Below are 72,089 nucleotides of genomic sequence, written 5' to 3'. Positions count from 1 at the left end.
TCAACAAGGACATCCATGTACTATCGCTGCTGCTAACCTGCTAATTAAAACTTTAAAAGTCCATATTTTCCTGTTTATTATATCGTCTGTTTTCTTCCATTAGTTACGTTTGTTTTTGACAGATTACTGGTGACATTTGCTGTTTTTGTCATGTCAGATGATCCAATGACATTTACAGCTGGGGTTTAAAAAAAAAAATATATATATATGTGTGGCATTCTGTTAAAACTACAACTCCAAACATGCCCAGAGTTGTAAAAATGTAAGAATGCAGCAATCTCATGTATTCAATGGTTTAATTGGATTCAAGAGATTTCCAGAAAATATCAAATGTGAAGATAATACAAAAATACCAAATATTTTTTTTTATCGCCATACAGATAGTGACTTTACAAGAATATTCCACTATGAATTTCCAATGATTCATGTATAATCTCCTAACGTTTTCTCTTCCCGAGCCTTGCTGACAGTCACTAGAATAAAACATTTTAAATTCATTTTAACTTAAAAAAATATTATAAATATAAGACCAATATACACTGTATGTACTAATTATACATTGCCATAGAATACATATCTGATAAATATAGATGTGTATATATATTTCAGTAACTAAGAGCAGATGGCACATATACAGTATGTTCATAGTTAAAGGGGGCAAGACCCAAATAAGTATCCAGAAGAAAGCATGTATAGCCTAGGACCTGGTCCAATATATAAAGAGTACTCACTAGTGATGAGCGAATATACTCGTTACTCGAGATTTCCCGAGCATGCTCGGGTGTCCTTCGAGTATTTTTTAGTGCTCGGAGATTGTTTTCATTGCCGCAGCTGAATGATTTACAGCTATTAGCCAGGCTAAGTACATGTGGGGGTTGTCTGGTTGCTAGGGAATCCCCACATGTAATCAAGCAGGCTGATAGCTGTTAATCATCCTGCTGTGGCGAAGACGACTAAATCCGAGCACTAAAAAATACTCGGAGGTCACTCGAGCTTGCTCGAGAAATCTTGAGTAACGAGTATATTCGCTCATCACTAGTACTCACCAGTGAGCCATAGGAAGATGGAATACCAAAGAGTGACCCCAAAACTGCAAATATACAGAAAATAAGGGGAATCCTGCTTGGAAAATATGGCGGCTCAGTTTGGTATAAAGGGCTCGTCTAAATCTGGATTTTAAATAGTCCACGTGGGGAAAAGGAGAAGGAACCGAATTAGCAAATCTATCAAACGTATATGTGGCACCCCTAGGGGTATTTGCCACAAAAATAGTTACTGACAGTAAGTACAAATACTAAAATAGCAAGACTGCACTACCACCTCCGGCCAGAAGGGGGAGCTCCAGAGACTCCCCTTGATCCATTCTGGTCTGAGAGAAGAAATGGCAGTTGGGCCAAGGAGCTGATAGTGAGAGGTCATACAGTTAAATCTCTAACAGCCCTGTGACTGTTACCAGGCCTAAATCACCGGCCTGAGGAGAAGAGGGATAGAGAAAAAGGACATTGTGAGAACCGGGTAGCATTAATCACTACCCAGAACAGGCGCAAAGACGGATACCGGATCCGTGGCTGTATTCATTATATATAATACAGCAACCGGAAAAACGTGAGGTGATATCAGCTTCACTAGGGCCGGACGCAGCAACAGACACAGAGTTCAGCGGTACTCCCAGAGGGGGTAAACCGATAAAAGGACTCGGGTTGCCCGTCGAACCAGGACCCGGAGGGGACAGATTGGGCCGGCAGCCAGTTCACATACAGCAGCAGGGCCACACAGAAATTGCGCACAATAAGAGGCGAAGACCCCGGCAGGGTCAAAGTAACTCAGAGTTCCCATACAGACTCCGGTGACAGGACTGGTTGTAAATCCTTTTATGTTAAAGTAAACTGGTTAAACGTTTCAGTGCCTCAGACTTTCATTTGGACAATAGCCATCTATCCAGGATCGGGATAGTCACCGCTGGGAGAACCTGCTGCTGATCAAGTAAGTGCCTGTCCCCTCATGATACCCCTTACACTGTGCATTGCCTGAGGCCACAGCACCGGGTCAAGCCACCCGTGACATCCCCCTCAAGAGACAGACTCCATTGGTCCGGTGCTGGGTATCCCGGTCTCTTGGGCGTCACAATTGGCGTCACGAACAGGATCTAGCCAGCCCGTATACCGGGTATTGTGTGCCGTGATTGGAGCCCAAAACTGTGAAAACTTGGATGAAAAATCTTGAAAATTGACTTTATTAAAGAAAAATCCATTCTCCATTGAAAACTATTGAAAGTGACTTTTCCCCATTGGTTATAATGGAGTAAAGATGGCCGCCATCCCCTGAGGTAATCACTTCATAACCGTTAGGCACGAGACTGTTAATTGAGCTACGCCATCACCTGAGCCCCAGTCTAACTGAAAAACTTCAGAATCCGCCATTACAGAGCGCGGTGGGTGGGAGCAGCAGGGGGCGTGTCATTGTGGGCGACACCAAGCTGAGCGCTCTGACATCAGAGCAAGGGGAAAATCGATCCTGCTGCACAGCGGAACGAATCTACACTATCCCGACGGAAGCGGAGGACCGGAAGGGTCCGGATTAACTAAGGGGGCACAGTATGTCGCAGCACGGAGACGCCGCAGCACCCGGCGACGCTAATGCAGCTGAAAGACAGAGTGTCGATAGAGAGTCCGGTAGCGCAGCGGTGCAAGGAGTGGCGCCCATCATGCCGGTGCTGATGCCATATACCCCGGGTGGCCCATGGCTTCCAATGTTTGAAGGTGAGCCTAATACCCTTGACGATTTCAGAGAAAAGATGCTGGCCCATTTTGACATGTTCCCTGTGGGTGAAGTTCAGCGTGTTAGTCTCCTGATGATGCAGTTAAGTGGCCATGCTAAGCGAGAAGTCACAGCATGGGCAGCTGATCTAAAAGGCACTGTTGAACGCATATTTGCTGGATTAAAAGCTACATTTGAAACCACTGCCAGCAGCAAAGCTAAAGTACGATTCTTTAATTGCAAACAAAAAGTTAATGAGGGCGTGAGAGACTTTGCCTTAAACCTGCAGGAAGCCCTTAAATCACTTACACTGGCTGAACCCATTTTTAACACCGGAGCGGATAAACTGCTAAGAGATCAATTTATTGAGGGACTCTACACCCCTTCTCACCGGGGGCATGTGAGCATGCTTGTTTTTAAGAACCCTGAATTGACATTTGCCCAATTAAAGGAGAGCGTTATACGTCTCCAGCTGGCAGAGGCACCTCGGGATCAGGATCCTGCGCAACTCATGGCAGAGGCTCCTCAACAACATGGAGTACCAGTGACATCAGCTATGTCTGGGGCCATTGCTAAGCCCCTGGGGCCCAGTACTAATGAGGCTCTTCAACAAAAGCTTGACTCTTTAGCTGATGTTGTTGCTTCAATGGCTAAAACCATGCAGGAGATGAGAGGACCCAAGATGGAGTTGTCAAACCGTAGAGAAGGTGTTCCATGGATGAGACCCCGGAGATACCCGACATGGAGAGGACGACCCCGCGACCGCTACCAACCGGATGGACAGCCCATTTGCCGCCGTTGCCAGCAGCCAGGCCACTTTGCACGAGATTGTGATTTAAACGGGAATCCCCTGGGAATGCGGGCCGCTTCGCAGGAATGAACTTTCAAGGCCCAACACCCTGGCACGACAGGTACATCGGAGGACGACCCATTATCCCTATCGTGCTGGACGGAATGCCCCTCAACGCTTTGCTGGACACAGGTTCCCAGATTTCATCTATACCGTATATCCTTTATAAGAGGTACTGGGCTGATGCAGATATTGATAAAGGGCCCTCTGATGTTGAACTAGATATATGGGCCAGTAATGGTAAGTTGGTACCGAAACTAGGATTCAGGGAGATGACCATAAAGATTGGTAAAGTAGAATTGAAGAAACAGGGTATAATTGTTGTTGATGTTGACCGGCGGAACTGTGAACCAACTGTATTGATAGGAATGAATGTGTTAGAGAACTGCTTTTCCGAAGTCATTTCTGTCTTACAGCAAATTGCTGAAACTGCTCAATCCTGCCAGCAGAGAGTTCTCCGGAGGGTAATAAAAGTATTGATGTTAAGGCAACAGGTAGAAGTTGCAGGTGGAGAAATCGGCAGTGTGAGGGTAAGTGATCCAACATCTATTGTAATCCCACCAAAAACAGAAATGCTGGTATGGTGTAGAGCAGCCATTGGTACTAAGGGACGAGATTATCAAGCCTTAATAGAACCAGTGTACACCGACAGCAGGCCCACTATACTCACAGCACGAGGGATAGTCGAGGTACACCAGGGACGAGTGCCGGTACGACTTTTGAACTGTGGAGAGGAAGAGGTCACTTTGCCAAGGTATGCTACAATGGCAAAGCTATATACTGTTGACAACAATGCCATCACAACCATTGAGCCCTTAGAACCAACCTGTCAGGTGGAAGGCAATGGCTCAGATGGAGAAATGGAGGATTGGTGCCAACAGCTACACGTGGGCATAAATTCAACACCTACCCATCAAAAACAAGGGGTGTATAGGCTAGTGACGGAATATGAACAAGTCTTCAGTAAACACCCATTGGACTTCGGACGGATAGAAGGGGTAGAACACACAATCCCCACCAGTGACCATCCCCCAATAAAAGAAAGATATAGACCCATACCGCCCGCTCACTATCAATGTGCAAAAGATATGCTGAGGGAGATGAAACAGGCCGGGGTAATAAGAGACAGCTGTAGCCCCTGGGCGGCCCCTCTAGTGATTGTCAAAAAAAAGGACGGAACCATGAGAATGTGCGTAGACTACCGGAAGATTAATAACATCACCCATAAAGACGCCTACCCCTTGCCTAGGATAGAAGAGTCCTTAACTGCTTTGAAATCTGCTAATTATTTTTCCACCTTAGACTTAACAAGCGGGTATTGGCAAGTCCCTGTGGCTGAGCGAGATAAGGAAAAGACGGCATTCACCACACCAATGGGTCTATGTGAATTTAATCGCATGCCGTTCGGACTCTGCAACGCATCCGGTACCTTCCAGCGGCTGATGGAATGCTGCCTCGGACACAAGAACTTCGAGACCGTCCTCCTGTACCTAGATGATGTGATCGTCTACTCAAAGACTTACGAACAACACTTAATAGACCTGGCAGAAGTGTTCGAAGCCTTATCCAGGTATGGCATGAAAGTCAAGCCATCCAAATGTCACCTTCTCAAGCCAAAGGTACAGTACCTGGGACACATCGTGAGTTCGGAGGGAGTAGCACCAGATCCCGAGAAAATAAGCGCCATAAGGGATTGGCCAAGACCTACCAGCGCAAAAGAAGTGAGACAATTCCTGGGATTGGTGGGTTACTATCGCAGATTTATAAAAGGATTTACCAAGTTGGCAGCACCCTTGCAAGACACCTTGGTAGGGCAGACGAAGAAACCTTCAAACCGAAACCCTCCTTTTCAGTGGAACGACGAAAGGGAAGACTCCTTTGAACAACTAAAGAAGGCACTAACCGGAGAAGAGGTTCTGGCATACCCAGATTACCATCAACCTTTCATCCTCTACACCGATGCCAGTAATGTGGGACTAGGAGCGGTGCTGTCACAAAAGCAAGAAGGTCGGGAGAAAGTCATCGCCTTTGCAAGTAGAAAGCTCCGGCCTACTGAAAGAAATTCAGAAAATTACAGCTCCTTCAAATTGGAACTACTGGCAGTAGTTTGGGCTGTGACTGAACGTTTCAAACACTATCTGGCCGCTGCAGAATTTATTGTCTATACTGACAACAATCCGTTGACCCACCTGGACACAGCCAAATTAGGTGCGTTAGAACAGCGATGGATAGCCCGGTTATCTAATTACAACTTCAAGATCAAGTATCGAGCAGGTCGCAAGAATGGAAATGCCGATGCCCTATCCCGGATGCCACACTTGAGAGATGTAGAAGAAGAAATGGGGGAGCTTGAAGAAATTGAACTACCAGCCTTCCATCATCCCAAGGCAAAACATCATCAGTCAAGTACCTATCAGAAACAACAAGAGGTGAATTTAAATCCGTTAGCACACCATAGATGGGCTGACACCCAAGACAGCAATCCGGCTGTGAAGTTGGTGAAGGAACTGTTAACTGAGCAAAGTGCATATCCCGATGAGGATGCCCCAGAAGAGACGCATCAACTCTGGAAAGAGAGAGGCAAAATGTTCCTGTATCAAGGGAAGCTCTGTAGAAGGTACACCAATCCGAAAACACATGAATTGGTTTGGCAGATTATCGTGCCTAAACAAGATGTCAAGATGGTCCTCGAAGCTTACCATAATGGTGCTGGTCACTTCGGTTGGAAAAAGTTAGAAGTACTTCTAAGAGAAAGATTTTATTGGGTCGGGATGAGAAAATCAATCGAACAGTGGTGCAGAAATTGTGGCCCGTGCAACCTCAGAAGAAACGATCAAAAGAACCAAAGAGCACCACTGCAGCCCATAATCACCAAACAACCACTTGAACTTGTAGCCATGGACCACGTGAAGTTGACACCAAGCCGGTCTGGCTATGTCTATGCCTTGACCATCGTGGACCATTATTCACGCTTCTTGGTAGTAGTACCCGTAAAAGATCTGACAGCAAAAACAGCAGCCAAAGCGTTCCAAACGTACTTTTGTAGACCCCATGGATATCCGGAACAGGTTCTCACCGACCAAGGTACAGCCTTTGAATCAGAGATCTTCAGAGAATTCTGTAATATGTATGGTTGCAAAAAGATCCGGACGACGGCCTATCATCCACAAACAAACGGCTTATGCGAGAAGATGAACCATATTGTAATAGAACTACTAAAGACTTTACCTGAGGCAGAAAGGAATCAATGGCCAGAGAAATTGCCTGACTTGGTGGATCTGTATAATCATGTCCCGGTGAGTTCCACCAATTGCACCCCAGCTTACCTTATGCGTGCAAGACCCGGCCAATTACCAATCGATCTAGAAATGGGAATTCTGAAACCAGACGCAGAAGTCCAAGACTCCAATTGGGATATCATACGGCAAAAGCAGTATCGCCAAGTGCAAGAGAGTGTGGAAAGAAGCCTTCAGCAAACTAGAGAAAGACAAGAGCGAACTTTCAACCAGAATGCTCTAGCGACCCCATTAAGACCAGGTGACCAAGTGCTCAAGAGAAATCGTCGAACCAATAAACTGGACAATCAGTGGGAAGCCGTACCCTACACAGTTTTACCAACAAGAGTGGATAATCCTAAAACGTGTCTCATTAGCAAAAACGGAGGCTTAACATCTGTACTAGTGTCAAGAGACAATCTTAAATTATGTCCGGAAGCATTGAAAGAGCCAGACGTTGTCCAGCCAGAACCAGAAGTTATTCAACCCATACAGGTTCAACCAGTAAAGGAAAAAGAAGAGGACGTGTATCACACCTGTATAGGGGACTTTCCCAAAATCCTACTAACATACCATGGTGCAGTAGTGGTTCCCATGGTGGCCTTTTACCCAACACCAAACCCAATACCAGAAGTCCCAAGACAGGAAGAGGCTGACCCCGTACTACAGGAGGTTCCAGGCCAGGAAGAACAGATTCCTGGTCAGAGTAATCCCATTCACGGTGGACTTGCCAACTCCATAGTCGTGGAATTATCTTTAGCAGAGCGGGCAGATACTACATCCGCAGTAGACAGTAGTACACCACATGAAGAGACACCGCTATTACGTAGATCACAGCGTAGTACCCAGGGTCAATTACCGGCCAGGTATGCAGATTACCAACTATAAAGCTCATAATGTGAATTGTATATATGTTATGCTGTATATAGTTAAACAGAAAATGTAGTATAGTCATTGCTATCAGTCTGCAACGTTTAAGCCCAGTGCCTACAGAGACTTGTCTGTATGAACTTATTGCATATTCTTGAACTTTTTATCAGCCCGGAGGCACTAAATCAAAGCTCCGGAAAGACTGCTTTTTGAACTTTGCTTTTTGCTCTTTTTGAACTTTCTTTAGACTTTATATTGATAACTCCGTTGGAAAAATGGAACTAAATTCCTGGACACTAAGTACAGTGCCGTTCCTAATACCTTTAAGGATAGAACTGTATTAATGGACGCTATTTGAAGTGACTTTTTACAGAACTCTATTTTTGTTTCCTTGAGTGGTTTTTGTAACTTTTCATTTTTAAGACTCTGTACATATTAATTGTTATTTCAAAATGTTATTGTCCCACAGTCCCGGAGTACTGTTCTTAACTAAGGGGGAATGTGGCACCCCTAGGGGTATTTGCCACAAAAATAGTTACTGACAGTAAGTACAAATACTAAAATAGCAAGACTGCACTACCACCTCCGGCCAGAAGGGGGAGCTCCAGAGACTCCCCTTGATCCATTCTGGTCTGAGAGAAGAAATGGCAGTTGGGCCAAGGAGCTGATAGTGAGAGGTCATACAGTTAAATCTCTAACAGCCCTGTGACTGTTACCAGGCCTAAATCACCGGCCTGAGGAGAAGAGGGATAGAGAAAAAGGACATTGTGAGAACCGGGTAGCATTAATCACTACCCAGAACAGGCGCAAAGACGGATACCGGATCCGTGGCTGTATTCATTATATATAATACAGCAACCGGAAAAACGTGAGGTGATATCAGCTTCACTAGGGCCGGACGCAGCAACAGACACAGAGTTCAGCGGTACTCCCAGAGGGGGTAAACCGATAAAAGGACTCGGGTTGCCCGTCGAACCAGGACCCGGAGGGGACAGATTGGGCCGGCAGCCAGTTCACATACAGCAGCAGGGCCACACAGAAATTGCGCACAATAAGAGGCGAAGACCCCGGCAGGGTCAAAGTAACTCAGAGTTCCCATACAGACTCCGGTGACAGGACTGGTTGTAAATCCTTTTATGTTAAAGTAAACTGGTTAAACGTTTCAGTGCCTCAGACTTTCATTTGGACAATAGCCATCTATCCAGGATCGGGATCGTCACCGCTGGGAGAACCTGCTGCTGATCAAGTAAGTGCCTGTCCCCTCATGATACCCCTTACACTGTGCATTGCCTGAGGCCACAGCACCGGGTCAAGCCACCCGTGACATCCCCCTCAAGAGACAGACTCCATTGGTCCGGTGCTGGGTATCCCGGTCTCTTGGGCGTCACATATAGGTTTTGTTTTATTTAAGTGGTGAAAAAAATCCAAAATTTGTAAAAGAAGCTAAAAGAAAAAAAGCCATTTTCCGAGACCTGTCTTGTCTCAAATTTTTTGTGGATCTGGACCACACCGAAAACAAAACTACTTGCACGGTCAAACAAAACTGCTATTGTCCATAGCAACCAGTGTCACTTGCAGTTTGGTGCACACAGCCATTGCAGTTCTTCTTAGAAAGATTTCATTTCTTCAGCTCCAATACAATCCACTCTGGTCAGCTTCCCCAGCTGACTGATAAGGTGAACCTCCTAGCCTGGTTATACGCATAGTGCTATAGGTGTTGTTTGTACGCTGCTGCTGAACAGTTTGTTAGGACAGTGGGAACAGCCTGGAGAGAAGACTGGTGTTCATACTCGCCCATTCAAATCAGTGGGTCTGTTTTAATAAAGAAAAAAGAGGCATCTATGTCTCATTCAAGCTTAGGATTTATTTTTTTTCACATGATGGAAATCAAATTTGGCATACTGAGGGAGGTCCATTTTTATACTCGTGCATAAAAAAAGCAATGTTGAAAGAGGGCTTCGAAACCAAGTTTGGGTCTGAGAAACGGAGCCCTCGAGAGTAGTGTCGGTGAGACGCTATGCCAAACCCAAAATGGCAATTCCGATAGGACGGTATGAGGCTAACCTGATAGAGGATTTCTTGGCTTTGAGCTCGTTCAGATAAGCATATTATACGTACATGTGCTCTGTGTCACAATCGGACAGCTCACAGTCCAATGTTATTAAATAGAGCCTTTCAGATTAGGATTTTTTCATTTCCTTGTGGAAAAAAATTGTAATCATGCACAAATCTCTGTATTTCGGATGAGTCTTCCTTAATGAAGTCTATGGGTGCACAATAAAAAAAAATAAAAAATTGGATCTGATTTTTATAGATACATTGCAATTAACGGGAAACTTTTTGGTCTTGTATTTGCTGCTCATGTGTAAAAACAATGTCATACGGATGTAAAAAAATAAGGCTGGTTTCACACTTGCGTTTCAAAACGCATGCGTTTAAAAAAAAAAAACGCATGGTGAAAAAACGCGTGCAAACGCTGCGTTTTTTTGATGCATGCGTTTTTGCATGTGGTGAAAAAAACGCACCGTTTTGACACATTTACATGCGTTTTCATACGTTTGCGTTTTTTAAACGCATGCTGAGAAATGTGTGACAGCTGCCAATCATCAAAATAAAGTAAAAAACCCACTATAAACAGAAATAGTTAGGGTTAGGGGTAGGGATCATAACCCTCACCCTAACCCTAAAGGGATCCTAACCCTAAAGGGATTAGGGGTAGGGTTAGGTTTAGGATCCCTTTTAGGGTTAGGGTTAGGATCCCTTTAGGGTTAGGATCTCGTTAGGGTTAGGATCCTTTTATCACCTTTATGGTGGGGGGTGGCATATCAGTGTGTTTTCTGTTTTTTTTTTTATAAAAACGCATGTGTTTTTAAAGCAAACAAACGCATGTGCTTAAAAACGCATGCGTTTCCATTGACTCCAATGTATTTTTTGACACAAAAAAGCATGAAAACGCATGCGTTTTTATGTGTCAAAAAAAGCCTCTCAAAAATACTACAAGTTGCATTTCTGAAAAAGAACGCATGCAGCAAAAAAACGCATGCGTTTCAAAACGCGACCAAATGCGTACAACAAAAAACGCATGCGTTTTCAATGTTAAATATAGGGGAAAAAACGCATGCGTTTTTTTGTGCAAAAAATGCTGCAGACAAAAACGCAAGTGTGAAACCACCCTAAACACGGATTAAATATTGATAAAAATCGGGAAGAAAATTCTTTTTTCGTCCTGATTTTTTTTTTTTTTTTTTATACACTTGTTTGAAACTAGCCTTTTTCTGCAAAGTGCATTTCATGCATCTGAGAAGCATGTTTACTTTTTTTTTTTGCTACAGAGATATATATATTTTTATGCAGTGTGCAAAACTACCCTTTAGGTATATCTTTAAATGTATAAGGTTCTTAAATATTATTCTGCGATGTTTACGATTTTGGGTTTTCATTTGTCAAAACTTGTGATTTTCATTCTACTTGAATTTTAGTGTAAAATTTGATGATATGTTTATTTGTATCAGTAAAATCATAATCTAAAGGATTCTAAGGGTTTTTTGGGCTCCCTGATTAGAACACTCCGGCCTGTGATCCTTCTAGCACATCCTTATTGTAATGGATGGGCTAAATAGATCCTTGCAGTGACATTTAACCCAGTCATTCTAAATACCTGACCCATTACTAACAAACAGCTGCTTCATTTTCAGAAATATCTCCTTTTAAGAAAAAATAATCAATTTTTACATGTACCAGGAGTCGATTAAAGATTTCAAAGAATCAAACATTGCTCCTTTTAAATTTGATAATGTACGAGTATAGAACTGTGACCTGTGATACAGAGCAATATATCAATATGACATGGCCAATAAACTCTGCAATTACCTTTTGTTGCACCATAGAGCGTAAAGTATCTCTCCAGCAATTGTTTTTCCGGTGTTTTAATTAGTCCAGACATGGAGGGGTGTGATACATGCATGCTTATCTTTTAGAAAGATTTCCTTTAGATTTTTTTGTATTTACATGACTGTGATCTTGATTTGTTTTTTCACAAAAATGTATTGATTAGTGATGAGTGTCTTCAGCGTGCTCGAATAATATGTTCGAGTCCCTCGGCTGCATTTCCCGCTGCTGTTCAACAGCTGCAACACATGGAGGGATTGCCTGTTGATTAGGTAATCCCTGCATGTGTTGCTGCTGTTGAATAGCTGCGAGACATACAGGTGCGTGGACTGGAACATATTATTCGAGTACGCCGAAGACACTCTTTGCACCCGAGCATGTTCAGATAACGCCTTATCCAAGCACGTTCGCTCATCACTAGAATTGATATTTGAATGACAGTAGTGTACTACCTTACTAACTAACTAGCTTCTTTTATTTACAAAAATATTTCATGAAGGTTTCAGAAAATTCATGGATTCAAATCAAGAAAGTGTCTTTACTTTCACAAACATTGATTGCAGGACTAATAATTTTCGTAAATCACGGTTACTGATTTTTGATAACCTGCAGCACGGACCGGCCGAAGTCAGTGCCGCGGGCTATGCTAAACTAAGAAACGTCCTGCTGCTGTTAGGCTGCCATCTTCAGTCCTTGAGGGAGCTTCCCTGGATTTTACACGACGCTGCTTATTTTAGTGTAGTTCAAAGCACAGTCTTTGAATGCAATACGGGAGCCACAGTATAGCCTCCAAATTTTACGGATCCATTGCAATTCTGTAATGTAGGAAACTATAAAAGGTCTGGTAAATGACTTAAACCCTTTGCGACATTTGACTCACGTTTGCACCATAGTCGGGAAGGGGTTACTGCAAAATGACGTAAATTTACATCATGGCGATCATGCTGGCAAAGGAACTATGCGCACTCTATCTCTGCCGGGAGTTTGGCTTATGTAAAAGCCGAGCCTTTGCAGTCACTGATAGGAGTGGTGCCCGCGCCGCCTGGGATGTTTAACCCCCTAAATGCCGCAATGGCAGCATTTAGAAGGCAAGGACCGGACTCACTCTCTTCAGATGGGAGCCCCGTGACCTCTTCTTGAGGACCCAATCATTGCCATCGCAACCCTAGGTCTTCATGCTGACCTCCAGAACAGTCAGCTATGGTAAACTTTTTAGACCATGCCAGGAACATAGTCTAAGAGGCTTCTGTCAGTGCAGCACTGACAGGTATAATGCATTGCAACAAGACTAACAAAAGTTAATGTCCGATACATAGACAACAAAAATTGTAAAAATATTTAAAGAAATGAAAAAATATTAAACCAATAAATCGCTACATCGATGTAAAAAAGCAAACAAAAAAGGCATTTGGTATTGCGTTCGGAATTACATTCAGTGAACTCTCTAAAAATTAAATAAAATTTAAAGTGACGAAAAATCTGCTTTTTCATCATACTGCCAAACAAAGTAGAATAAAGGGCTATCAAAAAGTCAAATAAAAATGGAATAAATATGGTATCGCTGTTTTCGTACTGCCTCAAAGAACTAAGCTGTCTTACCAATTTTACCACACGGTGAACAGCATAAAGAAAAAAATAATTTGCAAATTGCTGGTTTATGTTCATTCTGCCTTCCAAAAATCAAAAAAGAAATAGATCAAAAAATGTTATGTGCCCAAAAGTGGTACCAATAAAAACATTAGCTTGTCCTGCAAAAAACAAGCCCTCACGTGAGTCGGTAGAAATATAGAAAAACTACAGTTCTCAAAATATGGTGCTGCAAAAACTTTTATAAAAAAAAAAAGCATTTTGGTATGTAACAGCAGCCAAGCATAAAATAAAAATATAAATCTGGTATCATTGTAATCGCACCTACCAGAAGAATAAAGTAGTCTAATCACTTATACCTCATGAGGAATGGAGTAAAAAATAAAACCAATTCTTAACCTGCTGTTAATTTTGTTCATTGTGCCTCCCAAAGATCGCAGTAAAGGTACCGTCACATTTAGCGACGCTGCAGCGATCTAGACAACGATGCCGATCGCTGCAGCGTCGCTGTGTAGTCGTTGGAGAGCTGTCACACAGACAGCTCTCCAGCGACCAACTATGCGAAGTCCCCTGGTAACCAGGGTAAACATAGGGTTACTAAGCGCAGGGCCGCGCTTAGTAACCCGATGTTTACCCTGGTTACCAGTGTAAATGTAAAAAAAAAAACAAAAAAAAACTACATACTTACATTCCGGTGTCTGTCCCCCGGCGCTCTGCTTCCTGCACTGACTGTGAGCGCCGGCTGGCCGTAAAGCAGAGCAGTGACGTCACCGCTGTGCTTTACGGCCGGCCGGCACTTCACTGCCCAATTGTCTAAAATTCTGTGACACGCTCGTGTCAATATAATAATTTCACTCTAAGATGAATTCATTGAGAGGTGTAGTTTGTAAAATAGGGTCACTTATGGTGGGGACTGCTGTTCTGGCACCTCATAGGCTCTCCCAGTGCACTATAGCACCCGCAAACCATAATAATACATTTTGCACCATAATATGGCGCTGCTTCTCTTCTGAGATTTGCCTGAAAAGTATTTCACGTTTTACATGTTAGGGCATTGTTGCACTCAGGAGAAAACAAAATGAGGTCTGTATTTTCCTTTTAGTTCTTATGAAAATGAAAAACTTGGGGCTAAAATAACATTTTCGTGGTAAAAATGTAATTACCCTTCCTTTACCGCCCAACGGTATAAAACTCAGGCACATGTGGTGCCAACATTCTCACTGCGCCCCTACGTGAATTCATTGGCCAGGGTATTTTGTAAAATGAGGACACTTGTGGAGGGGTTCTGCCAATGTAACAAGGCACCCTCAAACCTGTCCAGCAAAATGTGAACTCCAATATGGCGCTTCTTCCCTTCTGCGCTTTGCACTGTGCCTCAAAAGTAGTTTTAAACTACATATGGGGTATCGATGTACTCAGGAGAAATTGCACAGCAAATTGTACCATTCATTTTCTCCCATTTATCCCTTTTAAAAATGAAAAACTTAGTCATCCAACATTTTAGTGGAAAAAATTAAATTTTTAAGTTACTCAACCTCATGTTTTCCACTGCATATGGGGTATCAATGTACTGAGGAGAAACTGCACAACAAATTGTGCTGTCCACTTTCTCATGTTGGCCTTGTGAAAATGAAAAATTTTGGCCAATTTTGGGTATTTTTTTTTTTTTTTGAGAAAAATATATTTTTTAATTTTCATGGCTCAACATTCTAAAATTTTGTGAAGCACCTGTAGGTTGCTTACCACACCTCTAGATAAGTTTCTTAAGGGGTGTAGTTTTAAAAATGGGGTCATTTGTGGGGGGATTACACTGTTTAGGCACATCAGGGGCTTTGCAAACATGATATGGCGGCTGCTATTGATAACAGCCAATTTTGCGTCCAAAAGTCAAATAGTGCTCCTTCCCTTCTGAGCCCTGCTGTGGCCCCAAGCAGTGGTTTTCCATCACATATTGGGTATCGGCGTACTCTGGACAAATTGAACAACACATTATATGGTCTATTTTCTCCTTTTACCCTTTTAAAAATGCAAAATTTTGGGCTAAGGCTAGATTCACACTAGCATTGGGCAGGGCTGCGGATGAAAGCCTTCTTCCTCCGTGAAGCAGGATGCATGCCGACGTAGGCGGAACTGAAGGAAAAGGCGCGACAGTGGGCAGGGCTTAATGGAGGAACTACTCAGCCCTCTGCAAAGCCCTCGTCTGCAAATGTGAAACCAGCCTAAATCAAAATTTTTTTAGGGAAAAAGTAAAATTTTTCATCATTTCCTTCCACATTGTTTTAATTCCAGTGAAGCACCTGAAAGGTTTATAAACTCATTGAATGTGGTTTTGATCACTTTGGTGCAGTTTTTAAAATGGTGTCACTTTTGGGTATTTTCTGTCATATAGCCTCCTCAGTCTCTTCAAATGGTATGTGGTTCCTACGCAATTGATTTTGTAAATTTTATTGGAACATTGAGAAATTGCTGATCAACTTTTAATTCTAAATTTCCTAACAAAAAAAGTTTTGAAAATGATGCTGTAGATATATGGGAAATAATATTTATTAACTATTTTGTGATGTAGCTATCTGGTTTAAGGGCATAAAAATTAAAAGTTTAATAATTCTGATATTTTCACAAACTAAAAAAGTATCTGTCCAATTTACCACGTACATAAAATAAAATGTATAGAGCAGAAAAAACACTCAGAATTAGTGGGATACATTAATGCGTTCCAGAGTTCTCATAAAGTGACACTGGTCAGAATTGAAACATTTTGCCTTGTCACGAAGGTGAAAACAGGCTCAGGACGAATAGCTGCTGCTGTAAAAAAGCTGATTGCATATGCAGAGGTGTAACTAGAGTCCAATGGGCCCTGGTGTAAAATTTGGACCTGGGCCCCTGCCTGCATGTTCGTCAGATGTGTGGGCTCTTGTAGATCCAGATGGATCTGGATAAGTTGGAAACTTGGGCTGAAAGGTGGCAGATGAGGTTTAACAATGATAAATGTAAGGTTATACACATGGGAAGAGGGAATCAATATCACCATTACACACTGAACGGGAAACCACTGGGTAAATCTGACAGGGAGAAGGACTTGGGGATCCTAGTTAATGATAAACTTACCTGGAGCAGCCAGTGCCAGGCAGCAGCTGCCAAGGCAAACAGGATCATGGGGTGCATTAAAAGAGGTCTGGATACACATGATGAGAGCATTATACTGCCTCTGTACAAATCCCTAGTTAGACCGCACATGGAGTACTGTGTCCAGTTTTGGGCACCGGTGCTCAGGAAGGATATAATGGAACTAGAGAGAGTACAAAGGAGGGCAACAAAATTAATAAAGGGGATGGGAGAACTACAATACCCAGATAGATTAGCGAAATTAGGATTATTTAGTCTAGAAAAAAGACGACTGAGGGGCGATCTAATAACCATGTATAAGTATATAAGGGGACAATACAAATATCTCGCTGAGGATCTGTTTATACCAAGGAAGGTGACGGGCACAAGGGGGCATTCTTTGCGTCTGGAGGAGAGAAGGTTTTTCCACCAACATAGAAGAGGATTCTTTACTGTTAGGGCAGTGAGAATCTGGAATTGCTTGCCTGAGGAGGTGGTGATGGCGAACTCAGTCGAGGGGTTCAAGAGAGGCCTGGATGTCTTCCTGGAGCAGAACAATATTGTATCATACAATTATTAGGTTCTGTAGAAGGACGTAGATCTGTGTATTTATTATGATGGAATATAGGCTGAACTGGATGGACAAATGTCTTTTTTCGGCCTTACTAACTATGTTACTATGTTACTATGTTACATTCCAGATCCTGTAAAGACATGCGTTCTGCCTTTCATGTAACAATGTCCCCAGTCCTGTAATAATGTGCCCGATCCTGGCCCCTTTCCTGTAATAATGTTACCCTTCCTGTGCCTTTTTCTGTAATATCCCCCATGCTGGCCCCTTCCTGTAGTAATGTCCACCATTCTTGGCCTTTTCCTGTTATGACCCTCATCTTAGACCCCTTCCAATAATATATCAACCCCATCCTGGTACCTTCCAGTAATAGATGTCCTCCATCCTGGTATAATGGACCCCATCCAGGGCTTCTTCCAGGAATAATGTCCTAGTTCTGCCTCTCTACAAATTTAAAAATAAATTTAAATGACTCTACTCCCCTTTCCCCTACTCGCATGACTTGCGTCTTCTATGCCCAGCGTAGAAGCCTAGCCAGCGGCTGACTTCAGCATGCAAGTGTAGGGCTGCGCATGACGTCACTGCCATGTGCAGCCAGTGATTTGCACCCAGGCTTCACCTACCGGCCTCTGATTGGCTGGCAGTATTTATTACAGTTGAGGGTCCCAGCGGGTCACTGCGCCGCAATACATTTTCAGCTGAATGTGCCTCCTCAGGCACACATCCAGTTGAATTAGCTGCTGGCATTGACAGGTCCCCGACCCACATGGATCCAGTCGCGGTCCCATTCTCTGCAACTGCGATCGTTATACCACTGTGCACATGGATGACAAGAGAAAAAAATGTCTATTTACTGGATGATAGAGATAGCAAAGGCGTGCACTCTGATCGGTGTGGATTGGTGCAGGCTGAACCACGGTAACTTCATAAATAAATAAACAACAGCCGCACTCGATATTTTGTTTTTTCATATGCAAATAAAGTAATTTATTATTTTCACCACAGTGGTATTTGCGAAACTGGGGTCACCACAATCATATATCGAGGTACTAGGTAACGTTTCGGCCCCGTTGTGGGCCTTTGTCAAACCTCACTAGAAAACAATAAGGATTTGCACAATGTTACAAATTTGAAAAAAAGGAATATGAAAAATAAAAATAAAAGAACAGGGACACAAAACACAACAAAACAGTGCTATACATAAGCAGCGACTAGTGGTAGTGTAAACCCAATACAGACACTATATGTACAAAAATATACTATATGTACAAAATATACAAAGGGTATATATCAAGCCAATATCTGAAAAGGGAAATTATGCGTATATCTATATTCATAGAGCCAGCATGCAAGTTGGCGTGGTATCAACGAAAGGCATCCAGATTTACGCTTCTGAAAAATTACATACGAGCACTAATAAAAGAGGAAGGGCGACTAACCTTGTTGTAAAAAGAAAAAAGTGGAGGGTACCCCAAAGTAACGAAACAGGTAGTAAGGCAGGATCCAGGCGGAGACTGGAGGGGGGGGGGGGGAAGGAAAAGAAAGGTATACCATTAAGTAAGATAGGGATATATAGTACGAGAGTAAGGGGCGGGGGAACATGACATAACATACCGTATAATGCAAAAGCGGGAAAAAGAAGGTAGGTCAGGAAAGGGGAAACAAATTCCCAGTATGCGCTGTAAAAGATAAAAAGAGCATGAGTCAGCTGTGGGGAAGACAGGGGGGACACAGCCTAGAAGGGAGCAGCGAATACCTGAGGATCCGGTGTACTGCGTGCCTGCGGTGATGTGTGGAGCCGTGTAGAACCGTGGGGTTAATAAAGGGGCGGCACAGGAAGTGCAAGGCTGGAGCGAGGGCTGGAGCGCAGGGCCAGACAGATAGGGAGGAGGTTAGGATATGGGGCCGGCGTAAAGAGCGCGACAGCGCACTAGGCAGGATGTAGAGCCGAGGGCTGGAACACAAATATAGCGCGGGGAGGATGGGGCACGCTAGGAAAGGAGCATACGGCGGCGGCGCATGCGCACTTGAGAGAGTCGGGGAGCAACGGCGGCGCGCTGAAGGAAAAAAGACTAGCGCCTGCGCACTAGAGGGTCGGTAGTGGCGGTGCATTGCCAAACCTGGTATCTATATTAAAGGAGGGGAGCAAGCGTCGTAAGAGTGAAGGGAGCATCAGCGCAGAAGTAAAGCGCTGGGAGACAATAGATGGGCTGGCACCAGTATAGTATGGGAATGAAAGAAAGCCTGGGAGAAAAGGAAATGTGTCAGAGTGTGAAATGATGGGCTATGGGGAATATGACCGAAGTGGTGGAAGGAAAAATAAGGGGGAAAAAAAGGAAATAAAAATAAAAATAAAAATAAAAATGAGGACAGAAGGAAGAGAAGGAGAAAAAGGGGGTGAGATCATGGGATGAGTATGATGGATAAACTGAAAAATGAAATAAATAAAAATAAAAATAAATAAGGAAAAAAATAAAAATAAAAATAAAAATAAAATAAAATGAAATGAAAGTAAAAATAAAAATAAAATGGGATAAGAATAAAAATAGGGTGTCGACCCAAAGTAGCAAAAGAAAAAAATGAAAGTAGAACGAAAAATAAAATAAACAAATAAAATGAAAATGAAAATAAAAATAAAAATAATAATAAAAATAATAATAATAATAATGAAAAAATAAAGTGAAAATGAAAAAAGATTGAAAAAATAATATATAATAAAAATAAAAATAAAAATAAAAATATAAAAAAATATTATAAAAATTAAAAAATAAAAATGAAATGACCAAAATTGGGCAATAGGTACTTACCCCAGAAGGATGTGATAAATAGTGAGGGTCAGATGGCCTGAAAGTATTAAGAAAAGATTAGTATGTGGAAGGATAACAACAACGGTAAGTCAGCCCTACCCGCTAAGGACATGCAAGAATAAGCTAGTATAATGGAGTACAAATACTGAATATAGTGAAGACTATGACGCTATAGTAGAGAACCGGAGGGTCAACAGTATACCATCAGCAAACCAAATCAAGTTCACGGTTAAGGCCCTTTGGTGAGAGGGTCTTGAGGGTGTAGATCCAATGTGCTTCCCGTTCCCTCAGCTGTTTGATGTGGTTGCCGCCCCTGCGTGGTCTGTCCACCTGCTCAAGTACTTGGAATCGCAATTGTGAGATGGAGTGGTTGGCGGACACAAAATGGTAGGGGAGAGGAAGCCACGTTTTCTTGCATCTTATAGTTGATTTGTGAGACGCAATCCGATCCCGGATATGCTGTGTTGTCTCACCAACATAAAGAAGTCCACAGGGGCATTTAACTACGTAAATGACATTGTTAGAGTCACATGTGAAAAAACCATTGATTCTAAACTGTTTGCCCGAATGAGGGTGGGTGATTGTGCCAGATTTTATGACATTCGAGCAGCATGCACATCTCAAGCAGGGAAAGGTGCCGTTCCTTTCGGTACTAAGAAAGGTCTGTCTAGGCACTCTAGTAAAGCTACCAATGTCGGCTTTAACCACTTTGTCCCTAATGTTATTCGGCCTACGTTTACACAACAGCGGAGGTGTAGAAAAAGCCTGGATGTGGGGGTATGCTTGTTTAAGGAGAGGCCAGTGCTTGCGAATAGCATCATATACCACGGGCATAACAGGATGGTGAGAATGGACAAACGGGACTCTTTCAGGTCTGGATTGACTATTAGGGGAAACGGAAGGGTTTGTAGCCAACCTTTTCTCTTTATTCAAAAGACTCACAGGGTAATCCCTGGCCATGAACTTTTGTGACATCTCTTCCAGTCGTTCTGGAAGTAGACTGGGTTTTGAGACAATACGTGCTACACGCTTAAATTGAGAACGGGGCAAACTTTGTTTAGTGGAAATTGGGTGGCAACTTTGATAGTGAAGCAGACTATTGGAGTCAGTAGGTTTAGAAAAGATGTCCGTGACGAGGGAACCATTGGGTTCTCTTATGACCAAGGTGTCAAGAAAGGAGATCTGCAAAGGGCTACTGTTTAGTGTAAATTGCAGTTCTGGCCTAATGGAATTGAGATATTCGGTAAAGCTGAGTAGGGTATCGTGTGGGCCCGTCCATAGACAAAAGATGTCGTCTATGAATCGGAGCCAACATCGACTATGGGTGCGAAACAGGATGTTATTATATACGTAGGCATTCTCGTAATTGTCCATATAGATATTAGCGTAAGCTGGTGCGACATTTGCACCCATGGCAGTGCCTTGGGTTTGTAAATAGTATTGATCTCCGAAAAGAAAAAAATTGTTATGTAAAATCAAAGATAGGAGTTCAAGGCAAAGCTGTTGGGAATCATTGGTAAAATTGCGTTGTTGTAGGAGATCCGCCACTGCTTGAAGGCCTAGATCATGCTTAATGGAAGTATATAAGCTACATACGTCAAATGTAACAAGAATGCTTTCTGTTGGTGTGGGTGAAAATTGTCGTAGGGTTTGTAGAAAATGCCCGGTGTCTAGAATAAACGAACGCATTGTCTTAGTAAGTGGGGTTAGAATTTTTTCCAAGTAGATTGAGATAGGGGCCAGAATGGAGTCGGTTGAGGCGACAATTGGTCGCCCTGGTGGGTTGGTGAGAGATTTATGGATTTTGGGAAGAGTATATATTACGGGAGTCACTGGATACTGGTTAGTGAGGAAGGTAGCGGTTTTGGAGTCAATTACTTTAAGGGACTGATATTTATGGAGGATAGTCTCAATTCGTGTTTTAATGGTGGAAGTGGGATCAGAGGAAATCTGTTTATAAGTAGTGCCATTAGATAACTGTCTACGGATTTCAGATATATAGTCTGTAGTGTTCTGTACCACGATAGCGCCCCCCTTGTCAGCTGGCTTTATCGTGATGCTCTTATTGTTTCTCAGGGAATTCAGGGCCTGTTTTTCAACAGAAGAGATATTATTGTATGTGGGTAGATTCCCTGTCTGGTGTTGTTCAAAAATGCGGTCAATATCTTTCTGAATCAGTTCTATATAGGCCTCAGTGGCATGATAATTATGTGGAGGGTTGAAACTGCTAGTGTTGCGTAAACCCAAGTTAACAATGCTCAATGCAGGAATAGGATCACCCACAGACGTGGGTGCCCTATTATGTGGTGAATCTTGAAGAAGTCCAAAATGAGTCTTCAGACGAAGATTACGGAAGAAGTGTTGGAGGTCCTGGGAGAGTTTGAATTTATCCCATTGTGGGGTAGGACAAAAGGATAGGCCCCGTTGCAGAACTGTTAGTTCCGCCGGGTTGAGTGTATAAGAGGAGATGTTGATGACTGTGTTACTGGTCTTACCTGGGACCTTGTCGTCATGCGATCTGTGTTTCCGGAAGGCCCTCCGTATCGGTCTCCTCCGTGGCGGGTATTGGGTCTTGGGACCGGACGTTTGGATAAAAAACGATTCTGTGAGAGGCTGTTTGTGGAGCTGTCGCTGTCTGTACTGTATGAACCCTGGCGCCGGGGGCCAGAGTTGCCTTGTCTGGTACCGGAGGGAGCAGAGTCGTTCCATCTATAAACTCGGTTTTGAGAGTAGTCTTCGGAGTCTCGTTGAAATTTGGAGCGCTTTCTTTCTTGGAGAAATTTGCGATGCTCTTCTATTACCTTGTCAGTCTTTGCCTTCAAGGAGCTCCAGTCTGCTGCTGGTAGTAGTGTAGATAGTTGTTCTTCAATGGAGGCGATCTTTCCTTCGGTTTCTGAAATGGCTGTCTGAAGAAAATCAACAGTGAGAAGAATAATATCCAGAGAACATTTGTTGAGTATCTTTTGAAACTTGTCACAATAGTCGGGTTTGTCCGAGAACAATGTTGGTCGCAGGTGGCACCTGAGACCACGCGGTATTCTGCTTAGTCTATGATTTAGACTAAGCAGAATACCGCGTGGTCTCAGGTGCCACCTGCGACCAACATTGTTCTCGGACAAACCCGACTATTGTGACAAGTTTCAAAAGATACTCAACAAATGTTCTCTGGATATTATTCTTCTCACTGTTGATTTTCTTCAGTGATTTAGACTAAGCAGAATACCGCGTGGTCTCAGGTGCCACCTGCGACCAACATTGTTCTCGGACAAACCCGACTATTGTGACAAGTTTCAAAAGATACTCAACAAATGTTCTCTGGATATTATTCTTCTCACTGTTGATTTTCTTCAGACAGCCATTTCAGAAACCGAAGGAAAGATCGCCTCCATTGAAGAACAACTATCTACACTACTACCAGCAGCAGACTGGAGCTCCTTGAAGGCAAAGACTGACAAGGTAATAGAAGAGCATCGCAAATTTCTCCAAGAAAGAAAGCGCTCCAAATTTCAACGAGACTCCGAAGACTACTCTCAAAACCGAGTTTATAGATGGAACGACTCTGCTCCCTCCGGTACCAGACAAGGCAACTCTGGCCCCCGGCGCCAGGGTTCATACAGTACAGACAGCGACAGCTCCACAAACAGCCTCTCACAGAATCGTTTTTTATCCAAACGTCCGGTCCCAAGACCCAATACCCGCCACGGAGGAGACCGATACGGAGGGCCTTCCGGAAACACAGATCGCATGACGACAAGGTCCCAGGTAAGACCAGTAACACAGTCATCAACATCTCCTCTTATACACTCAACCCGGCGGAACTAACAGTTCTGCAACGGGGCCTATCCTTTTGTCCTACCCCACAATGGGATAAATTCAAACTCTCCCAGGACCTCCAACACTTCTTCCGTAATCTTCGTCTGAAGACTCATTTTGGACTTCTTCAAGATTCACCACATAATAGGGCACCCACGTCTGTGGGTGATCCTATTCCTGCATTGAGCATTGTTAACTTGGGTTTACGCAACACTAGCAGTTTCAACCCTCCACATAATTATCATGCCACTGAGGCCTATATAGAACTGATTCAGAAAGATATTGACCGCATTTTTGAACAACACCAGACAGGGAATCTACCCACATACAATAATATCTCTTCTGTTGAAAAACAGGCCCTGAATTCCCTGAGAAACAATAAGAGCATCACGATAAAGCCAGCTGACAAGGGGGGCGCTATCGTGGTACAGAACACTACAGACTATATATCTGAAATCCGTAGACAGTTATCTAATGGCACTACTTATAAACAGATTTCCTCTGATCCCACTTCCACCATTAAAACACGAATTGAGACTATCCTCCATAAATATCAGTCCCTTAAAGTAATTGACTCCAAAACCGCTACCTTCCTCACTAACCAGTATCCAGTGACTCCCGTAATATATACTCTTCCCAAAATCCATAAATCTCTCACCAACCCACCAGGGCGACCAATTGTCGCCTCAACCGACTCCATTCTGGCCCCTATCTCAATCTACTTGGAAAAAATTCTAACCCCACTTACTAAGACAATGCGTTCGTTTATTCTAGACACCGGGCATTTTCTACAAACCCTACGACAATTTTCACCCACACCAACAGAAAGCATTCTTGTTACATTTGACGTATGTAGCTTATATACTTCCATTAAGCATGATCTAGGCCTTCAAGCAGTGGCGGATCTCCTACAACAACGCAATTTTACCAATGATTCCCAACAGCTTTGCCTTGAACTCCTATCTTTGATTTTACATAACAATTTTTTTCTTTTCGGAGATCAATACTATTTACAAACCCAAGGCACTGCCATGGGTGCAAATGTCGCACCAGCTTACGCTAATATCTATATGGACAATTACGAGAATGCCTACGTATATAATAACATCCTGTTTCGCACCCATAGTCGATGTTGGCTCCGATTCATAGACGACATCTTTTGTCTATGGACGGGCCCACACGATACCCTACTCAGCTTTACCGAATATCTCAATTCCATTAGGCCAGAACTGCAATTTACACTAAACAGTAGCCCTTTGCAGATCTCCTTTCTTGACACCTTGGTCATAAGAGAACCCAATGGTTCCCTCGTCACGGACATCTTTTCTAAACCTACTGACTCCAATAGTCTGCTTCACTATCAAAGTTGCCACCCAATTTCCACTAAACAAAGTTTGCCCCGTTCTCAATTTAAGCGTGTAGCACGTATTGTCTCAAAACCCAGTCTACTTCCAGAACGACTGGAAGAGATGTCACAAAAGTTCATGGCCAGGGATTACCCTGTGAGTCTTTTGAATAAAGAGAAAAGGTTGGCTACAAACCCTTCCGTTTCCCCTAATAGTCAATCCAGACCTGAAAGAGTCCCGTTTGTCCATTCTCACCATCCTGTTATGCCCGTGGTATATGATGCTATTCGCAAGCACTGGCCTCTCCTTAAACAAGCATACCCCCACATCCAGGCTTTTTCTACACCTCCGCTGTTGTGTAAACGTAGGCCGAATAACATTAGGGACAAAGTGGTTAAAGCCGACATTGGTAGCTTTACTAGAGTGCCTAGACAGACCTTTCTTAGTACCGAAAGGAACGGCACCTTTCCCTGCTTGAGATGTGCATGCTGCTCGAATGTCATAAAATCTGGCACAATCACCCACCCTCATTCGGGCAAACAGTTTAGAATCAATGGTTTTTTCACATGTGACTCTAACAATGTCATTTACGTAGTTAAATGCCCCTGTGGACTTCTTTATGTTGGTGAGACAACACAGCATATCCGGGATCGGATTGCGTCTCACAAATCAACTATAAGATGCAAGAAAACGTGGCTTCCTCTCCCCTACCATTTTGTGTCCGCCAACCACTCCATCTCACAATTGCGATTCCAAGTACTTGAGCAGGTGGACAGACCACGCAGGGGCGGCAACCACATCAAACAGCTGAGGGAACGGGAAGCACATTGGATCTACACCCTCAAGACCCTCTCACCAAAGGGCCTTAACCGTGAACTTGATTTGGTTTGCTGATGGTATACTGTTGACCCTCCGGTTCTCTACTATAGCGTCATAGTCTTCACTATATTCAGTATTTGTACTCCATTATACTAGCTTATTCTTGCATGTCCTTAGCGGGTAGGGCTGACTTACCGTTGTTGTTATCCTTCCACATACTAATCTTTTCTTAATACTTTCAGGCCATCTGACCCTCACTATTTATCACATCCTTCTGGGGTAAGTACCTATTGCCCAATTTTGGTCATTTCATTTTTATTTTTTAATTTTTATAATATTTTTTTATATTTTTATTTTTATTTTTATTTTTATTATATATTATTTTTTCAATCTTTTTTCATTTTCACTTTATTTTTTCATTATTATTATTATTATTTTTATTATTATTTTTATTTTTATTTTCATTTTCATTTTATTTGTTTATTTTATTTTTCGTTCTACTTTCATTTTTTTCTTTTGCTACTTTGGGTCGACACCCTATTTTTATTCTTATCCCATTTTATTTTTATTTTTACTTTCATTTCATTTTATTTTATTTTTATTTTTATTTTTATTTTTTTCCTTATTTATTTTTATTTTTATTTATTTCATTTTTCAGTTTATCCATCATACTCATCCCATGATCTCACCCCCTTTTTCTCCTTCTCTTCCTTCTGTCCTCATTTTTATTTTTATTTTTATTTTTATTTCCTTTTTTTCCCCCTTATTTTTCCTTCCACCACTTCGGTCATATTCCCCATAGCCCATCATTTCACACTCTGACACATTTCCTTTTCTCCCAGGCTTTCTTTCATTCCCATACTATACTGGTGCCAGCCCATCTATTGTCTCCCAGCGCTTTACTTCTGCGCTGATGCTCCCTTCACTCTTACGACGCTTGCTCCCCTCCTTTAATATAGATACCAGGTTTGGCAATGCACCGCCACTACCGACCCTCTAGTGCGCAGGCGCTAGTCTTTTTTCCTTCAGCGCGCCGCCGTTGCTCCCCGACTCTCTCAAGTGCGCATGCGCCGCCGCCGTATGCTCCTTTCCTAGCGTGCCCCATCCTCCCCGCGCTATATTTGTGTTCCAGCCCTCGGCTCTACATCCTGCCTAGTGCGCTGTCGCGCTCTTTACGCCGGCCCCATATCCTAACCTCCTCCCTATCTGTCTGGCCCTGCGCTCCAGCCCTCGCTCCAGCCTTGCACTTCCTGTGCCGCCCCTTTATTAACCCCACGGTTCTACACGGCTCCACACATCACCGCAGGCACGCAGTACACCGGATCCTCAGGTATTCGCTGCTCCCTTCTAGGCTGTGTCCCCCCTGTCTTCCCCACAGCTGACTCATGCTCTTTTTATCTTTTACAGCGCATACTGGGAATTTGTTTCCCCTTTCCTGACCTACCTTCTTTTTCCCGCTTTTGCATTATACGGTATGTTATGTCATGTTCCCCCGCCCCTTACTCTCGTACTATATATCCCTATCTTACTTAATGGTATACCTTTCTTTTCCTTCCCCCCCCCCCCCTCCAGTCTCCGCCTGGATCCTGCCTTACTACCTGTTTCGTTACTTTGGGGTACCCTCCACTTTTTTCTTTTTACAACAAGGTTAGTCGCCCTTCCTCTTTTATTAGTGCTCGTATGTAATTTTTCAGAAGCGTAAATCTGGATGCCTTTCGTTGATACCACGCCAACTTGCATGCTGGCTCTATGAATATAGATATACGCATAATTTCCCTTTTCAGATATTGGCTTGATATATACCCTTTGTATATTTTGTACATATAGTATATTTTTGTACATATAGTGTCTGTATTGGGTTTACACTACCACTAGTCGCTGCTTATGTATAGCACTGTTTTGTTGTGTTTTGTGTCCCTGTTCTTTTATTTTTATTTTTCATATTCCTTTTTTTCAAATTTGTAACATTGTGCAAATCCTTATTGTTTTCTAGTGAGGTTTGACAAAGGCCCACAACGGGGCCGAAACGTTACCTAGTACCTCGATATATGATTGTGGTGACCCCAGTTTCGCAAATACCACTGTGGTGAAAATAATAAATTACTTTATTTGCATATGAAAAAACAAAATATCGAGTGCGGCTGTTGTTTATTTATTTATGTATTTACTGGATGAAACTTTGAACGATTTTTTTTATACATTCATGTTAACCAACCCATACTTCCATACTTTGATTTAGAGAAATGATTATATTGCACAGTCATACACTATAATAATTTTCTTGTGAAACTGGGGTTATGCTGTAAACGGCTTGTTCAATAAACATTTATTACCCATACATAGAATGTCATTTATTAGTACATGCTCTTGTTTTCCACCAGATTTTCAGTCTGCAGAACTGAGCAGATCTGTATTACTTTTTAATATTTTGTCTCGCCACATTCTAGGAGTCATCAATTTATTATTTTCATAATGTATAAGTGTTTTTTAATTGCATTTCTAAATTATTTTTGCATCATTTTGTCACACTTAAAATACTGTTTAATATTTTTTTTTCTTAGAATGCAAAACAAAAAAAAACTTTTAGCAACTGATCTTTGGAGTTGTTGGATCCACATACTATGATGATGACTTAGCTTTGGAATAGGTCATCATTATTACAGTAGTGGACAACCCCTTTAAATCTAGTTTGCCACTTCTCTGCTAAAACCTTTAACTTATGCAAATGTATCCAAATTTTTCAGTTGTTAGTGCTGTGTAGGTTTTTTTTTCTTTCACCAGTATTTTTTATTTCAAAATTCTTTTTCTTGGAATGAAAAACGAAAATTTAATTTAAACTTAATTTTGACACTTTATGTAGTTCTTAAAATGCTCTAAAATTCATTAAAATTTGCCAAATTCTGAACCTTACGTTTGTCAATAAATCTCCTTTGTCATTTCTATGCCCGAACCTTCATTCTAACAAAAATTTGTCTGTAATGTTTTTTGTTGTTGTACCGTAATAACGTCTCAAACTTTAGCATCATCTGTACAATTTTAGACTTGACTCTATGCATTTTACAAAAGTAATTTATAAATGTATTAACAATAACGGGAATCTTCATAAAGGCAGTTTTCTACTGTATACCATTGGAGTGACTCAGTGGGGATAAACTGGGGCGCTGCCCAAAGTTACTGCTCCAGGCGTTCAGTAGGGCAGAGAATGAAAAATCTAAAGATAAAAGTCCTCTTTCTGCATTGTGACTATGGAGTATGACTTTAAGAAATCTAGTGCCTTTTGCTTGAGTTCGGCTTTGAATTTGATTTGTGTTGGGAAGTGTAGAGCACCTCACCACATTTGCATGTCTTTCACTATTGGTGCTGGAGAACATTTTTTGATATCTGCGTGAACAAGTAGAAATTCAAGTCTAAATTGACCCTGGGGTCTAAGCGGTACTGTTTCTCCAGCACCAGAGAGTGACAAGCCAAGCCAGGGTGAGGAGATTTTATAAGCCATGCATGCTCATCTGGGATATGCAAATTGTCTTTTCAGAGAGAAAGAGGACTGGAAATGTAGTGCCACCTTTTGAAAGCAGCGATCTTAAAAGTCAAATCGACTATTTTAATGAGTCTTTCCAGATCACTTGGGATAAAAGCCAAACCAGAATCTCAATTTGCAGACACTCTCCTCACTCTGACATGCCAGGCTTGGCTTGTCACTCTTTACAAGGAAAAACGTTACCCCTTAGATCCCAGTCCTGAGCCACTAACCTAGGCAAATCACATCTCATACTTTGCACTGATGAGGGGCAACACCCTGAAGCACGTGTCTGCAAATTGAGATTCTGGTTTAGCTTTTATCTGGTTTAGGCTTGATAAAGAGTAGATATTGACTTTTAGGATCGCTACTTCCAATAAGTGTCTGTAGATTTCTAGTCCTCCTCCTCTCTAAAGAGACAATTTGCATACTGAATAAACCCTGAAACAAAGTGGAGATATGTCCATGGAGTGCAATTACAGCTTATACAATGCATCACATTTAGCAACATAATTCAAATTTATTTTCTGCAATGGACTCAAATAAATAAATGGGCATTATAAAATGTAATGGACATTCTGCTGAAGTGTCTTTATTCACAGGTATGGAACTGATTTTCAGTTAGCAAAATTACTGCCATAAATGTTCGAGATATGAATATACCATTAGATACCTGTTGTGAATTCTGCTCTTGGGTTCTCTCCAATGGTTGTTGGTGGAAATGCAGTTGTCTCTGACTCGCAGTCCTGGCCAGGTGTATCGGATAATTATAATTCTGACTGGGATATTTAGGTGTGCAGGATTCTTTAGCCCTGGCCAGTTGTCAATGTTTCTCTGGAAGTGTTGGATCTCTGCCTGGCCTCTCCTGCTTATCTGCCAGTTCAGCAAAGATAAGTGTCTGTTTCTTTTCCTGTGGCACACATGATGTGTGCTTATTTTCAGTACTGTTCGTTTGTTTTTCTTTTGTCCAGATTAGACTGTGTCTGTGTTTTCTCAGTCTGGTTGGTTTCACTGGAATTGCAGATATACGCTCCTACATCTTTAGTTAGATGTAGGAAGTTTTTTGTATATTCTGCTGTGGATTTTTTGAAGGGTTTTAATACTGACCGCACAGAACTCTGTCCTATCCTGTCCTATCTAGCTAGAGTGGCCTCCTGTGCTAAATCCTGTTTTTCTGCCTGTGTATGTTTTTTCCTCTCCGACTCACCGCCAATATTTGTGGGGGGCTGTCTATCCTTTGGGGATTTTCTCTGAGGCAAGACAGTATTCCGATTTCCATCTTTAGGGGTATTTAGTCCTCCGGCTGTGACAAGGTGTCTAGGTGTGTTAGGTACACTCCACGGCTACTTCTAGTTGCAGTGTTAAGTTCAGGTTTGCGGTCAGTATAGTGGCCACTTTCTCCAGTGAAAGTTCTCATGCAGCTCCAAGGTCACCGGATCATAACAGATACCATTTCTTTCACATTAAAACTAGCGTGTCATGATATTTTTATGTTATAGGGTCATCACTCTAATATATTATGTAGTATAAAGGAAATTATTGATACTTGTCTATGCATGTTTAATATACAGTTGTGAACTCAAAAATTATGTGGAAGTTGGTAAGTAAAGGATATAACTAATTTTCTGACTGCTTGCTTATCACTCATTTCCTTTAGAGCAGAGCTAATTATAATCTATGACCACAGTTTGGCTACAATGTCTAGAGGGAATCTCAGGTAGTCTAACACATCCTCCTAAACACCTCATCATTACTTAAGGATTGCAGCTTTTTTTTAAAAGGAAATTTATAATCTGATAATGAACTATTGTTTATTTTTTTAAATGTATTTTTTTTGCAAATTCTTTGTTTTCCGTATCACAATTATCAAAAATAAAAAGTTTAAATTTTATTTTTACACTGACCACTTGGGCTTTTTAGATTGCAATTTCCTGTTTCACTAAAACCCACATTTATGTTCGCACTAGCAGCATTGAACAGAATCCGATTCTATCATTGGTCTTGAAGCACCTAATGAGCGTGTGAAAATTTCATTGTGAAGGGAGGAGGATTAGGGGAGCTGGGCCATGTGTAATGATTGGTGGATCCGGTTATCAGCTGTGTATAAAGAGGTTACATGTCATTGTAATTCTGCCACTGCTGATAAGGAACCTGCTGAAAACTCTTCCTGAAACAGGAATAAGTATTAGCCTAAAAAGCCTCAGGAGCATGCTGAAAATTACTATTTTTTTTTCCTCTTGATCATAGCTTCATTTTAAGTTGTGTGCAAAAAAAAAAGTTTCGGTAACTATGACAAATAGATCACAATCAAGACAGTTTACAGCAGCTGTTTGTGCTTGTATATCTCACACAAGGTGTTCTATGCATACCTTTAGAAATAATGATCCCTAAATTAAATCTTTCATCATGGAAAAAAACAAGTTATTGCTAATTTTTAAAGGACCATGTCATGGGTGACTCGCTAATTACCTTCCAAAATTTACAACAGGAATTTGAGATCTCTGATAAAGAACTTGGTAACTGGCATTACCCCTTCATGACCAGAGGTATTTTCGTTTTTGCGTTTTCGTTTTTTGCTCCCCTTCTTCCCAGAGCCATAACTTTATTTTTCAATCAATTTTTGCCTTCCTCTGGATCAACATGTTAGGGCATGTTAGGTTAGGCTATGGGTTAAACTAGATGGACTTAAAGTCTCCCTTCAACCTTAATAACCATGTTACTATGTTAATATGGCCATGTGAAGGCTTGTTTGTGCAAGTTGTACTTTTGAACGACACCATTGGTTTTAACATATCCTGTACTAGAAAATGGGAAAAAATGAAATGATGCATTGGTGAGAGTGCAATGTCAGTTATTTTTTGGAATCTTTTTGTACGGTGTTCACCAAATGCTAAAACTGACCTACCATTGATTCTCCAGGTCATTGAGTTCATAGACACCAAACATGTATAGGCTTTTTACTTAAGTGGTGAAAAAAAGCCAAAGTTTGTTTAAAAAAAATAATAATTTGAGTCATTCTCCGAGACCGTAGCGTCTCCATTTTTCATGATTTTGATATGATCTTTTGATCGCCTGTTACTGCATTTTAATGCAATGTTGTAGCGACCAAAAAAAGTAATTCTGTCATTTTGACTTTTCTTTTTGGCTACGCCATTTACCAATCGAATTAATTCTTTATATAGCTTGATAGATCAGGCGATTCTGAACTCGGCGATACCAAATATGTGATTTTTTTTTTCTTTTAAATTGTATTATTTTGAACGGTGGGTGATTTGAACATTTTTTTAATTTTTTTAATTTACACTCGTGTGACCCCAACCTAAGGCCACGTTCGCACATTTCAGTATTTGATCGGTATTTTACATCAGTATTTATAAGCCAAAATCAGTAGTGGGTGAAAAATGCAGAAGTGGTGATGTGTTTCTATTATACTTTCCTCTGATTGTTCCTCTCCTGATTTTGACTTACAAATACTGATGTAAAATGCTTACCAAATACTAAAAAGTGTGAACGTGGCCTAACTCTATTTCTCTCCACGAAGAATGTGATGGCTAGAAATAAGGCACTTTATGGGGTCAACAAAGGGAAAGTGTAAAAATAGGATGTCAGACACCCTACTTGTATTTATGGCGGAATGCATAATAATCTTCGCACATACTGTATAGCTAAAGTCTCTTTATTTGCGTACAATTCGTTGCATTCGTTAAAATCAAACATAACATAAATATATATAGCCATTTCCAGTAGAGAGAACCAATCTTTACCACCTTATACGTTTGTGTGGCTTCAGATCACACTTCTATACATTCTATTCCGCGTTCTTTTGAGCTCACAAGCCGACCGGATCCTTTCGTGCCCATAATCTATTTGAAAATACTCCGATGCTTTATAGACGAGAATACAAATGCTTCAAGTTGAAGGTAACTGTCAAGATGTATGAATGGTTAATAATATGCTGGCTTTGATATGGCTTTTGACATCAAAGGCCTGTTACAATACACTGAGATTGAAGCAGCTCAACTGTAACATAAATAGGGAACAATCCTTGGGGAAAGAAAATAGTTTTGGTCTTTTGCCTGTCTTTGTCCATTTGGACTAAGAAGACTGAGACTCTAGTAACTGACTTATTCCATTTAAAAAAAAAAAAAAGCCACACATAAAACATTGCATGCGTCCATCACTGCCAGACCTTTCATGTCCTTTCAAGTACAAATTCTCTAATTTAATTCCTCCTTGCTATTAGAGAACTCCGCTATAAATTATATGTTTTTAGAAGTGATGAGTAGTGATGAGTGAATATACTAGTTACTCAATTTCTCGAGCATGCTCGGGGGTCCTCTGAGTATTTTTTTAGTGCTCGGAGATTTAGTTTTTCTTGCCGCAACTGAACGATTTACATCTGTTAGCCAGCATAAGTACATGTGGGGATTCCCTAGCAACCAGAAAACCCCCACATGTACTTATGCTGGCTAACAGATGTAAATCGTTCAGTTGCGGCAAGAATAACTAAATCTCCGAGCACTAAAAAATACTAAAAAAGCATGCTCGAGAAATCTCGAGTAACGAGTATATTCGCTCATCACTAGTGATGAGCGATCGATCTCGGATAAGGTGTTAATCGAGCATGCTCGGGTGTTCGAGTATCTTGGGCATGCACAGGTAATATGTTTAAGTCCCCGCAGCTGCATGTCTCACGGCTGTTCAACAGCTGCAACACATGCAGGGATTGCATGTTTTTAAGGAATCCCTGCATATGTTGCGGCTGTTGAACAGCTGCTTAACATGCAGCGGTGGGGACTCAAAAATATTTTTAGAGCATGCCAAAGTCACTAGGTAGCACCCAAGCATGCTTGGATAACACCGAGCTTAATGCTAACCAATGTATAACTGGGATGCGCAACCATTTTTCTTCCAAGGGCCACTTTGTCAAATTATACCACCTCAAGGGGCCACTGTAATTAATTAGGCGCTTAAATCGAGTCCGTCACCCCTATACTGCAAATACTGCTAAGTAAACCTCTATATAGGGGATTCGAACTCTATAAAAAGCATACTAGTAACATACATTTTAAGGATCAGGTTGCAAATTAAGTCACTTTTAATCCATACGCACACGTGCAAGGGTGCACCCTTGCTATGGCCAATGTTTCGGTTTACCGTTTCACCCTCCAAATTGCATACCTACCAGTGTGAATGCAGGCACATTCTGATTTCAGGCTCCTCCCCAGTCTATAGGCAAGTAGCTTCAGCCTGAGATCATAGCATGCCTGCACTTGACACTGAGGACGCTGCTTGGCTCCTCTATTGTCAATGTGCAAGCACAGAAATTGAGATTTGAGCTTCCGGAGGGAGAAAGCAAGCGCTGTCAATGAAGGTCAGGGATAGAGCTCGATATACGAATTGGAGGGCGTAATGGTGCACTAAAATATTGGCCGCGCCAAGGGTTCATCGACGTGCCCTTATTTGCATATAAATTAAAAGTAAATTTTTCTGCAACTACACCACAAAATGTATGCTACTGGTATAATTTTTATGTAGGCGAAGTTCCCTATATAAATGTTTAATTATCTGAATTTGCAGTTTTTGGGGTGACGGACTCCATTTAAAGTACGAACAGCTTACATACCTATATATAGGATAGGTTGTGTCTAAAGATTGTGCCTTTTTTTATTACTGATGGACACAATAAATTAGGTGCAAACTTCTGGTACTCTAACTTTTAATACTATTAGTAATATGGGGCACCCTGAGCAATGTTAATAAAGGGGGTACACTGCTGGCATTATTCATAAAGGGCTGGAAGAGGAAGACTACTGATGGGGTCACCCTGCTGACACTAATAGCCTCCTTTTGGCACTATGGATAATTTTGGGGGGCAATGTACTATTAATAGCGGCAATGCTGACACTATTGACAATGGGGGGGCACGCTGGTGGGACTTGTAATATTGATCTTACACAAACAATGGGACCACAGCCAAAAATTTGTAAAAAAAAAAAAAAAAAAAATTTAAATGAATTTATTAACATATATGCAGACAGTTGACAGTTTAAAAAAAAAAAAAAAAAAAAAAAAGGAATCCACAATTGAAGTGGCAGCAGATAAGGCAGGAGAACCCCATAATGAAGGCAAGAGAAGAGGATAATGAGTATATGGTTTCACTTGCATGTTTCTTTATAAATCTCTATGCATCCCATGTACGGGCTGTATCTCTTATTTTATGGTTCATTTGTCCACTATGTGCCATTACTAGTAATAAGTACTCTTTACTTAATCACATTATGTAACCTGGTTCTGTGCCGTATCTTCACAATGGTTTTAAGAATGTCAAATAGGCAATTCCACTTGTATTTGTGATGACATATTCTGCCCCTGTGCTACATACTTTTGGCTTTATGTGATTTAGTATTATGCAGCTCGTTTTCATGTTGTGGATTATGGTCATATATAAAATATGTATTTACCTCTCGCCTCCTCCCTGGTATACCCACTCTTCCATTCTGCAACACCATTATTTTAAAACTGTTCTACAACTTGGCCCTATCTTGGATTTTGTTATACCTAATAGACTGGACATTCAGCGTCTCCCACTTGCACACCACCTCCTCGTCTCACCCCCTATCTGTCGGAGTCCCGCAAGGTTCAGTCCTAGGGCTTCTGCTCCTCTCCATTTATACCTTTGGCCTTGGACAGCTCATAGAGTCCCATGGTTTACAGTATCATCTATATGCCGACGACACACAGATCTACATCTCTGGACCAGATATCACCACCCTACTAACCAGAATCCCACAATGTCTGCTATTTCATCCTTCTCTGCTAGATTTCTAAAACTTAATATGGACAAAACAGAATTCATCATCTTTTCCCCATCTCACTTGACTCCCCCAACAGACCTATCCATTAAAGTAAATGGTTGCCCACTCTCCCCAGTCCCACAAGCTACCTCGGGGTAATCCTTGACAAAGATCTCTCCTTGAAACCACATATCCAAGCCCTTTCCAATTCCTGCCGACTCCAACTCAAAAATATTTCCCAGATCCGTACATTTCTCAACCAAGAATCTGCAAAAACCCTAGTCCATGCCCTCATCATCTCCCGCCTTGAGTACTGCAACCTCCTGCTCCGTGGCCTCCCTTCTAACACTCTCGCACCCCTCCAATCTATTCTAAACTGCTGCCTGACTAATCCACCTGTCCCCCTGCTATTCCCCGGCCTCTCCCCTCTGTCAGTCCCTGCACTGGTTTCCCATTACCCAAAGACTCCAGTTCAAAACCCTAACCATGACATACAAAGCCATCCACAATCTGTCTCCTCCATACATCTGTGACCTCGTCTCCCGGTACTTACCTGCATGCAACCTCCGATCCTCACAAGATCTCCTCTACTCTCTTATCTCCTTTTCCCACAATCGCATACAAGATTTCTCTCGTGCATCACCCCTACTCTGGAACCCTCTACCACAACACATCAGACTTTCCCCTACCATGGAAACCTTCAAAAGGAACCTGAAGACCCACCTCTTCCGACAAGCCTACAAACGGCAGTAACCACCGATAAACCAAACCGTTGCTTGACCAGCTCTACCCTCACCTACTGTATCCTCACCCATCCCTTGTAGATTGTGAGCCCTAGCGGGCAGGGTCCTCATTCCTCCTGTACCAGTTGTGACTTGTATTGATTAAGATTATTGTACTTGTCTTTATTATGTATACCCCTCCCCACATGTAAAGCGCTAAGGAATAAATGGTGCTATAATAATAAATAATAATAAATTAATTGATACTTTTAGTTTTTTTTTTTACTAATATCTGTCTATGTGTGGGAGTTGTCTGAATAAAGATAGTCGGCAATTCACTTTCCACATGTTTCCTTGTTACTTTTGGTTATCAGTCATGATGATTTTGTTACAATGATGATACATATTCTGCATGTACAATTAGTTCTTTGGAACTGGTAATAACAGGTGCAGTCATCTAGCAAAGGAGTTTTTTTTTTCCCCTATAAAAGACATTTAAATATTTCCTGCCTGAAAATGAGCACTTTCTGTCACTACAGAGGAGTTCACTGATTATAATATGCTCCTGCGACAGTTAAAGGGAATCTCTCACCCCCTGGGACAAATATAACCTAATAATATGGTCATCCAGGTAATAGAAATGTTACACTAGTGCTACCTGTATGCTTACTACATTGGCGCAGCATTACACCTTTCCCTGGCGACAGCTTTCTTTTGCATATGTTTTGGCCACGACACCATTATTTCATTATTCCACAGGACACAGTATCTACAAAGTAGCATGGTTTGAGAAAGACTCTTCCTAGAGTCGAAGCGTCAGAATGCTACGCTATTGATTCTGTGCCATCTACATGAAAAATCATTGTTTATGGTGTCACCACCTCTACTTATTAAATAATCACTTTCATCACAAAAAGAGAGTGAAGCTGTTTTGACTTTTTCTCTGTATGCTTAAAATCAATGGTCTTGTTGTTGAGAATTCTTATATTCTTTCTTTGTTAATGATTTCTTCCAGGCTCTGGGGCGTGTGGTGCCTGGAAGAAATCCGTACCTCCTTTCTTCATTACAATACTTCCTACTTCCTCTATCCCATCAGTGTCAGTTATGGCCCGGAATCCTGCACCTGTGCCCTGCACTCCCTCAGAAATACATAAATCATCCTCCCTTCTGTGGACACTGCATTCAGGGATCATCTGCACAGGCGAGTCACTGTAACCTCCGGTGTGTGCTCTGATAATATGCTCTCCCCATCGATACCTATGCAGGGAGGAGGTGGGGAGAGCATGTTGTCGGTGCCTACATCGGAGGTCACTGGAGCGAAAAATGAATGAAATGAAACAAAACTCTATGGCAGGAGACCCAGGAGGACCACATAGCTGACAGAGACATTAAAAAAAATCTAGATTGCAGATTGCCAAAACGTATGTGGGAAAGCCAAAATCCTTCTGGGAAAGTGTCTTGTGGACAAGATATACCAAAAAAAGCTCTAACACATTCTAATGTTAACTGAAAATGGAATGAGGCCTACAAAGAAAAGAACACAGTACCTACAGGCAAATATGGTGGAGGTTCAAATATGTTTTGGGGTTGTTTTGCTTTCTGTGGCACTGGGTGCCTTGACTGTGCAGGGCATCATGAAATATAAATATAAAGATTTTGGGTGACAATGTAGTGCCCATTGTCAGAAATCTGGGTTTGCAACCTTGGTCATGGGTCTTCCAGCAGGACAATGACCCCAAACATACTACAAGAATCACTCAGAAATGGATGGAAACAAAGCACTGGAGAGTTCTGAAGTTGCCAGCAATGAGTATGGATCTAAATCCCATTGAACACCTGTGGAGAGATCTTTAAATTGCTGCTCTGAGAAGGCGCCTTCAAATATGAGAGAACTTGAGCAGTTTGCAAAAAGAAGCGTGGTCCAAAATTCAAATTGAGAGGTGTAAGGAGCTTGTTGATGGTTATAGGAAGTGATTGATTGCAGTTATTTATTCCAAAGAGTGTGCAACCAAATATTAAGTCACTGTTCCCCAAGTCCGGTCCTCAAGAGCCACCAACAGGTCATGTTTTCAGGATTTCCTTAGTATTGCCCAGGTGATAATTGCATCACCTTCACAGGCAATAATTCCATCACCTGTGAAATACTAAGGAAATCCTGAAAACATGACTTGTTGGTGGCTCTTGAGGACTGGAGTTGGGGAACACTGTATTAAGTTGATGGGCCATTTTGGGGGTTTTATGTGAAATAATGTCTAATTTGCTCAGGTTTTTTTATATTATTTCTATACACACAAAGGAAATAAACCTGTGCATTTCACAACGTAATTGCAATCATTTTTGGGATCAATTTAAAGGGTGCAAACACTTTTGACTATGGCTGTATGTGTGTATATACATATGTGGACAAAATTGTTAGTACTCTGAAATACCTTGAAACTGAAAAAATAATTTTCAATAATTTTCAATTTAAATGTACTATATATGATCTAATGACAATCAAACCTTACTGTTTTGCTTTACTGTTTTGCTTTTTAATTTCAATTCAATAGAAAGAAAAACAAACAAAATAATGAAAATGACCTGGACAAAAATGATGGTTCCCTTATCTCAATATTTTGTTACACAACCTTCAGACTGCAGGTTTCAGCTCCTTCCACAGATTTTCAATAGAATTAAGATCAGAGCTCGTAGAAGCCACTGTAGAAGTGTCCAATGCTTTGTACTTAGTCATTCTTGGATGTTTTTATTTTTGTGTTTTTGGTCAATTTCCTGTTGGAGGACCCATGAACTGTGACTCGGACTAAGGCTACAGTCGCACTATCCGTATTTGATCAGTATTTCACATCAGTATTTGTTAGCCAAAACCAGGAGTGGGTCAAAAATACAGACTCTGAAACGTGTTTCTATTATAGCTTTCCCCTCTATTCCACTTCTGGTTTTGGCTTACAAATACTGATGTAAAAAACTGACCACATACTGATAGCCTAAGCTTTCTGACACTGAGCAGCAAACTACAACTGCGATCATCCAGTGTCAGTGCGCAGACGCAGACAGGAGACCGTGTTAATTTGCTTAGAGACAAGTCCATCAATGTAAGCTACCAGCGTTATTATGCAAACAGGGGGCGTGATGATGCACCAAGGCATAGGCTGTGGCAACGGTGCATCAAAGCGCCCTAATTTGCATATGAAATGTGATTTTTTTAATTAAGTGTAGTAAGATAAGCTATACTTGCCTAGTATGATTAAAATAGGGTCTAGTTGCCCTATATAAATGTTTAGGTAGCTTAATTCCCAATTTGGGGGTGGCTATCATATGGGCTTGATGAATCCTAAACCTTGCATCATGTCAGGTCTCAAAGGCATGAATTTGGCATATCACTGGTCTCAAGGATGGCATTGACCAAGGACTTGTTCACTGTGGATTTAGTGACAACATTCGGGTTACATTCTTTATTTATTGTTAGATCACTATGACATAGTCAGTAGGGCCCTGGTGTGTATCCTTGAGGCACTCTTTCTTTTTATGTATGTACTAGATGGAGGCCTGATGCTATCACATCAGGAGGGCAGTAATGTTGCGATGGGGGCAGGCTTTGCAGTGTTGAGAATCTCTCCCCCCATGTGCTCACCCACCTATCCACTCTCTTTCCCCATGTGTTGACTTCTCCCGTCTGTGCTGTCTTCTTTGAGCTGTCTACCCCATGTGCTATCTCCCCCCGTCTCTCTCCTTCCTGTGCTGTATTCTCCCCTCAAAGACATTACTGACATTACAGCAGGAGATCACAGAGGATACATTGTGAGGTAAAATATTTTTTAAAAACAGTCAGTTCAATATTTTACCTCACAAAATGAATCCTCTGTGATCCCCTGCTGTAATGTCAGTAATTGTCTTTTGCTTCCTCCCCTGCCCAGGAGATTTGGTATGCTCCGTACACGGTCACACACAGTCAATTTTTAAAATGAACTTTCATTCATGGGAAAACCCCTTTTAATGTGACTGGCTTCCTCTGCCTGTAGACATGTCGTGCATCTGCCGCCGGGATCAGCCAAATGATTCACTGCACCTGCGTCTAATTGGCACAGGCACAGTAAATCATATCGCCGCCATCTTTTTGCAGACGGATAGAGGCAGTCACATTAAAACTGTGCATGTGCTCCTCCTGTACAAAGATGGCGGCGGTCAGTGAATCATTTGGCTGATCCCGATGGCTTGTTCCCGACGGTGTTTCGCTGGTGGTACCGCGCAAGAGGCTGCGTGAGTATGAGTGTGTGTGTGGTGCGACGGTGTTCCGCTGGTGGTACCGTGCAATAGGTTGGTACCAGCAGCAGTTTCCATATCGACATCCATCATTTGGGTGTCCCAATATGGCGGTCGGTGAACTTCCTCCGCTTGGAATTCTGGGATACGGTGACATCTGGACAGAACAGGAAATGAAAACATTGCAAGGCAATTATAAAAATAGGTGGTGTTCTTTTGATTTTAGAAAATACCTAAATAAAAAGGGGTTTTATTTATTAATTGTGGCATAGTATTTGCATTGGTGTCCTATCCCTTTGACTAAGGTCTGTGGGGTTGGTTTGTATTATAATGCTCTCAGATTATATAACAAAACCTGCTGACCGATTCCCTTTAAGGCTCTGCAAAGCCCCCTCTGAATGGAGTAGAGGTGGAGCTTTTGCATTTCCATTTGACTGATTGTCTATGAGACTGTCAGAAATAACTGAGTACAGCACTAGACTATCTCCGGCAGTCCCACAGACAATAAGTGGAAGAAGAGTTTGCATGCTTGACCTCTCCACTTAAATGGAGCACTGCAAGACCCATTCTTATGATTGATCGAGGTCTGATCAATCAGGCGCCAGCATTCAGTAAGGGTACCATCACACAGTGGCATTTTGATCGCTACGACGGCACGATCCGTGACGCTCCAGCATCGTAACAATATCGCTCCAGCGTCGTAGACTGCTGTCACACTTTGCAATGTACGACGCTGGAGCGATAATTTCATGACGTATGTGCGATGTAGAAGCCGTTGGTTACTATGCGCACACCGTATACAATATCGTGCACACCTTTGTTACACGATGCGATCATGCCGCCACAGCGAGACACTAGACGACGAAAGAAAGTTTCAAACGATCTGCTACGACGTACGATTCTCAGCGGGGTCCCTGATCGCAGGAGCGTGTCAGACACATCGAGATCGCTGGAACGTCATGGATATATCGCTGGAACGTCACGGATCGTGCCGTCGTAGTGATCAAAATGCCACTGTGTGACGGTACCCTAAGGTATGACTTATCCAATTGATAAGTCACTTGGTATAACCCCCTTATCAGCAAGACTATCCTTTTACACAATAGATTACCAACCCCAACAAACTCTGTGTATAACAAGCTTACATGTGCTTATTTAATGACCACCACTTAATTTATATCTGTAAGAAAAATGAAAGTTTCCATTCAGTGACTACCAGCAGAAATGGTCAAACCTTGAGAAATTGATAGAATATTTACAAAGTATAAATTTTGTTTGCTAAAGTCATACCTTTTTTGCAATGAAAATAACCTAGAATAATAATCTTAATATAAAATGACAATGTAGACTTAATGGGTTATCCATGACTATTTATATATTTTTACTATGGGCCTGAAAGCTAAAAGGCAGGTCGCTGCTAACTACCTGCCTGTTTTACTCAGCGCCAGCACAAAGTGATCATAGACTGCTCCTGCCGGCGATTCAGCTGCTCCATGTCAACAGGGCAGCTCTTCCGATATAGTCTGTTGACAGGACTTGACTGCTGGTGTCATGTTGATTGATAGCCAGCTCCCCACAGGTAGAAAGCAAGGAGCTGTCTGTCAATCAGCATGATATCGGCAGTGACGTCCCATCAACAGAGCAAAGTGGAAGAGAAGCCGTTGCTCTGTCAACATGATGTCAAGGAAGCCACTGAATCGCCAGCAGGAGTGGTATGTGACCGCTCTGGACCAGCAGAGATTGGCATCGGGCACCACAGGCAGGTATCAATTACCTGCCTGTTAGTTTTATGCCCATAGTAAAAAGAACCTGGACAAACCTTTTAAAAATTCTCTATTTTCTTAATTATAAAATTATCAGTAATGCTCTGTAAAAAGACTAAAACACTACAATACGATACATGGCCGTTACCTTCCCCGTCACTTTAGGTTATGATAATAGTAACTATTTCACGATGGTATAAACGTCTGTGCTGGCTGCTCATTTTCCCTCTCCCAGAGCTTCCGTCAGTGACTTCTCCACTTTCTCTTACTTTGTTTTCTATCTCCAAAACGTATGTACCTGCAACCTTCCTAACCTTAAACAGTTTTATGTGTGGACATTGTAATCTTTGTAACATTGCGCTCATTTGTCTTTTTTTCTTACATTTGTCATCGCATGACCTAAATGTTCACTGATCTTTTATTTATGCTCTTAAAAATATGGGAAATAAAAAACATAAGTGTTCTTGATATTGTATTTTGTCATCTCCATCTAAGAAGATTGAAATCCTGAGATACAATTTTCTGAAGAAATGAAATAGAATGCCCTCCGGAACCCTTGGGGAGAAGAGACTCTATGTTTGCTCCAAATATGAAACCATAAAGCAGGATAAGTAGAACAGACAAGCATGGTAAACATGTCACATTTCTATTTGCGCAGGTTGGAATGATGTTTTAAGAAATTTTCTAGACCTATCTTTACAGGTAAATTGTTCAGCCCAAAAGCGCTCACAGTAGTGATGTGGAATTTTCAACACATAAAATGACTTTATAAAGCTGTTTTTTCTGATAAAGTTTCACCAGTCACTTCTAATTTAAAGCTTATTTATGTGATTTTTTTCCCATTGGATTTACATATTTAAAACGCTAGTTACAGCAAAGTGAACTTGCACTGTAAGGTTTGTTAAAGGGGACATGGGTCTTGCCATAAAGATGGAATTTTTTTACCTGGTCTAACTTTCCGCTGTTGCTTTGAATATTTGTGTTTCCTGTATCTCTCCATTCCGGAGATATGATCCTTTCTTCCTTTTTGTACCCTGTTAGACACTGGGGGAGGGGTTTTGATCCTGAACTTTTATCCGTGGCCATCTTTTTTAGCATCCCACCCCCTTGGGTAACAAGATTACATTTACTTTCAGGGTGCCAGTAGGATATTTAAATGCATTTTTCTAAAACTGCAGAAAAAAAACTCAAACAAACAAGCAGAGGAAGAGTAATATTTGGATCAGATAAAAAATTTAATTATTTGGCAAAGAATAGGTCCTATTCCAATAGTCAGCAGCGCCCCAGTGAGACCTACTAGTAAAATACTAGATATTTTTCCATGGTGCTATCCTGTTGAGAAATACAGAAGCAAGCTACTTAAAAAAGCCCTCCCAATAATTTTATTCCTCCTAAACCCTTGCATATGTGTAAAACGACAATGTCGGTGTGTTAACATACTCGCCTTATCACCGTCCTCTCCGGGCTCCAGCACTGTTCTCTTCTGAGTGATGTCACCGCTCTTCAGAGTCTCCAAGTTGTGCTGCGCTCTACGTATCGTAAAGTGGCTTTTACAATGTAAGTCTATGGAGTATCAGAACGAGACTCCATAGACTTACATTGTAAGGCCGGGGTCACACTTGCATGTACAATGCGAGAAACTTGTTGCACGAGTCTCCCACCTCAATACCCGGCAATGCTGCCGGCTCTTGGGACCAGAACGTTCAGCTGCATGGAAATACATGCAGCCGCATACTCCGGTCCCAAGTGCCGGTGACGAATGCGAGTTTCTGTCATTACACACGCAAGTTAGACACTGGCCTAAAAGAGTCTTCCAGGTTCACACATAGAGTGCAGAGTGACCAGGAGAGTGTGAAGAGCGGTGACGTCACTCAGAAGAGAAGTAGAACGGCCTTGGATACCGGAGTATACGGTAGTAGGCAGTGGCATAACTAGAGCTGAGGGAACCCACTAGTCTTCAGGACTTGGGTGTGATTGCAATAGCTGCACTTATTGTAGTTACGCCCCTGGAGGTGGTGAGTATATTAGCACACGGACACTGCAATATATATACACAGGTTTAGAGGACAAAAAGTCCATGGCAGGCTTCAATAAAGAGGTTTTCTAGGGTTAATTTTTTAGTGTCGAAGTGGAGTCTGTGTAAAAATAAGAAATTCAGCTTCACTTACCTCCTGGCACTTATTCCCTCTCCATTCTCGCTTTGTTGATATGACAGCCATGAAGACATCACGAGATGAGCAACTATGTTCGCCGAATAAGTTATGGAGTGAACCCGGCTTCCTGGATCGCACCGGACGATCAGCTGATAGGCGCCGCAGCTGCATGTGTTGCGGCAGTGCCCAAGAAACAGGCTCTCCATGCATGTGCCGTGACTGCGGCACAGCCAAGACACATGCAGCTGCAGAGCTGATCGGCCGGTGCGATCCAGGACGCCAGGTTCCCTCTGCAGCTTATTCGGCAAGCACTATAGCTTGCCGAATAAGAGGGAACCCGAGCAAATTCGTTCATCTCTAATCACAACTAAAGCACATGACCACTGCAGACAATCACTAGACTTTAAGGTATCGTGACATCTAAAACGTCATGACTCTTGAGGCCAGTGGTTGGCTGCAGCGGTCATGTATAGTAGAAGGGATATCATTGCTGCTGCCATGTGTACAAAGCCAGGGACAGCAGTGGAAAGGCATTGTTAGACTAAAACATGTTCATTAAAATAATTAAAACCTTGGAAACCTATCTGAGGGTATGTGCACACGTCAGGATTTCTTGCAGAAATTTTCCTGACAAAAACCGGACATTTCTGCCAGAAATCCGCATGCGTTTTTACCGCGATTTTGACGCGTTTTTAGTGCGTTTTTTCCCAAATGCATAGAATTGCGGGAAAAACGCAGAAAATCCGCAAAAATAATGAACATGCTCATTTTTTTACCGCGATGCGTTTTTTCGCAGAAAAAAACGCATCCATGTGCACATAACATGCAGAATGCATTCTAAATGATAGAATACATAATGTATGCGTTTTTAATGAGTTTTTATAGCGTTTTTACCGTGAAAAAACGCGAAAAAAACGTGTGCACATAGCCTAATGGTTTCACCTGGTTCGTTTCTAGTTTTCTAAAGTAAAAAAAAAGTGCAGGAAAGTTTTGAAAAAAGTTTAAGAATTATGACCTGAATACCATCTCTTTTTTTTCCAATAGTATAGTGTATCATAAATTACGCCAGAAAATATCCACTATTTAGTTAAAAAGGGCTCAAATCAACAAACTTACCATAAACTACAGGAATATTAGAAGTTTAGTGATTACTGTACATAAAAGAACAAGTGCAAAGCATCTACGGTAGGGTGAATTCTAAAATTCTTACTAACTTGTTACATGGTGAACCTAGTTTTTATAAGTCGTCAGCAGCTGTAGAACCTCTTTTATGTAGTCATTTACCGTATATATTATTTGATGTGAAATACCGGAGTACATTTGTACTCTTACTCTCAATTAGTTTGCCCAGAATTCTTCTTTAAATTGTTCATTTATATATGACCTATTGTATATGCTGCAGAAACAAAGTAAAAATATTTACCCATAGTAAGTTTTACAGGGTACAGGGACTTGACACTTTTTATCAGGTTTCCACACATGCTGGTGGAATGGCTATAATTTCCACTTTAAAAGTTATTGAGTATTTAAATACATTTCTGCAGTTTTCATGATAAAATGTGAAAAGAAAAATATTTAGGGTCTCTGCACATGTTAAGTATTTGTTGCAGATGCTTTTGCATTAAAAAGTGCCTTATGCCAAGTGAAATGCTGCAAAAAAAAGTTTAGCATGCTCTCTTGATGTATATTTTTTCCCATTCATTAAAGAAGAGGTGAAAAATGCTGAAAGAATCGACATGCTGCCGATTTGAAACTGCTTAAAATCTGCAAGGGATAACAATCAACGTACATGAGATTTCAGACATCTCAATCACTTTTTGGGAAAGCAAAATGCTGTATTTATTGCAACAAAAATGTGCATGGAAAAAAACACAACATCAGCATATACCCTTAGGCCTCTTTCACACTTCAGTTGTTTGGCGTCAGTCACTACCGACATAGTGACGGATTGACGGATCTGTCACAATTGTTGAGAAAACGGTTCTAACGGATCCGTTTTTTTTTACGGATCCGTTACTTGGGGGTTGTCTGGGAAAAGTATCTACTTTTTGGAGCATGCGCAATTGAAAAAACGGATTGGGGCGACGGATCCGCCAAAAAAACGGTTGCGGCGGATCCGTCGCCCATAGGCGGCCATTCTATGGAATGGCGAACGCGACGGATCCATCGCGATCCACCATTTCAGCGTTGACAAAAAACATTTCAATGTCCATCTATTTTCAGAAAACGTCCGCCAAATTTCGACGTCGCATGGCGGATGGAATGGACGACCATCCATCACAATCCGTCGCTAATGCAAGTCTATGGGAAAATAACGGATCCGTCAAAAAAAATTGACTGATTCGTTATTTGAGGAAAATGGTGGTTTTAGACTGATGCCAAACAACTGAAGTGTGAAAGAGGCCTTACACCTCTCCAGTTACTTTTTATCAATACATTGATAAAACGTGTCCATCGTTGTCTATTTATATGTATATATACACTGCTCAAAAAAATAAAGGGAACACTTAAACAACAGAATATAACTCCAGGTAAATCAAACTTCTGTGAAATCAAACTGTCCACTTAAGAAGCAACACTGATTGACAATCAATTTCACATGCTGTTGTGCAAATGGAATAGACAACAGATGGAAATTATTGGCATTTATCAAGACACACTCAATAAAGGAGCGGTTCTGCAGGTGGGGACCACAGACCACATCTCAGTACCACTGCTTTCTGGCTGATGTTTTGGTCACTTTTGAACGTTGGTTGTGCTTTCACACTCATGGTAGCATGAGACGGACTCTACAACCCACACAAGTGGCTCAGGTATTGCAGCTCATCCAGGATGGCACATCAATGCGAGCTGTGGCAAGAAGGTTTGCTGTGTCTGTCAACGTATTGTCCAGAGGCTGGAGGCGCTACCAGGAGACAGACAAGTACACCAGGAGACGTGGAGGGGGACGTAGGAGGGCAACAACCCAGCAGCAGGGCCTCCACAGTCACCAGACCTGAACCCAATCGAAATGGTTTAGGGTGAGCTGGACCGCAGAGTGAAGGCAAAAGGGCCAACAAGTGCTAAGCATCTCTGGGAACTCCTTCAAGATTGTTGGAAGACCATTTCCGGTGAATACCTCTTGAAGCTCATCAAGAGAATGCCAAGAGTGTGCAAAGCAGTCATCAAAGCAAAAGGTGGCTACTTTGAAGAACCTAGAATATAAGACATAATTTCAGTTGTTTCACACTTTTTTGTTAAGTATATAATTCCACATGTGTGAATTCATAATTTTGATGCCTTCTGTGTGAATTTACAATTTTCATAGTCATGAAAATACAGAAAAATCTTTAAATGAGAAGGTGTGTCCAAACTTTTGGTCTGTACTATATATATTTATATTTTATATAACACAGGCTGTTTAGGAGGAAGGCTAGAAATGTAGTTTATGGTGATTATTAGAGTATTTTCCATGGTTTAATATAATTTAATATATTATAAATGTTTACGTTTATATAATTTTATATAATAAACCATGTAAATATAACAATATTCACACAATACTGTGCTGGATGTTATAACTTTATTTAAAAGTGAGCAAATGTTGAAACTCAAAGATGAAAAAACAAGTTACCAATGAGTTCCCATTTCACCACCTGTTAGGATTTTTTAGGGTACTTGATTTTCATGTTTAAGATTTGCATTTGGTCATTTTTAGAAAATAGGTGAATCTTTTCTCTTATTGCGTTCTATGGCTTGAAAATCGGGAATTGCTTTGCGAATCAGTCTAATTCAAATCAGGCAAAAAATGTGTTCACTTCTAATTCTTTTCCCATTATTTCCCATTTTCTGTTTCCTCTTATATCATATACAGTTGAAACCAGAAGTTTACAAACACGATATAGAAAGACACATATGCATGTTTCTCTCAATATCTGACATGAAATCAGAATAAACCTTTCCCGTTTTAGGTCAATTAGGATTACTATAATTATTAATATTTGCCCAATGCCAGAATAATCATAGAGAGAGAAAGTTTTAAGGCATTTTTATTACTTACTGCAAAGATAAAAGTTTACATACACTAAGATTACTATGCCTTTAAACAATTCTGGACTGCCCATATGATGATGTCATGTGTTTGGAAGCCTCTGATAGTTTTTTTTTGCAACATCTGAGTTAATTAGAGACACATCTGTGGGTGTTTTTTAATGCACACCTGAAACACACTACTTCTTTGTGTAGCATCAAGGGAAAATGTAAAGAAATCAGCCAAGATATCAGGTAGAATTATGGACTTGCAAAAGTCTGGCTCATCCTTGGTTACAATTTCAAGATACTTGAAGTTGCCTTGTTCATCTATACAAACAATTATATGCAAGTACAAACAATATGGGAATGTCAAGTCATCACACCGCTCAGGAAGGAGATGGGTTCTGTGTCCCAGAGATGAACGTGCTTTGGTCCGATGTGTACATATCAACTCAAGGACAAAAGCAAAAGACCTTGTGAAGATGATGGCGGAAGCTGGTAAGATTGTGTCAACAGTGAAACTAGTATTGTGTCAACATCGGCAGAAAGGCCACTCTGCCAGGAAGAAGGCAATACTCCAAAAGAAACATAAAAAAAGCCAGACTAATGTTTGCAAATGCACACAGGAACAAAGACATTAATTTTTGGAGACATGTCCTGTGGTCTGATGAAACTAAAAATTGAATAAATGGAATAAATGGCCCTATAATAATAATAATAATAAATAATAATAATAATAATAATTGACATTTTTGGGCATAATGACCATTGTTAAGTTTTGTGGAAAATGGGAGAAGCTTTGAAGCCTAAGAACACCATCCCAACTGTGAAACACGGGGGTAGCAGCATTATTTTATGTTGTTTTGCTTCAGAAGGGACTGGTGCGCTTCACAAAATAGATGGCATCATGAGAAAAGAAGATTATGTGGCAATACTGAAGCAACATCTCAAGACATCAGCCAGGAAGTTAAAGCTTGGGTAGAAATGGGTCTTCCAAGTGGACAATGACCCGAAGCATACTTCCAAAATGGTAACAAAGTGGCTTATGGATAACAAAGTGAATGTTTTGGAGCAGCCATCACAAAGCCCTGATCTCAATCCTATTGAAAATTTATGGATAAAGCTGAAAGGGCCAATGCGAGCAAGGCAACCTACAAACCTGGATCAGTTACACCAGTTTTGTCAGGAGGAATGGGCCCAAATTCCGACCAACTATTGTGAGAAGCTTGTGGAAGGATACCCCAAACGTTTGTCCCAAGTTTTTCAGTTTAAAGGGCAATGGTACTAAATACAAATAATAATAATAATAATAATCTTTATTTTTATAAATGAAATGTATGTAAACTTTTGACTTTGCAGTAAGTAATAAAAATGCCTTAAAACATTCTCTTTCTCATTCTGGCATTTGGCAAATATTAATAATTATGGTAATCCTAAATGACCTAAAGCGGGAAAGGTTTATTCTGATTTCATGTCAGATATTGATAAAAACATGTGCATGTGTCTTTTTTTTATAGTGTATGGAAACTTCTGATTTCAACTGTATCAACTAATCTAAGAGTAGTATAATGTAGAGAAAGAGACCTTGATTCCAGTGATGTGTCACTTACTGGGCTGTTTGCTGTAGTTATGATAAAATCATCTGAAGATTGTCATGAGGAATAGAAAACCTGCTGCCACATAGTCCTCTAAATTTGTGAGCTTTGCTTAACCCTGCCCCACCACTGACAGCTTTCTGTGTACCCTGTGCATAGGCACAAAGCTGCCAATCAGTGATGTGGGTGGGGTTATACAGAGCCCAGCATTCAGAGATTCACAGATAAAATAAAACTGCAGCAAATTGACCAATAAGTGTTACATCACAGGAATCGCGGTCATTGCCCCTACATTATACCACTCTCAGGGTTGCAAAAATCCAGAAATAGATTCCTTTTAAGTCACCCCTATATATGAAATTAAAGTTGGTAGAAGCTGTCAATATCAGTGGGTTTGTTCGACAGTCTAATGTGTATGGGTGCCTCTCAGATGATGTTGGATTAGATAAGGATCAACAGTTTGAATGTAAATGCCCAATCCAAGTTTTCTCCCTTCTCCCCATTGACAAGACTTGAAGGCATGGCCATGTCGACATTTTGTGGATATGATGGTGTCATGAAAGTAGCTGAAAGACAACGGAGCTCGGCTGACTGCTTTTGAGTGTGTTTTTCGACCTCGGCAGAGGTAGTGACGCTGCTTCCTCTCCGATATACAGTGGAAACTATAAGCCTGTGACCACCCCACTAATCTGGGGTGCCATGTTTTTTGAAGCTGCAAAATAAGATCCTTAATGACCTCTGGTCATCAGAGGATTAATTCCCCTAGTAAATAGTTTTAGACTCTTTTAATGCAGTGCAGTCTATATAATTTGTCTAGCAGAGGTTAAATATCTTAATATCTACTAGAAGAGATATTACATACGTCTCGGAGGATATAATCAGTAGCTCTCATTTGCCTTTAAGTAAACAGCTTGTCCGTTGCAGGAAAAAAGTCTTTTGACTTTCAACAGAGGTAAGTGGTTATAGGTTCATTAATATGTAAAGTGTGCTACGTAGATCTCAATGAAAGTGACAAACAAGTGTCACTGTGGGTATTGCTGAACACGGGAAATGGTTGGTTTGAGCTAATATATACTTTTGGCACTACTTCATCTTAAAATCATACATAGCATCTAGCACCAGCAGGTTGATTTTATAGCTTCATCTATTACTTTACTGTCACTGTTAATTGTGTTCCTTTACCTCTGCAGTATTCTGCAAATTGGGCCTATCCAAAGTGACAGGAGAAAGAACATTAAGCATCTGACAAGATGATATCTAAGTTCAATTTCCTACTCTTTACCTGATTTATATCTGCAGAAGATAATTTTCCTTTCTGTCATAAACAGCCCTATAAATCAGAAGTGCTTATGGAACAACTACACGGAGAGCCCCCAGCTTTGTATCCTCTGTGTTCCCTATTAGGAAACCATTACTGCAGAATTTTCCTCCTTCAAACAAAAATGATGAAATTTAATACCGCCGAGATTAGAAAGATTAAGAGCTGGAGGACTGCTGGGGCTTTTCAATTGAAGCAGCTATCTGAGCAATCTTTGCAAAACTCAATAAAAACAGGGTCTCTCCTTTGACATCATTATCCATCTGTTTGGATGAAATTGCTGTATCATGGTATAAATCTGTGATACAAGTGACATATCCTTTGAAATAAAAGGGAACATTAACTGCTCTATCTTCTAGAGGCCCTGGGACAGGCTGGCTATAAGCTCACTCAAGTGTGATGGCAGTTATTTTGTGTTTTACTAGACTGCAGACAATTATCCTTTGCTCTCCTCCCCTCTTATGACAAAGTGCCGGAGCTTCTGCCGAAATGATCTCAAATAGATTTTCCAAAATGCTTAGTGCTAGATTGCTTCCATACATTATTTCTTTTCAATGGTCTGAAAATAAAAACCTAATCCACAAATCAATTGCTGTTTCTATCGGATGTACATTTGATTTTTCTCCCATCAAGATTTTATATAGATTGTGTCCTTTTCTGCGTTTTTACGTACAAGTGAAGCCTTACCCGGCATTGCCAAGCAGTCTAGATGGAGCACCGATTTAGACATCTGGGACAGAAGCTGATTTAACCTGTAAATACTAAGCATGTGATCCCAAATGTTGGATGAGTGGTTATTGCTAACCGGTGACTTGGACATCACGGGAGTATGGTGAATGGGGTTTATCCAAGGTCTCGACACATAACATAAATTTACTTCATTCCAGTGGTTTATATTGTTCCGTCTATAGATTGCAGTCACTGATATCAGTCACAATCGGGAAGAACATCAAGCACAATATAGTTTGCACCCCCTTCCACTTTAGGCACAAGTATATTTTGCGAGATATTAGGAATAGCTCCACTCTTCTCCATAGGCTGTTTGTTGTATTGCAGCAACTAATTAGACAGCAAATTTGCAATACCAAGAGACAGTCCATGAACAAGAGTGGCACAGTTTCTGAAAGAAAGTAGCCACTGTGGGGGTAAACTCTCGAGTAGCCGTTTAGAACACGCGGAATAGTGTTTATTTCCACTGGTTGTACAATACCAAAACAAAACGATAAACCCTAAAATTCCTATCCTTGTCCTGCGGCTAACTAAACAATATAGACCCTGGCTACTCAGACAGGGCTGAGCTATAGTCTCAGTTTGGTTAGGGCTGAGCTATAGTCTCAGTTCGGTTACACAAAACAGCTATTGTTCATAGCAACCAGTGATACTTGCGGTTCTCTGCAAGAGAACTGGAGAGATTCTGGCTTGTCTCTCTCCTGCTCCAACACATCTCACTCTGCTCAGCTTCCACCAGCTAAGGCTACGTTCAGACTAGCTTTGTGCTAGTCTGCGTCGGCGCCGCGTCGGGCGACGCAGCGGCGACGCACGCGTCATGCGCCCCTATGTTTAACATGGGGGACGCATGCGTTTTTGCTTGTTGCGTTTTGCGACGCATGCGTCTTTTTTGCCGCAAGCATCGGACCAAGAAAACGCAACAAGTTGCATTTTTCTTGCGTCCAATTTTCGGCAAAAAACGACGCACGCGTTGCAAAACGCAGCGTTTTTGCGTGCGTTTTGCCGCGTTTTGCCATGCGTTGTGCGTCGCGTCGCCGATGCAGCGGCGCACAACGCTAATCTGAACGTAGCCTAACTGATCAGTGAACACATGGCCTGGTTCTAGTCATGGCTCTCCAGGTGCACCTAACCTGTAGTGCTAGGATGTAACCCTAGCCTATCTTGCTTTCCCACACAATGCTTATCCTCTGTCATGTATCCTTCGCATGTTTATAATTGAAAAGTAGCCTTGTGATTTTATGTTTTACTTGGTGAAAAGAATGTGGTTGCACCCCGATTCTTTTGACAAATAATTGGGTGCAAAGATTCAGTGGAAGCTACAAGGTTGTTGTGAAGCGCGAAAATTCTTTATTTTACAAGTCTACAAATAAATCTTTGGAGGCTTGTCGAATACATAACTTCCTTGCTTCATCACATCTTTGTGGTTTCCACTTGCTCTTTGTCCCCAGTTATATGTCCAAAATATTTGGTTGCAACCACACTCCTTTTACCAAGTAAAGTACCTTCTCTGCCAGCAAGGATTGGCAACCACAGCTAAGGTATTGGTAGCATCAGTATCCAATTACATGTCTATTGTAGCACAAAGCGCTAAGGTTGGGGTGCACAACCTTTTGTGATCTGGGCCACTCCATGAACTCCCACATATTTTGGAGAATGGGGGTTCTCTTGTTCCCAATCAGTACTTTAGAGAGGAGGAGACCCTCCATGTCTTTAACTCCCATATGCCTTTCTGGAGTGCTAAAGAAGAGTCAAATAAGGTTAACCCTAAAATGTTGCAAGGCATGTCTTGGCAAACAATGTTTAAAGAGCTACTCAGTCGTAAAGGCCTAATTTTTGCCCTAGCTTTCTGTTTCCCCCACTGTCGGGTAATTACTTCAGATGTAAGACATCATGACTATGGCATCCCATCATGACACAGCCTGTGGATGACCATTACAAGTGGTGTCTTGATTGCCTGCTATAATCATCATTCAGTGATAAAATTACCTAGATAACTATTTTTTATATTTAAAAGAAACCTGTCTAGTCCCTGTGATCACTCTACTACTGTATACAGTTAATTTCCTATTCTTTTGCATGTTTGTCACACTTAAATGTTTCAGATCACCAAACAAATTTAAATGTTAGGCAAAGATAACGCAAGTAAACACAAAATGCAGTTTATAAATAAAAGTCTTTATTATTAAGGGAAAAAGAAATCCAAACTTACAGGGTCCTGTGTGAAAAGTGATTGTCCCCTATACCTAATAACTGGTTTAAAGTCATGCCACAGCATCTCAATCGGATTAAGGCCAGGACTTTGACTAGGTCTTAATTTTGATTTTCTTAAGCCATTCAGAGGTGGACTTTATGGTGTGTTTTGGATCATTGTCCTGCTGAATAACCCAGGTGCGCTTCAGCTTGAGGTTATGAACAGATAGCCGTACATTCTCCTTCAGGATTTTTTGGTAGACATCAGAGTTCATGGTTCCATTTAACATAGCAAGTCTTCCATGTCCTAAAGCAGCAAAACTGTCCCAAGCCATCTCACTACCACCACCATATTTTACTGTTAGTATGATGTTCCTTTTCTGAAATTCTGTTTTACTTTTATGCCAGATATAAATGGGACATACAGTTTCCAAAAAGTTCAACTTTTGTCTCATCAGTTCACAGAGTATTCTACCAAAAATCTTGGGGATCATCATAATGTTTTCTGGAAAAACTGAGATGAGTCTTTATTTTCTTATTGCTCAGCAGTGGTTTTCGTCTTGGAACTTTGCCATGCAGGCCATTTTTGTCCAGTCGCTTATGGTGGACACGAACACCATATACTGGAATCTGCTACTATAGTGCTCTATATGGTGATTACTTTGCTACAATAAGGTCTAGTGGAGCGCCCCAGAGACCTGGTCGTTGCAGTATGGCACTCTGCCACTAAGGGGAGTAGCGGTACGTCTGATGGCACTAAGGAGTTCTCCTGACCAGGTATCACCAGAACACATTACACGTCACACTCCGGCCACTAGGGGGAGAAAAAGGCTTTATTTATTGGGCCACTCCTCACACTGGTAAAACTAGGGGCTGGGGAGGAAGTTAGTTAGAAGCTGACTGGATTGGATTCAGGCAACATCCCGTGGCAGGGGGTGTTGCAGGGAGAAGGCACAGGGGGGGCCCCTGTCGGGCGTGGGAACCTGGCAGGTGCCTAGCGAACAGAACAGAACGTAACGGAACCGCGCCTGCACACCCTGTGGCGGTATCCTAAGAAAGAGACATGAAGGGAAGGATATTGTGGAACCGTGTAAACGAGATCAAGCACAAAGGAGAGCCAGTAAGAGTCGTGCCGAGAGAGAAAGAGGCAACATCTTACTGAGGCGCGTAGTCGGTGGCCGGAACACCGTAGGAGTAACTGACTTCAGGCCTTACTTCAAACTCCGCTGGACAGTTAGTCATAGGTTGGCTGTCTACCTTACTACACCTACGAAGACATAGGGGGAAACATTGGGAGAGGGGCATCTCTAGGGTCCCGGAAGACCTCCAAGCCTTCCCGTCATATGGGTGGCGTCCTAGCCATAACATACTGTACCTGGGGGACGTTAGAAACTAGTAACATCTGGAACCAAAGAACGAGAGAGAGAGAGAGCTGTAGAGAACGAACGAACGAGAACAGCAGTTGTGAGGACTATTCCGAATGCTCAGCAGGATAGGACTACAACACACAGGCGCTATTGGTAGGCAACAATTTCCATCTGTGAAGGAAACTCTGGATGTGCCCATCGGACCGGCCGGTCTCTGAGAGCCCTGTTAAACGTACTCTGGATAGAGGATCCTGAAGCCTTCAGTAAAGAGGTAAAGAGATTGCAACCTTGTGTCTTCATTATTGACTGTACCTCACACCATCACCATCCACCTTGCTGGGAAGCCCTGGGGACATACTTCACCTGTGGGAAGGTATACCATCCAGCTGCCATTCCATCACCCCAGTGGACCCCATAGCAGCGTCGGTCACCCTGACTGAACACCACAGGTGGCGTCACGAACCCCTGACAGACTGCTTTACTACTTTCATTGGACGCCCCTTAGCAGGTTCGCGGACCAGGTCTGGCCACCGTGACAGCCTCAGAACCGAACCAGAGAGGCCCGGTACCGAAACGCGTGGCCCTGTGTCTGGGGGCGCTCCACTATTATAGTACAGAAAGTCTTGCTATGTTTTAAAAATGAACTTTTAATCTACCGCTCAGTATGTGGTAATGAGTAAGTACTAGTGCGGCAGGGCATTGCTTCCCTCAATTTCTGCACCAGATCCACTAATCACTTCTACCTATGCATGATTGACATCCAACATGGTAGGAGGGCTTAAAGTTTCGCACGATCGCACAACAGGTCGGCAGTCCTACTGTGATGTGTATAATATGATGGATGCTATCACGCATATTTACCGTATATACTCGGGTATAAGCAGACCTGAGTATAAGCCGACCCCCTAAATTTTGCCACAAAAAACTGGGAAAACTTAATGACTCGAGTATAAGCCTAGGGTGGGAAATGCAGCAGCTACTGGTAAATTTCAAAAGTAAAAATAGATACCAATAAAAGTAAAATTAATTGAGACATCAGTAGGTTAAGTGTTTTTGAATATCCATATTGAATCAGGAGCCCCATATAATGCTCCATAAAGTTTATGATGGCCCCATAAGATGCTCCATATTAAAATATGCCCCATATAATCCTGCATAAAGGTTAATAATGGCCCCATAAGATGCTCCATAGACATATTTGCCCAATATAATGCTGCACAAATGCTGATTATGGCCCCATACAGACACTTGCCCCATATAATGCTGCACAAACGTTATGGCCCCATACAGACACTTGCCCCATATAGTGCTGCACAAACGTTATGGCCCCATACATACACTTGCCCCATAGAGCGCTGCACAAACGTTATGCCCCCATACAGACACTTGCCCCATATAGGGCTGCACAAACGTTATGGCCCCATACATACACTTGCCCCATAAAGCGCTGCACAAACGTTATGGCCCCATACAGACACTTGCCCCATATAGTACTGCACAAACGATATGGCCCCATACAGACACTTGCCCCATATAGTGCTGCACAAACGTTATGGCCCCATACAGACACTTGCCCCATATAGTACTGCAGAAACGATATGGCCCCATACAGACACTTGCCCCATATAGCGCTGCACAAACGTTATGGCCCCATACAGACACTTGCCCCATATAGTGCTGCACAAACGATATGGCCCCATACAGACACTTGCCCCATATAGTGCTGCACAAACGTTATGGCCCCATACAGAAACTTGCCCCATATAGTGCTGCACAAACGTTATGGCCCCATACAGTGCTGCAAAAACGTTATGGCCGCATATAGACACTTGTCCCATACAGTACTGCACAAATGTTATGGCCGCATACAGACACTTGCCCCATAGAGTACTGCAAAAACGTTATTGCCCCATACAGACACTTGCCCCATATAGTGCTGCACAAATGTTATGGCCCCATACAGACACTTGCCCCATATAGTGCTGCACAAACGTTATGGCCCCATACAGACACTTGCCCCATATAGTGCTGCACAAACGTTATGGCCCCATACAGTGCTGCAAAAACGTTATGGCCGCATATAGACACTTGCCCCATACAGTACTGCACAAATGTTATGGCCGCATACAGACACTTGCCCCATAGAGTACTGCAAAAACGTTATTGCCCCATACAGACACTTGCCCCATATAGTACTGCACAAACGTTATGGCCCCATACAGACACTTGCCCCATAGAGTACTGCAAAAACGTTATTGCCCCATACAGACACTTGCCCCATATAGTGCCACACAAATGTTATGGCCCCATGCAGACACTTGCCCCATATAGTACTGCACAAACGTTATGGCCCCATACAGACACTTGCCCCATATAGTGCTGCACAAACGTTATGGCCCCATATATACACTTGCCCCATATAGTGCTGCACAAACGTTATGGCCCCATACATACATTTGCCCCATATAGCGCTGCACAAACGTTATGGCCCCATACAGACACTTGCCCCATATAGTGCTGCACAAACGTTATGGCCCCATACAGACACTTGCCCCATAGAGTACTGCACAAACGATATGGCCCCATACAGACACTTGCCCCATATAGTACTGCACAAACGTTATAATAATAATAATCTTTATTTATATAGCGCCAACATATTCCGCAGCGCTTTACAGTTTAACAGTTTCAAACACAAAAGTCATAAGTAACAACGTTAACAATACAATAATTAAAGCAAAATAAGACGACCCTGCTCGTGAGAGCTTACAATCTACAATGAGGTGGGGGAGATGCAAAGTACAGGTGTGTATTTACAATGATGTATTTACAATCATGGTCCAGCCATCTTCAGGGGGTGGGGAATAGATGGGGATAGTGAATGGGCTACACACACACACAAACATAACATAACTTTGATTAGTGAACGTGATAGGCCGCTCTGAACAAATGTGTTTTGAGCGAGCGCCTAAAACTATGCAAATTATGGATGGTCCTAATATCTTGGGGTAGAGCATTCCAGAGGATTGGCGCAGCACGGGAGAAGTCTTGGAGTCGGGAGTGGAAGGTACGGATTAGTGCAGAGGTTAATCGAAAGTCATTTGCAGAGCGCAGTGGTCTGTTAGGCTGATAGACAGAAATGAGGGAGGAGATGTAAGGGGGTGCCGCACTGTGGAGAGCTACGTTATGGCCCCATACAGACACTTGCCCCATATAGTGCTGCAAAAACATTATTGCCCCATACAGACACTTGCCCCATATAGTGCTGCACAAATGTTATGGCCCCATACAGACACTTGCCCCATATAGTACTGCACAAACGTTATGGCCCCATACAGACACTTGCCCCATATAGTGCTGCACAAACGTTATGGCCCCATATAGTGCTGCACAAATGTTATGGCCCCATATAGTGCTGCACAAACGTTATGGCCCCATATAGTGCTGCACAAACGTTATGGCCCCATACAGTGCTGCACAAACGTTATGGCCCCATATAATGCTGCACAAACGTTATGGCCCCATATAGTGCTGCACAAATGTTATGGCCCCATATAGTGCTGCACAAACGTTATGGCCTCATATAATGCCCCATACAGACACTTGCCCTATATAGTACTGCACAAACGATATGGCCCCATACAGACACTTGCCCCATATAGTACTGCACAAACGTTATGGCCCCATATAGTGCTGCACAAACATTATGGCCCCATATAGTGCTGCACAAACGTTATGGCCCCATACAGTGCTGCACAAACGTTATGGCCCCATATAGTGCTGCACAAATGTTATGGCCCCATATAGTGCTGCACAAACGTTATGGCCTCATATAATGCTGCACAAACGTTATGGCCCCATATAGTGCTGCACAAATGTTATGGCCCCATATAGTGCTGCACAAACGTTATGGCCCCATATAGTGCTGCACAAACGTTATGGCCCCAAATTTAAAAAAAAATCACATACTCACCTCTTCGTCACTCAGGCCCCCGGCACTTTCAATATTCACGTGCTCCTCGTTCCGGCACCGCTCCATCTTCAGCACTGGCGTTCAGGCTGAGGGCGTGCACTAACCACGTCACCGTGCCCTCTGACCTGAGCGCCACTGCTGAAGATGGAGTGGCGCCGAAACGAGGAGCAGGTGAAAATCGCGCAGCGCTCCCCCTCCCCGTTATACTTACCTGCTCCTGGCGCTGTGCAGTCCCTGCTTCCCTGGCGCTGCAGCTTCTTCCTGTAGTGAGCGGTCACTGTTACCGCTCATTACAGTAATGAATATGCGGCTCCACCTCCATGGGAGGTGGAGCCGCATATTCATTACTGTAATGAGCGGTACCATGTGACCGCTCAGTACAGGAGGAAGCTGCTGGAGCCGGGAAGCCAGGGACCTGCAGGGACCACGCCAGGAGCAGGTAAGTATAATTAGACAGCCCCCGCTCACCCTCTCCTGCCGACCCCTGGGTATGACTCGAGTATAAGGCGAGAGGGGGACTTTCAGCCCAAAAAAGTGGGCTTTAGATCTCGGCTTATACTCGAGTATATATGGTAGGTGGAATTAGAGGATCATCTGAAGGAAGAGATATCCTGCCAGACTACTCCTTTCTCATTACCATGTTTGGAGTCACTGATTCATTTTAAAACACAGTAAACATAAAAAACTTTTGTGGAGATACAGGGGTCAGTGGGTGCTTTTGTTCACTGACACTCCTGTCTTTAGAAAAACTGCATGGACCAGGCCTCATACCACTGAATGCCCGCTTTCTCTCCCCGTGGTCAAAACACTACTCAAACAACACAGAGAGAAGGTAAAATAGTGTGACAATAATTTATTGAACCATTAACACACAATAGCATACAGAACAGTGCCAGCAAATACTAAAGATGGTGCAAATTACAGAGTCTCACCCCTCCACTGACTCGCAGGGATTAGAGCTGCTTCCAGTGCTGAATACGACCACCAGTGGCTCCCCGCTTTTGGCGGGCGCCCACAGAGAGGAGGTAATGACATGGTTAGGAAGCTAACAGAGAGCAGTGAGGTATGTGGCCATGTGACCAGATTGTCCCAACCTGGATTCTGTAAGATGTCTCTGAGGTTTCAGTGATGGTGAATGAAGCAGTCCTGTGTTCTTCTAGCCAGGACCATAGTCGCCTAAGCTGATATCCTGTAGAATCACCTGGACCAGAAGAATAAGTTTATTTTTATAGTTCACAACTGACCTTCAACTAGTATCCAGAGGTCAGAGAGAGATGTGAATGAGGCCAACCTGCTTTGTTTGATTATGTAATCTATTTGCATAGATTTTCCTCCTCTGTTTGGAAATGCCAACAAACTGGCATGGAGAATGTATGTAATCAACGATTCAGCAAGCATAATTGTTCACTGGCTATGCATTTCTCTTTTGCCAAGATAGCAAGATAAACTGTAGGAGGTAAAATTAGAGGTAAATATTCGTCCTACAGGAAGAGTCAATACTTCAGACAACAGTTTATGATTCTGGGCCTACACAATTTACGTCTGGCATAATTAAGGCTAGGGTCACATTGCGTTAGGGCAGTCCGTTTAGCACATAGCGCTACGGACTGCGCTAATGCAATGTCCCAAAAGGCATCGCGTTAGCCGATCCCACTAGTGCAGATCCCCGAGCAGCGTTCGCGGTCCGTCACTCAAATGACGGCACATCGCTAGCGCATGCCCAATGTGGGCGTGCGCTAGCGATGCATTCGCCATTACAGGCAATGGCGGCTTTAATGGACTACGTTACACCACGTTATGCCGCGGTGTAACGTAGTCCGTTAAACGCGGTCACATAACGCAATGTGACCCTAGCCTTAGAAAAAATGCTGTGTCCTCACTACTTTATTGGAACAAAATAATCATCACATAGGACACTATATGGCAGTTTGGAAGGTTCAGGAGACCTGACAGGTTCCCTTCTACGCCGTTAGGCTCAGTCATTTATAGGAAAGGGCATGAAAACAAAACAGAATATGTACAAAGGTGCTACATCTGGTTAGTAGGGATAGACACACTTTATTTGATTGTGCTTTGACTAGAAAGAAGCAGATTTATCTATGTTACAGAGTTTCTTTTTCATATGTACGATAGATTTATGAAGTAAAAATTACAATGACGGTTACTCCTTAACTGAAGTTTGAGATAAAGGGAACTTTTGAAACTATACAACTGTCTGAATCATTGCGAGTTTTTCATCATTTAATTAGATGACATTCCTTGCTATCATTATTGGTTGCTTGTATTTTATTTGATTGTTGCTAGCATCAAGCAAGTCATTGACATTGAACTGGTCAATGGTCACCGGACCAATACACAAAGTGAACAATTTTGTTATCAGTTGTGCCCAACTTAGGTATAGAACAACTGTCAGGACACAGCTGATACACTACATATTTATATATTTTTTATTTCATTTGTGTAAACCCTTTCACAAGCCTCCAGATCATTTTCTTTCATTCCATAGCAGCTACTTTAGTATTGAAATGTAGAAGCAATTTTTTTTGTCACTGGATAGTATTTTGGGATTGGTTTATATAATCATGAACCGTGTTAACACTTATGTTGACATAAGCATGTCTCATCAAATAAAAACCTTAAGATCTCTACAAGTTAATCTGGACATGCTCATTAGATGTATTGCAGTCAAACCACCAATTTTTGCAGGATCGGCCAACCATCTAATGTATATGTGAATCTCTCAACACTCTTTTAAAGACAATGGACTTAAACCACCCCATGCAGATAAGAATTCTCTCGGAGAGGATTATTATTCATTGGATCAAAAAGTGTTGATTAAAAACTTTACAAAGTAAGCGATTCCAAAAAAAACAATTGCTTATATGTTTGGGCAACATGGTCATACTTCACATCTGGATTATATTTAGCAATATAAGCTTCTCCTTCTCCTCTCGCTTCCTCAAACTCAATGTGAACAAATCTGAACTCATCATCTTCCCTCCATCTCATAGATCTTCCATACCTGACCTATCTATCGCAATTAACGACATCACGCTTTTCCCCGTACCAGAAGTCTGCTGCCTCAGAGTAACCCTCCTTCAAACTGCACATCCAAGCTCTTTCCACCTCCTGTCGCCTCCAGCTCAAAAATATCTCCAGAATCCGTCCTTTCCTCAACCGTCAATCTACTAAAATGCTTGTGCATGCCCTCATCATCTACCGCCTTGACTACTGCAACATCCTTTTCTGTGGCCTCCCTGCTAACACCCTTGCACCTCTCCAGTCCATCCTTAACTCTGCTGCCCGACTAATTCATCTCTTTCCTCACTACTCCTCCGCTTCCCCTCTCTGCAAATCTCTTCACTGGCTCCCATTCCCTCAGCGTATCCAGTTCAAATTACTAATACTGACCTACAAAGCCATCCATAACCTGTCTCCTCCATATATCTCTGAACTAATCTCCCAAAATCTTCCCTCACGTAATCTCCGGTCCTCCCAAGACCTCCTTCTCTCCTCCACACTTATCCGCTCCTCACCCAACCGCCTCCAAGACTTCTCTTGAATATCCCCTATCCTCTGGAATTCTTTGCCCCAACACATCCGACTATCAACCATATTCGGATCCTTCAGATGGAACCTGAAAACCCACCTCTCCAGCAAAGCCTACAGCCTGCACTGACCCTGCTGCCTCCTCACCACTACCGGAGATACTGCCTCACCAACACCGGAGCTCCTGCAACCCTCAACCTACTGTCTCCTTCCCCACCATCCTGTACAATGTATGCCCGCAAGGGCAGGGTCTTCACCCCTCTGTATCAGTCTGTAATTGTTAGCTTGCTTACTGTTAGTGATACTGTAGCTGTAATTTGTATGTAACCCCTTCTCATGTACAGCACCATGGAATTAATGGTGCTATATACCGTATTTTTCCGACCATAAGACGCACTTTTTTCCTCCAAATTTGGGAGGAAAGTGTGGATCCGTCTTATGGTCGGAATGTAGAATGTGGGGAGAGGGCAGCAGCTAGTGGGATCACTTGCAGGAGGCAGAAAAATGTCCCAGCTGCTCGGAATCCAGCGGGGAAACCACGTGGTCCCTATGATTAAAGTGCTGTGAATATTCATTAACCGCTTCCCGCCCACCTGTCAGCTGAGCAGGGAGCAGCAAATGAATACTCCTTCACTGAAACACACATGGTTTCCCCAGGGCTGGATTCCTGCAGCAGCTGGGGAGATCTGTGTGCTTGGTGGAGGAGGAGGCAGCAGCAGGGGCCAGAGGGGACAAGATCACTACATACCTGACAGGCTGTGCTGGATGCTGAGGCATAAGGACCTGTGTGATGTCATGAAGTGGGTGGGCTGGAGCATCACATGGCAGCACAGAGCCCTCCCTCTTCTGATGTCATCACAGGTCCTTCAGACTCCCCATTAGAATCTGCTGGCTTCCTCTTATGGCCTATGCTGTAGAGAGGCAGGGAGAGCTCTGTGTCGCAGTCATTGGATGCTCCATGTGGCTGGCTGGCACAATTAAAAGGTTAGTCTTTGTAACACACAATAAAGCACTCTGCCACTCCTGTGTTGAACTATAACTCCCAGCATGCCATAGGATCTGCAGGGCATGCTGGGATTTATAGTTCTCCTGATAGGATCTTAAAGCAGCACTCCAGTCTTTTTTTTCAGTGCTGTAGTGGTGCTTTAAATATAAGCCCTGTGTGCCCATTCTTATACTCACCCTCCAGCATCTTCATAATAGTACTTTACAGACACCACACTGGTCCCGCAGCGCCATCTTCTACCCGCAGCTTCCAAAATAATATACTATTATATATTGTAAGCACAATGCCCACACCCATAACCCCAAACGGGGAGTGGGTAACACTTCATATATTAACTAGAACCTACCAGGAACACAGATATATATACTGTGGTCCAAAAAGGCACCTTGTCTAAAATATGTGTGTATTTATGTAATGTATTTTTATCTATGTGTAAATAAAATATGTCTATTTTGTGAATTCTGTTGATGGCACTTCTTGGACCACAGTATATATATATCTGTGTTCCTGGTAGATACTATTATATATTGTAGCGTTTCACCCACTACGTGTCTTGGGGGACACTCGCTTGGCAGCAGAATAATCATAGACAGGCACGTTTTTTTCAGATAAACAGTCCATGTGGTTTATTATACTCTCAGCATAAACCACTGTAGGCCATGTTACATATCACAGACCTCACATAGTCCTTTAGTTCATCATATATGGCTTTACAAATCCTTCAGTGGTCACACTGGTATCTCTCCAGTCACCGGGTGACTGCACAGTTCAGCAACTGTCCTATGTTAGCGCACACAGTTCTTTTCCCCAACTAGGGGTTACCTCTTAGGAGCTCCTGCTCCACAGGTTGACTCCACGTCAGTCCAAGGTACACAACAGGACCATCCTGGTCGATGGTCTCACAGTGCTTCCAGGATGACTCCACTCCGGGAGTCTCCAACACTGACCGTGCAGGACCTACAGCACACAGGCTACTCAGTGCCAAAGCCCAACCATGTGCTATTCAGGAATTCCCAGGATTTCCAACACAGGCTTCCAGGGCCTTGCACTTGGACCATTCAGATCCAAACATAGGAACCACACAGGAACATGTGACCCACACCCTGGTCACATTACATACCTGTAACCACTCCCCTGGGTGGGAGTGTGGATGTGTGGCTAGTTTGTCATGCCCATCTCACATAACTAGCCTAGTAAGTCTCCCTTCATAACTATACAAACTCTTGAGGGACTACAGGTCCCAGAACAACAGCATTGCATCAGACTTACCACAGAGACTTCCTCTGCGACACATATCGGCCATTCACAACTCTGCCAGTCACTGTTTCATCACATTTATGCCTCCAAGCGCATCTTGAAGCGCACACACAGCGCCCCCTGGCTGTAACGTGGGTCACTGCACCACAATATAATAACACCACATATAGTAGTATGTTATTCAATTTTACTACTTTTTTTTTTTGCTTCAAATATTTTTTTCCCTATTTTCCACCTCTAAAACCTGGGTGCGTCTTATAGTCCGGTGCGTCTTATAGTCCGAAAATACGGTAAATAAATAATAATAATAATAATATGTGTGAAAACTATAAAATATAAATACACTCTTCAACATTAAAATTGCAACACCAAGATGGAAAAGTTAATGTTGATGATGTGAGTGCACAATGCTTTCAGCGAAGCAGAACCTTTCTCAGACAACCACTAATAACCTCATTGATAGCAGCCAATTCTGTAAGTGGAGGGATTTCTGGATACTGAATAAATCAAGATATTTAGAAAATGTTGTTTCAATTTCATCTTTTGCATGCCAGTAACATGTCTATCCATCCTGTGATTTCCATAATTCCATGGCTTTTCCTTCTTGGCGTTACAAATTCAGTGATGAGTAGTGCATGTACATGTTCAATCACTGGCGGACACAAACAGAAAAGTGCCCCTGTGCAAAAACAATGTATGAGCCCATTGCAGCCCAAGAGGTCCTAGAAATGAAAAATTGCACCTGCTTTGAAGGTAGAAATGGACCCACTTACCTTTGGGCCCCTGGTTGCCCTAATGATATGTCCGCCCCTGTGTTCAATATATTGCTTGTAAATTGTTAATACATTAAAAATGAAGACTATTAAAAAAAACCTTGAAAGCAAAGGGAAAATGAACATTAATCAAGGCATAACAACCTTTTGTACATGAAACAGACTATTGGCCTATAGGATTCATGGGGCAGAAAACCTTCGGTATATTACAGCCTTTGACATTCAAACAACGGCAAGGATTGGCTTAAGTTATCTATATCAACAAATGGAAGCTACGTCTTCATCACTATTAGTAGAAGAATTGGATGCTGCGGGAAGAACATGGCATTTTCTGATATTTTAACAGATTGTTATTAGACCTTTTCGCAGGAAAGCATCTCTGTGAGTTGAGCTTTTAACCCTAAACAAATTCTCATGTACAATAGGAGAAATATTCTTTGACCAGTTTAAGAATCTTCACTCAAACTATCCATTAAGGCTCAGCAAAAACATAATATAGCTTTTGACCTGACATTCCAGTCACATGTATTTTTTTCCTAAGTATCTTAGAAACTGATGATTTAAGTTTCAGACTCGGCTAAGTATTTCTTATACTGTATATAGTACTGGGGTGGAAGTTGGGACCATACTAGGATCCTGATTTTTTTCTGGGGACTCCTCTTTTTATTGGTTTCTTATAAAAAGTAGTTTGTATGCTTGAGGTCACTGAATGGTGAGATGGTAAGTCCCATAGGGAACAGGGACTGATGTGAAACTTTTTTCTTTTCTAATTTGTGAAATATTTTGGCTGGAGCTTTTCATTAGGAGGCAGCAGGTATAAAGGGAGTAAAGATACCAGAATAGGATTCTGGTAGATAAGAACATGGCTACAATTCAAATGAGCCCATAACTTAACTGGGGTATCTTTTTTGGACCCAAAACTATAATATCTGTACTGCCCTCGTGACAGCCTTGGGTTACAAAAGCTTTCACTCTTTTCAGGTTTATTTTCACTCTTGGGGCAAAACAATGTTTTTGATGCTATCAACTTGCTTGGGTGTTCTCTTCAGATTCATAGGTCTCACTCTTCTTCCCATTATTTTCAACTCCATATTCCATTTCAGGTTCAACGATGAAAAGTTGAAAATGATATGAAATAAGTTGCTAAAAACTAATAATTTCAATGTGATGGAATATGAACATGACTATTATAAGACAGGGTCGAGTTGCTAACTTGATGGTTTCTTATTTGAGAAATAAATGTAATGGTCATACAACCCATCTGGTTAGAAGTTCAAAAGCATATAAATACTGTGTGCAGCCTTTAGCCTTAACTAAGGTCAATGTCCATAACTCTGCCATAAAGGTGACCATTTAACTTGGATAGCGTTTGATACACAGTAGTCTTTTCCCACTTCTCCATATACATGTATGCTCAGCCAAGTGTTCATATGTTCATTATCGAGAGAGAAGAATGAGCCACTACCAAGATCTTTGGCAGCAGCTTATCTAGAGAGAGAAAAGAATGATTGGGCATTGGAATTCAGACATAATCTGCTGGATGAGAGTGCAGAGGTCCCGATACACATTAGGTGGTCGGCCGATCCCAACAAAATCATTGTGTTCAGCTGACTCAAAGGGGTTGACCACTACTCGGACAACCCCTTATGAGTCCCTGTGTTTCCCCCTAGTAAAATAATAACAGTTATACTCGCCTCCAGTGTCATTCCAGTATGGTTGGCACTGGCTGTCCCCTGCCTCACAATACATAATGTCACGCGATTCCTGTGGCTAATCCATGCAGGTTTCACTCGCCCTTCCGGACAAATCAAGACATCAAGTGAGAGCTGCTGTTATCCTTTTACTTACTCCGGATGTCAATTACATCCATAGGAGAGGAGAGTGAAGCCAGTGCTGATTGGCCATAGGGCCATAACAGTGTCCCATGACCCCCAGGAGATCCAGTGTCGGCATGACTGAAATGGCAGCGGCACATATGTGTGTTATTATTTTACTGGGGGAAACAGGGATTCAGAAGGGGTTGTCCGAATAGTGGACCACTTCTTGACATGTAATGTGTATGGGCACTATTAATTTAGCCATACACGTTAGACTAACCTTTGATGAACCAGTGTATTTTGGCATAACCAGACAATCATTTTATGTACTCGGAGACCAGCTGATTTTTTGCCGGAGAGTAAAGACTGTGCAATTTGAATTCAAATACCAAATCTTTTTGTTCTTCAGCTAGATTAGCTGCCCCAAGAAAAGCCTTGCTCCACTCTCACCATCATGCGCTTGAGGCAGATGGGAGAGACAGCTGTTATCCAGCACCTATGTCAAGTGTATAACCATGTTTACTGTCAAATCATCCATGTGCCTGTTGTGCCTCATGTTTCCATGTTTTTTAACCTTTTTCGGTGCTTTCCAACAAGTGATGAGCAATCATGCTTAGATAAGGTGTTATCCACCATACTCGGGTTCTAACAGAGTGTCTTCGGCATGCTCGAAAAATATGCTCAAGTCCCCATGGCTGCATGTCTCGCGGCTGTTCGACAGCTACAACACAAGCAGGGATTGCCTGTTTGTTAGGTAATCCCTGCAGAATGTTGTGGCTGTTTAACAGCTTGAAAAAGGCTCAGTGTGAGCCAAGACGTCACTATGCCATGTGGGTCTGAATAAATCCACATTTTTCACTTTAAAAGTCTATGGAGTGCTGCCTTCCTTTTTCTCTTTACCTGGATCGGGGCAAGTATTGGATGATTTGCTGAGGAGGCTTGTGCACCCGCTTATTGATATTGTGCTATTCCATTTTTTTGTCATATCTATCTATCGATCTATCTATTTCTTTTATGTGACTTAATTTTAATTAAAACCCTCCTTGGAATAAGTACATACCACTGAAGATACATACTGACCACATGTTAAGTTGTTCCCTGGTGCTTGTTTCCTTTGATGCAGCTTATTGAATGAGTATAAATGTTTTATACAGCCGTGGTTGCACATGAGTGCTTAGGTCTTCTACTTAGATGTCACACATAACAGCTTTTTAGTGTAGATAAATGACTCATTTATCAAGTGTTTAAGAGTGACCCATATGGTAAACTGCTGCAATCTGCACACTCATCTGTGCCTGGGTCTACATTGTAAGTGAATTAAGCCACTGGGTTCATTTTCGGTAAAACACACATTTATATTTAAATGGTTAGGAGCAATGTCAAAGGTTGTGGCTTTGTTCACGCTGATTTGACACTACACATTGTAATTGTCTATTTGTAGTAGAAAATAGCAAAGCTCTTAATCCTGCTGACAAGCGAGCCCTGAATCTATACTGTTTGCAAGCCAATATTTTTTAATGTATGGCTATAACATTATTGGGGGCATCTTTGTAGCATACCATTTACATACCTGGTAAAAATGATGAGAAAGCTATAAACTTAAAGTGTTCGGACGCCAGCAAACCAACGTATGAAAAATGCTCCGAGTTTCACTGAGAAAACTCAGACAATTTTTTTTTCTAATTTTCATCCATGTGCCGTCCATGCATCTGTTTTTTACATCCATGTGCCGTCCGTGTAACGTTTGTGTGCCATCCTTTTTCATTTAACTACATTAGAACATGTACATGATCACATACAGTTTCTTAGGTTTATAATACAAATCTATTCGTAAAAATCAGATGTCACTCCAATGATCAGTGTGGGATCTGAATTATTTTCTGCACCCGTAGACTTGAATATGTGACTATCGTCCGAGACTCAGATGAAAGTAGTGCCTGCTGAGATTTGTTTTTCACGGACACTCGGACTGAGAATAAAAATCACATTTATATTTAATAACATGGGTCAGTGTGCTGTCCGATTAAAAATGAGAAAACACATATCTGATTTATGCGCTCGTCTGCCCTTAAAATAACAGGGAATACCTATGTTTCCAGAATCTTGCAGAAAGAGCCAAATGAGCAGTTTATGAGTCCAGATATAGAGTGAGAGAGCTTGTGAGTTCCAGTATATTCAGTCTCCGATTGAGAGCTGCAGCTTCTGGTGAGCTGTGTGAGACCTCAGCAGGGAGGATGGACACTGAGGAGCTGTTAATGGCTACAAGTATTATACAGCCATTCTGCCCTAGATCCTAAAAGTAAGTACAACAGATCTAAGAGATTTAAATGAAGTAAACAATTTGTATTGTAAATTTAATGAAAGATTAAATTTTCTACTAATAATTAATTTTATAGTAGATAGATTAATGTGATGGTATTTATGACTGTAGGCTGTGGTGTGAGTCACTATCTCATTACTTAGTAGCATGTGCAAAGTTCTATTTCTTTTGGACACTACTTTTTAAGTTTCTTTAAACCCTTTGACATTGCCACAAAAGAATAGCCCTATCTATGAATTCGATCTAAATAAAATCTTATGCTGATGTAATAAATGTAAGCTTGCTCTCTGAAAAAGAAATGTTCAAGTCTTGAATAGGTAAATACTAACAAATAAGGGGAAAAAAATTACCCAAAGAAGCTAAACATAGCAATAACTTGCTTATTTATCAGTGATCAAATCTTTCATGGTGACATAAATATTAGAGTACAGTAAATCCGCATTATATCTCCTCTTTTACACATGAATCTGATTGTTAGCAGAAGTAAAAACACAAGGTAATCCAAGTGTTCTTACAGCATATATGTAAACATTTTCACGCTTACATTATTAAATAGATATTTTATATCTGATTATGCAGATGTACTTAATTTGAGAATTCATTCCATTCCCTACCAGTAGATCAAGAGATGATATAAAGAGTGAGAGCTCAAGAGCCCAAGTGTATTTAGTCCTCAGCCACCCATCCTGACTAACAGCTGCAGCTTGTACGGAGCAGTGCAGGATTTCAGCAGGGAGGTTGAGAACTAAGGAGCTGTCAATTAGACTACAAGAATGGATGTTGAGATTCAATATTTAAATGGTTATAGAATTCTGATGTGTATTTACATAATATGTACACCAGCCTCATCATTTTTAAGAGATCTAATTAGTAATTAAATTTAACCCTTTTCCCACCTTAGACGTATTCATACGTCCCTGTGACCTGGGTCTTATTGACCTGGGACGTATGGATACGTCCCGGTGATCTTGCGCGCACACTGGCGGATTCTGACAGCTGACATTCAGCACTAAATGCCAGGAGTGGTCCGGCACCGTTCCCGGACACTTTAACCCCCTAAATGCTGCGATTGAACTTGATCGCAGCATTTCAGGAGCCAGCTGAGAGATGACAGCCCCTCTGCCCTTTGATCGGAGACCCCTCAACATCACGCGGGTTCCCGATTGTTGACATGGTGAGCTGATGTCATGACGACATCCGGGTCACCAGAGCTTGGAAAGTTGCTTGATCATACAAAAAAAAAGTAAAAAAAAAGTTTTTAAAATGTTTTAAAAATATTTAAAA

The sequence above is a fragment of the Ranitomeya imitator genome, chromosome 7 (genome assembly GCF_032444005.1).
Source record: "Ranitomeya imitator isolate aRanImi1 chromosome 7, aRanImi1.pri, whole genome shotgun sequence".
Classification (NCBI taxonomy): Eukaryota; Metazoa; Chordata; class Amphibia; order Anura; family Dendrobatidae; genus Ranitomeya; species Ranitomeya imitator.
Note: the sequence above shows the minus strand (reverse complement) of the source record.